This window comes from Chenopodium album, chromosome 10 (genome assembly GCF_948465745.1).
Source record: "Chenopodium album chromosome 10, dcCheAlbu1.1, whole genome shotgun sequence".
Classification (NCBI taxonomy): Eukaryota; Viridiplantae; Streptophyta; class Magnoliopsida; order Caryophyllales; family Amaranthaceae; genus Chenopodium; species Chenopodium album.
This window is the reverse complement of record NC_137843.1, coordinates 28516055-28588143: the sequence shown is the minus strand read 5'-3', so window position 1 is coordinate 28588143 and position 72089 is coordinate 28516055. Positions and strand designations below refer to the sequence as shown.

General features: G+C 33.7%; 1 protein-coding gene and 1 long non-coding RNA gene across 2 annotated transcripts in view; one reads left to right on the top strand and one right to left on the bottom strand.

Annotated features, from left to right (window-relative positions):
• Positions 1-2387, top strand: part of LOC145563867 (uncharacterized) — a 4539-nt gene extending 2152 nt beyond the window's left edge. The window contains exon 6 of the long non-coding RNA XR_014094643.1: positions 1775-2387. This is a non-coding gene — a long non-coding RNA (uncharacterized LOC145563867). The remainder of the gene's footprint in view (positions 1-1774) is intronic.
• Positions 2388-29443: 27056 nt separating this feature from the next.
• Positions 29444-57023, bottom strand: LOC145565121 (uncharacterized protein At5g08430-like). Its single transcript, XM_081625215.1, has 9 exons — positions 56918-57023; positions 54518-54705; positions 52430-53318; positions 50483-50589; positions 36021-36080; positions 33643-33693; positions 32294-32364; positions 31222-31406; positions 29444-30590 (listed from the first exon to the last, which is right to left on the bottom strand). The coding sequence occupies exons 1-9, from the start codon at positions 57021-57023 to the stop codon at positions 29884-29886; spliced, it is 2364 nt and encodes a 787-aa protein (XP_081481341.1). The 3' UTR covers positions 29444-29883.
• Positions 57024-72089: the final 15066 nt, after the last annotated feature.

Here is a 72089-nt window from a genome sequence, read left to right as displayed (position 1 = left end):
AAATCAGAACTTCAATCCAAAAATGCTTGTGTGTGTGTGTGAAATTCAAAGCTTGTGTGTGTGTGTGAAAGTCAGAGCTTGTGTGAATGCTTGCTTGTGATGTGTGTGTGCCCTGCTCCCCTGCTACTGCTTGTCTGCCCTGCTCCCCTGCTACTTGTTGTATTGTTTAGTAACTTGCTGTTTACTATATTCATAGAAGTATTTTGCTGCTAGTGCTAAGTTGCAAATGATTGACTTTTCTTTTATGATAAATGAAAAGGAAAAGTGGATTACCTACTGTGATGTGCTATTTCTTAATGTGATAAATGAAAAGGAAAAGTGGATTACAAGCTGATTATTTAATGCAGATATGCTGGTTGATTATTTGATTGTGATTACCTACTGTGATGTGCTATTTCTTGACTATCTAGTTGCCTACTTAGAACTAATATTTTGCATCTGGTAAAAGGGTATGACAACGAAAATTATGAATCTTTAGTGATTTGAGATATGATAAAGTGATGTGCTGTATCTTTATCTGCTAAGTTGATATGGACTTAATCTCAGGAACTTCGAAGAGAATCCATTGAGTCTCCATTTCTAAATCTGATCCATTAGTTCCCACCCATTGGGAACACCACCATGCTTTGAACCTAAATATGCTAAGAAAATTTTTATTATGTAGATGATGAGGCTTCATTTAGCCATCTATTGACTTGGTTAATTGGGATAACAAAACCTGTAGTGCTCTGTATAATCATGCTACCAACTGCAACATCAACTTTGATTATGCTCAGTTGCATTGTGCTGTGTATTATGTAGTGTCCTCTTGTATGATGACCATTGAAAGAATAATATTTTAAAGTTTCTATTACACTCTTCTTTCTCCTTTTACTAATTTTATAATAGAAATCCGGGTTGAGTGGTTTTTATCCTTCTTTCTCATTCATTGCATATTCTTCAACGTTCACTAATCCTGATTTGAAACATCAGATGCCTATACATTTACTTCACCCTTCAATTATAATATCAATGAATCACTGAATATGATATCATTTTCCCTTGTAAGAATCAGAAATGCTTGTCCATTGCTTTCTGTTCCGTCTGGGAAAATTAGTTTGGCTGAAAGTCCCATCTTGCTTGCAAGATAGTGAAACTAGAGATCTTTGGTTGATCATGCGCTGTCCTGTCCACAGATAAGCCCATTTATCACTTATCGGGGGGGTGTTTTTTAGAAGAGTCTTCATTACAAATAGTTGTTCTTGTAGAAGCAAAATTTTAATTATGTCCACTTTTTTTACTCAGACAGAAGCAAGAATCTAGGACTAAACAATAGCGCCAAAGTTAATTAGAAAAAGACTGGTTATTATTATAATAACCAGTAACAAAACCTAGGTTTGAAACTTTGAAGTGATGCCATGCTTTTCACATATAGAGAAATGCAGAGTATTAGTTTTTGTTCATTTGTTTTTTAAACATTATGTTTGATGCCATGCTGTAATACCTAATATGTGAAAAGCTCTTTGCTGCTGCAAAATTCAGGCTGATAGGAGATGATTAGTTGATATAGCAGAAACAGGTCCTGCTTTTACATTCCTTGTGGAAAATTGTTGATACACAATATAATTCTTTATTTTGTTAGCAACTTGGATAGTTTTGGACTGAGAAAGTGATGTGTGTGTGTGTGTGTGTGTGTGTGTGTGTGTATAAGCCAATATAATTTTAAGCTTGTGTGTGTGTGTATAAGGCTATATTGTGTAATGTACTAATTTATACTTTTTTTTTTTTCTTGAAGATTGGAAAAGGCAATGTAGGAGCAACAAGAGAATAGGTCGGGACACTTGAGCATCAAAACAAGCGACGATATCGTCTATAACGCCATCATCTATCTATTTTGGTTTTTAGTCTTATTTATATTAGTGATGTATTTATTTAGGGACAAGCTACTATAATATGCGACTTTTTTTATTTTAGTTAATTGTGTTGATGTTTTCTTTTATTTATAAATTTGGTAATTATTAGCAACATACTCTTATTATTGTTGATTAGTTATTGTTTTTTTTTTAATCTAATCTTGTTATATTGAATATTTGTTTATTTTAATTTTAATGTTATTTATTTAATTTATGATAAATTTAAATAACTATAATGTATATATGATGGTAATAATTTAATAAAAGGAAAAAAAAAAGAAAAAAAAAAGCTTAAAAAATAAATCTAGACGCTTTTTAATGTCTACATAATTGCACATTTTCAAATTTCAAAGACTTTCCCACCATACCATAGGCTGACACGAATAAACGCAAGACAACAAAAAGCGTCGCTAAATTTGATTATGTGGACAGGAAAAAACGTCGCTAAAAAATTAAACACATTTGGGATAATGCGCGAAATACGTAATTTTCGACGCTTCGTATATTAGTTTGGACACTAAAAAGCGTTGAGAATCTCGACGCTTTTTTGTGTCCCCGATAAATTTTCGACTCATGGATTTGCGACGCTTTTTTGCAGCGTCGAGAAATAATTTTTCGACGCTTTTAAGCGTCGAAAAAAGGCCTAAAAAAGTCCAAAAAACACGCTTTTTGTAGTAGCGCGGCACCTCCCCTTAATTAGCACATATACCCCGGTTTTAAGGCAATGTTATTTTGCATTTTAGCCGTTTATTTATTTTAATTAATCTTGTGTATTTTAATTAAAATTTTGGAGGCTAGGCCTCGGTTTTGAGCGGTGTTGGCAAAATTTAATTTTGGCAAATTTTGGGCTTAATTAATTGGATTAATTAAGTTGGATGCGGAATTTAGTAGGAGCTTCAAATGTTAATTGCGCTTATTTACATAATCGGTTAAAACAACTTTGACTAGTTTTAATTAGGCGTGTTAATTGGATTAACCACCTAGATTAGTTACTAGTTATCGCGTGTTTATGCATTGTTACTTGTTTTATCGTTGCAAAATGCATGGGCCATTCACAAATAGTGAATGGATGAATGGAATATATGTTCTCTGACAGGTTTAATAAAATGGCAACTAGTGGGGCCCGATTAGGATAGAAAATACGGACTGCGATCCGTGATGTATTTTTGTAAATCTAAATACGGTCTGCGTACCGTTGAGTATTTTTGTACCTTAATATTTAGATTAGTCCTAATCATAGATACTAGTAGTTGCATAATTTTGGTCAAGTCGTGAAGATGGAGGTTCTTGGAAGACAAAGCCATGAAGTTGCAAAAGAAGACCTTTTGAAGACTTGAAGAATTCAAGGGGTCATGCTAGTTGCCAAATATGCATCAAATGCTGATGCTTTACATATTTATGATCATTTATATGAATTATATGTTAGATGCATGTTTAGGATTTCGAATGTTGTGATGATTAATTAAGTTCACTTAAATAAACCAACATAGAAACCCTAGATCCCTAAAATATTGAGTAAAATTGTCATTCCAAACCACACTTATTGACCTATTGAGAGTAGTGATGGGCTACGCAAAAGCGAGGCATCACTACTACTCCCTAGACTCATAAGACATTCCGGGTATGCAAGTTGGTTTTGGTTGTACTCAACGATATGAGTGATGGAGTCCTAACATGTCGTGGCAAAGTGAATAAATTGTTAAGAGAGCATTAGATGCAACGATTTATTCAACCAAGAGTGGCTTGGAGCCATTAGCAAAGCGTTGCTTACATTGGGAGATTGAGCGCTAAGACAAGCCAAAGCATGCTTAGTCACTCTTTGTTTCCTTGGATCTTGGAATCGACTTATTTTCACAAAAATAGGGACAATTTTATGTGTAAATAAGACGTTAAATAAGTTTGAAATATGCATGAATTAAATTCAATCTTATTTAAGTATTATGAATGGTTTTTCATTAAAATTCTTTCAATTGTAGAATCATGTCTTCAACTATCGACAACAATCTAATAATCCTAGATCTTCCCGAGAAGTTACCATATAGCTTGAATTTGGTGAACTTCAAGGAATGGGAGGAAGAACTCCGTATGACCCTCCACAATTGCTACCTAGAGCATATCTTGGACACACCCATCCCGAGTTTCTACTCAAAAGGGGTTATGAGCGATGAGGCTCATGAGGAGTGGAGTTATGATTGCAAGAGAGTCTCGCGACTCATGGCAAACTCTATCCCGGAACAGTGGAAGAAGAAATTCTCCAACTATCTTCCGGATGTACTCCTCAAGGCTCTAGAAGATGTGGTCAATCTGAGGGTCACAAAGAGCTACAGGGGCAACTATGATGGACTTGTGGAGGAAGTGACTAGGTCACTGTTTAACATGAGGATCAAGCCACCGCAAGATGGTTATCTCAGCAAAGAGAGGCAAGAAGTATGGGCTAGGGTCTATAGTGCAAGACTTAGACCCGGGATGCCGCTTCAAGCCCATGTGCAAAAGATGACAAGGTTATTTAACCATCTGGAACTGATTGGTAGGCCGGTGGAGGATGAGCAAGCGGCTCATATGCTTTTAAGCTCACTCCACTCGGGGTACATTGCAATTAAGATGCAACTTACCAACAATCGGGATAAACTATCCTACAAGGAAGTTGTCCAAGAGCTCCAGAAAACCTATTCTTGCAAGGCGGCTAAGGTTGCTTTAAGGCCCAAGAAGAAGGAGTTCAAGAACAAGGCTAAGATGCGCTGCTTCTATTGTAGTAAGCAAGATCACTACAAAAGAGAATGTAGCGAGTATCTGGAAGATGAGGCAAGAGGAAAAGCAGCCTCAATCTCAGGTATCATCTTAACACTTGAATACAAGAAATTTATAAGGTATTAGATACCGAAAATTGACTCACTTTATACTCCTGTTTCAGGAACAAAGTGAGCAGTGCTTTTTCAAGTGGACATGAGTACACAAGTGGAAGATGAAGATAATCTATCTAAAGAAATCTTGTAAACTCATGTGTTTTGTCTAAATTCTAAAACTTGTTGAGTTTTATCTACCATACTTTGATCTCATGACGTTGGACGTCATTTTAACCTTGATCACAAGACTTTTGTTTCATGTCTTGTTCATATTTATGGAAATGACAACTTTTGTGTGTTTAGACAAAATCATTTATTATGATACCAAAAGAGCTAAGACCATGGAGTCAAATCAAACTTACTTGTGGCATTGTCGTCTTGGCCACATTAACATCAAACGCGTCAAGAAGCTTCTACAAGAAGGCGTTCTTGACTCTTTCGATTTAGAATCTTTTGAGAATTGCGAAGGATGTTTATTAGGCAAGATGATTAAGCAGCCATTCTCCAAATTGGGAGAAAGGGCTGGTGACTTATTGGGCCTAATACATACCGATGTATGTGGACCAATGAGCTCCGCCACAAGAAATGGACATCGGTATTTCATCACCTTCACAGACGATTATAGTAAATATGGCTATGTCTACCTCATGTCGCATAAATCTGAATCGTTTGACAAGTTCAAAGAATTTCAGAGTGAAGTGGAAAATCAGCTTGGCAAGAAAATCAAAGCCCTTCGATTGGATCGAGGTGGTGAATACTTGAGCCAAGAATTCAATGACCATCTGCAAGATCATGGCATACTTTCAGAATTGACACCTCCAGGAACTCCACAATGGAACGGAGTATCCGAACGGAGAAATCGAACCCTGTTAGACATGGTACAATCAACCATGGGTCTTAGTGATCTTCCTATCTCTTTTTGGGGACACGCACTTGTAACTGCGGCACTAACACTGAACTGTGCTCCATCAAAAGCTGTTGAAAAGACTCCATACGAGTTATGGACAAAGAAACCTCCTAGGTTGTCTTTTCTAAAGATATGGGGATGCAAAGCATATGTCAAGAAATTGATTTCTGACAAACTTCATCCCAAATCTGATAAGGTTTACTTTGTGGGCTACCCAAAAGAAACCAAAGGGTATTACTTCTACAAAAAATCGGAGAACAAAGTGTTTGTTGCTCGCGATGGTGTCTTTTTGGAAAAGGAACACCTTTCCAAAATCACAAGTGGGAGGAAAATCGAACTTGACGAAGTTCGTGAGGATGAGCAACAAAATCAGAATGACAGTTAAAGTGCTCAAACAACATCTGTTGACAAAAGTCAAAGTGATCAAAATATGCAAAGTCGAACCGATAATGCAAATGCTCAGTCCATTACCCTACGTAGGTCTCAAAGGCCGAGATCTCAACCTGATAGATATCTTGGTTTAGTATTAACCGAGAATCGGGACATCTTGATCATGGATGGAGATGAACCGGCAACCTACAAGCAAGTGATGGAAAGCACCGACTCTGCTAAATGGCAAGAGGCCATGAGATCTGAAATGGATTCCATGTTTGAAAATCAAGTCTGGGACTTGGTTGAATTACCCGAAGGTTACACACCTATCGGATGTAAGTGGATTTTCAAGTTGAAAACCGACAAAGATGGAAATGTATTCATTTACAAAGCTAGATTGGTAGCAAAAGGTTATAGACAAGTTCATGGTATTGATTACGATGAAACCTTTACTCCAGTCACAATGCTTAAATCCGTTCGGATCCTCCTAGCGATTGCTGCATATTACAACTATGAAATATGGCAGATGGACGTCAAAACCGCCTTCCTAAATGGTATTTTGGAAGAAACTGTGTATATGACACAGCCTGAAGGTTTTGTCAACCAAAACAACGCTGGAAAGGTATGCAAGCTTAAGAAGTCCATTTATGGATTAAAGCAAGCAAGTAGAAGTTGGAATCTGCGATTCGATGAAGCCATCAATAAGTTTGGTTTTATTAAGAATCCAGATGAATCTTGTGTTTACAAGAAGGTCAGTGGGAGTGACATCGCCTTCCTAGTCTTATATGTCGATGACATATTGCTCATTGGAAACAGTATTCCATTACTAGAGTCTGTAAAGGTTTGGCTCGGAAAATGTTTTTCAATGAAAGATTTGGGAGAGGCTCAGTACATACTAGGCATCAAGATCTATAGGGATAGATCGAAAAGGATGATAGGATTGAGTCAAAGTACTTATATTGATAAGGTACTAACTTGATTCGGCATGGAAGGAGCCAAGAGAAGCCACCTACCCATGTCGCATGGCATAACCCTAAGCAAGAATTAGTGTCCAAAGACACCTGATGAGCGAGAAAGGATGAATTAGATTCCATATGCTTCGCTTATTGGATCGATCATGTATGCCATGATATGTACTAGGCCAGATGTATTGTATGCCTTGAGCGCTACGAGCCGATACCAATCAGACCTAGGAGAGGCGCATTGGACTGCGGCCAAGAACATCCTAAAGTACCTGAAAAGGAACAAGGATAAATTCCTGGTCTATGGTGGCAGAGATGAATTAGTTGTTGTGGGTTATACCGACGCAAGCTTCCAGACAGACAGAGACGACTTCAAGTCACAGTCTGGGTACATATTCTATCTCAATGGAGGAGCGTTTAGTTAGAAGAGTGCTAAGAAAAGCACAACTGCAGATTCTACAACTGAAGTCGAATACTTGGCAGCATCTGAGGCAGCTAAGGAGGCAGTTTGGATTCGCAAGTTCATTGGTGAACTTGGTGTTGTACCCTCCATCGAGGGACCAATAGACCTCTATTGTGACAACAATGGAGCTATTGCTCAGGCCAGAGAGCCAAGAGAACATCAGAAGGTCAAACATGTCAAGCGGCGGTTTCACATGATTCGGGAATGGAAATCAGAAGGTGAAATCAGAATTTGTAAAGTTGGAACGGATGACAATGTAGCCGATCCACTGACTAAACCTTTGCCTCAGGTGAAGCACAACAAGCACGTTGAGGCAATGGGAATCAGGCACATTGGAGAATGGCTTTGATTTCCTTGTTTTAGTGTTTTAATTAATTTTGAACAATTTTAATGTAAAGCACTATGATGAACCATTCAATTTTAGAGTAATTAAATTTTCATGCGATTTAAATCACTTAATTGGCTATTTAATTGTGGTTTAGAATTAAATAATGAGACCATTCGATTCTTGGAATATTCAAAATAGGGTATCAAGACCAGTCTTGGTAAGGAAACACCTATTAAGTGAACATTGAATATTATAATTGAAAATTATCCCTAATTAAGGTCATTCAAACGATGGACAATTAATGACCATTTGAGATTAGTGTGTAGTTTGATTTATAGAACCGTTTCTTGTGCTACAAGGACATGATCGTCGTAAATCATTTGCACAGGTATTGGTTTAGAACCATACTGGATCGACCTATGAGAATACTTTAAGATATTAAAAATCGTCATAAGTATACTTCTCATTATTGCTATCGGAACCTTTTTTCCTCGACCATGAGTATTGTGAGCTTTCTTGTTTGAGTCTAGCCCGCTTTGATGATTGTCAAACGTCTGCCATAACAGGAGATTATAACGGCATCACTCGGGCGGCTAGGTCCTCTCAGTAAGAGAAGCTTCATTACAAGACTGGAAATGTCCTCCTATTAAATATAGGAAAGATGTCTTTGTTGTTTACAAGGCCTCTCGTAGAGCGAGACTGTAAAAATGCATGGCCGTGCTCGGATGGATTTTAGAAATCATCTTTTTATTGACAGTCGGACTCGGAATCGAGAAACACTTCTAAACGTAATAAGGATGACAAATTAATCTTACCTTATAGTTCATGAAGAGGCATTAAGTGACATAGGAAAAGGGTTATACACTAAAAGCACACTTGTCCGAAAGGACAAATGGGAGATTGAAAGGAATAGTGTCCTTCAAACAAGTGTATTATTCCGATAGGGGGTTCGGAATTATTAGAAAGCTAATTTTTCAGTGAGGTCAAGTGATCGGAATGCCTGGGTGGAGGCCGCTTTCAATCAGTAACATTAATGCATAATTAATATTACAGCTTAATCTTGACTGAACCCTTCGGGTCACACCCAAGCAATAAACGAGCCGAAGCGACGAATTAATTAGGAATTAATTAATAAGTCGACCGAGTAATTAATATTTAGATGTCGGAAATTTGAGCTTGGAGTGTCGAAACCGAGCGTCAGAAGTCGAGTCGAAAATAGTAAAAGACGAGACGTGAAAATAATAATAAATCAACAAAGACCAAAATACCCCTAGCATCGGAATGCCCCAAGCAAACCGAGTGTTAGGGGCATATGGCCTAGCATGGTGGCTAGCATGCGCACCAAGCCGAGCGAAGGCTGGCTGGTGTGTGCTAGCGCACCAATGCTAGCATCGCAAAGCTGGGCGCTACCTTGTGCGTGCATTGGCTAGAAGCCATGCCGCAGCAGCTAGCACGCTAGGCGCGCCAGCCCGCAGCAGCATGGCTGGGCCATTGCGTGCTGCCTAGCAAGCTGAGCTTCGGCCAAGCAATACGTGGCTTGCTAGGCCGTGGCAACTGGTAGCCCGCACCAATGTGCGAGACATGCTGGCAGGCAGCAGCTAGCAGACCGCACATTGTGCGCAGCGTGCTGGCAGCTAGCCTCAACCAAGCAGCCCGCACTTGGTGCATGGGCCTGTTGAGCCGCAGCACATGGCAGCCCACCTTGGGTGCCTTGATGCCCAAGTGTGGGTGCCACATGGCGTAAAATAAATGGGAGTTGGGGCATTGAGGTGGCCGGTTATGGGAGTGAGAGTGGGGAGCAAGTTTGGTCCCCCCCTCTTCCAAATGGTCCTCACCTAACCTCTCATATGAGCTTGCCACTTGTTGATTTATTACTAGTTTGATTATTAATTTTATTTTAGCTTTAAAATAAAATGAAATCAAATTCTCCCACATTGATGGGAAAGATTTTCACACTCATGATTTTCCCTATAAATACCCAAGTTGGGGTATTGGAAAAATCATTTGAGTAAGAGTTGAAAAAGGCATCACTAGTAGCGAAAACCTTTGAACTCAAGAGTTGAAAAAGGCATCACCTTTGTGAAAACCTTTGAACTCAATTACTCGGGTTTCGGTCGGGCCTTGCTAACTCCAAGGCATTGGACCTAGTCCGTGTTCGAGTTGTGGGTGGACTTTCGTTGGAGGTCATCGTATTATCGAGGCTAGCTTTCAAAGTAAGAGCCCCTCGAGGTTGGGTGAAGCACGCGTCAAAGGTGTAATTATTATCTTAATCTTGTCATTAAGTTAATTATGTTTATGGTTTTATTTATTGTGAGTGCGGTCTTGGTTTTGGGTTTGTTTCCGCGGTGTGTTGGACTCACCAAACCCTAACAATATCAATCCCCCTTCACCTTTCCTTTTTCTTTCATGCTTCTAGTCATTTCTTTACTAGTGACAAACTAACTCAGTAACTGTGTTACTAGTAGCAACGTTTGATTTTCCTCAAAAAAAAAAAAAAAAAAAAAGGGTTTGATTGGGGTGTCTTCAAAATAATAGTAGCTAAAGTTGGCACAATATAAAGAAATCAATACTATATATTCTTTTAAAGTAGAAAACATAGTTCAATTTGCTTGAAATTTCTCTAAAACAGTTGTGGCTGGTACAATATAAGTGCAGTGTTCATTATTAGAGAAGAAATACCATATTTAAGCTCACCTCTCAAGGTATAAACCCCATGCAACTACACAGACATCATCTCTGGAAGCCCCCATAGAAAGCAACATCTTGGGTAAGAACATACCAGAATTACCTATCTCCACCCACTTTCCAAAGCCTTCATGATAATTGGCAAATTAAAGATAAAGCAAATTAAATAGGTCCCAACTAGACGAGTTTGGCCCATGTCCCAGTCTAAACCAAATTATTCAAATTCGATCTTGGACACAACAATGAACACTACTTTACAGGAATACAAACAATTTTAAACAGTTAAAATTGAAGCAAGAACTAATCAATTAAAGAGTTTCAAACAATTTTAAACAGTTACAAACACCAATTTGCATGTCATTTAATTAAACATAAATTAGGGCAACTATAAATAACCAAAACACTACCCAAATCAAAATTCAATCTCAATTATAGAGATAATTTCTAACATTACCTTTGATAGCGTGTGAATGAAAGGGAGCGCTACGGGCAGAAAAACAATTGACCACAAAAACGAGCGACAGTGAAAAAGGGCGGTGAGCAAAAATTAAGGAGATAGAGAGACAAGGAGGATCCGCACCGGCGGCAAGGGCACAACAGCTCTGTAAATTGAAGACAACAACTGGGCTATGGTGAGCGACGGTGAAAAAGGTGAATCGATGGTGAGGCGGGTTGAACTTTGAATAATTTTGAACAAATCAAAGGTGAAATAGGGCGGCGATCGGTTGTGGAGAGTGATGCGGTGGAGAGTGACGCAGGGGAGACCGTAAGCGGTGATGGTTGTGGAGAGTGAGGCGTGTTGAACAACTTTGAACTTTGAAGTAGATGAAGGTTGCAAGAAGGAGAGAGAGTGAAATGAATTGGGCGGGTAAGGATGAGAGGGTTTAGGGTAAGGGTGGAAAATGTTGATTTTCTGCGTATTCTATGAAAAACCCATACAAATCAATTTTTTTTATTTATGTTCATGTAAAACTCATTTTAATTTGCAGCGCTTTGCCAAAAACGCAGCAAATAAAGAATTTTTTCTAGTAGTGATGGTTGTCATTTCGCTTGCCTAAGTAGAGGGTAAAATAGTAAGGCTACTTTAATTGTTTTCTTCTTCATCTTCCCCATCTCAAATTTCCTCCAATTTTGGATCCTCCATTCTCCATAGTCTAGCTTCCTCCATCAACCTTTCCTCCATTTCCACCACCTAAGATGGATAAAATTGTTGCTGCGAACAAGATGCTTCCCCTGGAGGGTTGATATGGCCCTACTTGACACTCTTTATTACTAGGGTTTTGTTTTGTTTCGTCGCGAAGCGGTGTTGTGGACTTGTGGGCTTTAAAAAGGACGAAGAAGAGGAGATCAACGGGGAAGAAGAAGAACGGAGGTCGACGGTCTTAAGAAAGGACAGAGGTCGACGAGCTTCATGAGAAAGGATAAAGAAGATCGGTAGTCGACAGGCTTGAAAAAGGTCGAAGAAGAGGCTGTCATGGTGGTGAACACTGGCGAAGAAAGATGATGAAGAAGAAAGAACTGCCCTGCACGAATTTTAAAACCAATATATATTGCCATTTGAGTAAAAACATTTTTTACTCAAATTGAGTAACCTGGGCTCCCTCCTATTGAACATTCTTAACATAATTTTTATAATTTTTTTATATCATTTTATATCTAACATATCTTTCGTAATCCCTTATTTTGATCAAAATTTGTCAACTATATTTTTAGATTTTATTTTGTTTATAAAACACCTAATTATAATAATAATTTAATTATGGTAATTGAAAATTACCATGTATGGCATGAGAACTAACTTAGTTTTCACTATTTGGGTACTCAAAGTGTTTTGGGTAAAAATACCCCTGCTACGTGGCCCAATAAGAAAGGGACACGTGTCATCCTAGGACAAGCCCCACGTGGGCCACTCACGTCTTGACACGTGGCCCCCCTAATCAGCAAGGGAAATGGAGGCCTTTAAGGCCCAATTCTCGAGAAAGCCGCAAAATGGCACAGCCCATTAGGTCAAAATGACCTAAGGGGCGCACATCCCAATGACCTTATAAATAGGGAGATTTCTCCTATTTCTGGGGCATGTTCATTTGTTACAAACACCTGAATTCTCACACATTAGAGAAAACACCTGATCTCGGAATCCGAGAAGATCTCACTTTTACCTTTTTCGCACCTTTTCCATATTCCTCGACCTTTACTTAGTTGATCATTGGAGGCGGAGCTCCAACCACCCGGAGTCTCCGTTATTTTGCAGGTACAGACAGAAGACTCCAGACTTAGTGACGTAACTCTCCCGAGTGTAATACCCCATATTTTTAATGTATTTTATATATTATTTATTTAATTAAAATATATTTTGGGTCAAACTATTTAAATTATTGGATTATAAATAAAACAAGTTTTAATATTTGGGTCAATAAGTATTTAATCCAAATGTAGCCCATCTTCATATTAAACCCAATCATCCTATTTTTATATTTGGGCCAACTTTTTAATCTTCAAAGTCTAAAATTCTTATAAGCCCAAAATTTACCCTAACCTACACTACACTATAAATACTCCTTCAATCCCCAAAATTTGCCACACAAAAAGTTAAGTAGTCAAAACCTATTCTCTTTTCTTTTTCTTTTTTCCTTTTTCTTTTCTTTCTTTCTTTCCTCCTATCTTGTTTTTCTTGCGTGGGGATTTCAAGAGTTGCAACCCCCAGCCGGATTCCGGCGACCACCAGCCGACCACCACCCTCGTGACACCTTCCTTTTCTCCTTCCTCTTTTATATTTTTAATGTTTTTGACATGTATATAATATGGGTTTTGGTTTTAATTGTTCAAATCATGTTTAATTAGTCTTATTATCATATTTTAAAGATTTTAATTTATTTTTTTAGATTATTATCATGATTATTATTTTCAGATTTTGATATGATTAAAATAAAGGTTTCTAATTTATTAAAAACTTGATTTTTAGGCTTCTTATACAAATTGATTTGGGACTTTTGTATACCAAATAATTTTATTAATTAATTGGGCATAAAAGTATGTTTTAATAAAGTTTTTAGGGAGTTTTAATCAAATAATGTTGCTGGAATTTTATTTAAAGTAGTAAAATTGTGATTTTAATGAAAGGGTTTAATTACCCATTAAAGAGGAGTTTAATCAAGAGTTTTTAAATAAAATTCAGATTATTTAGGGTGAATTAAAGTGAGTTTAAGTTGCTGGAAATTTTGTATACAAGGGTAATTAATATAGTGTTATTGTCCCTTTATGTAGGAGACTTGGTTCGGGAATTGTTGTAGTGTACTCGGCTATTTTAAGAGCTTATTTAAGGTACGTACGCGTACTCGAAAGTTTATTAAGCGTGTAGAAACATGCTAGGATTTATTTAAGCGATTCCAAGTTTGTGTTATGTTAGGAATTGGTTGGAATGGTTGAATTGAAATGAGATTGGTGATATGAATTGGATTGATTTAATTGAGAATGGCTTTGGTGAATTATTTGTGAAGTATGATTGGTTGAAATAAATTATTTATTGGATTGGTGCTTGGAAATAGTTAAATTGGCATATTGTATATGAACCACACTTTTATTATTGGCATGATAATGAGCATGTTTAATTAAACTAAATGTTTAATTTGGTTTGGAATATTGAAAAAAGAATTTTATTATGGTTCATATAATTTATATTGATGCTATAAGCATGAGAAAAAAGCTATTTAAGTGTCTTTGTACATGAGGAATAAATTGTGTTTTGGTGCCTTAGTGCACTTAAGGTGTTTTCAATAGCGAGGGATAGGATTTGTGGTGCATTATGCGTTTAAGGTGTCTTTGACACCGAGGTAGATTTAAAAAAGGTTCAACATTAAATATTACGTAGTCTCTAATTATTCAAGAATTAAATCGGTATATTTGATTGTTTGAATAATTATTGTTGATTGTATGATTATGGTTTGAGAGTCCTCACCAAGTTTAATAATATGTAAATAACGTAAAGTGAAAGAGATTACGCACCAATACTCTTGGAACGTAAATACCTTGAGTATGAACATATGGGGGGGAGTTATGGGGTTTTATATTTAACCATAACTTCTACTGGAGTACAGGACGCTGTACATTCCTTTTATTATTATTATTATTATGCGCAGGAATTCCGCCACTTACGAGTGGTTATTTGATGCTGACACGGTTAGCTCCCGTGTTAGTAACCCCATTATTGGGGGAGGTTAGTTGGGAAACCCGTTCGATGCATAATCAATACTAAATAAACTATTTAGTTGTCTAGTTGAGAAGTTTTTGTTAAATGTTGTGTGCTTGCAAACAGGTGTATTGAGGTAAGTGTGTGTTGATAGTATGAAAGCATGTTAGTGTGTTTTTATTTACGCTTGTGTACTCAGTTTTGCTGATTGTGTGTTTGAATGTTTGTTTGGCCTTATCTTTACTTTGGCCCTACGACGACCCATTTCTAATGGCGAGTAGTGGGGACAAGTAGAGAGGAGTTTTTCAGGTGATGAAGCATATTCATGATGGGCATGAGTGAAGAGCGAATCATGCTAGTTTCTATTAGTTTATGATGTGTTTAATGTTTTGATTATTTTATGATATTATTACTCATGAGACTAACGCAAAGTTTTGAAGTTGGTTTGGTCTTTAATAAGGGCCTACAATGGTTCCAAGTTATAGGATGATTTTATTTTACTTCGATCGACTTTGGTTTTGACTTCACTTTCGTTTGGTTGACTTTTTAAGTTGACTTGTTTTGAATGGTTTTGAAATTAGTCTTACGCTGTGTGTCTTTGATAGTTTCCTTAGCCGTTTTCATAGTGGCGGTAATGTCTAAGATTTTCCTATTTCGAGTTTTAAAGAGCAAAATAAGTATTTTAAAGGAAAAGAATTTCTAGGGTGTTACACCGAGGGACCAGAAATACCCCGAAACACAGTTTTTCTAATATATATATATATATATATATATATATATATATATATATATATATATATATATATATATATATATATATATATATATATATATTTAATTTTCTAATTTAAATTTTCATCCTTTGGGTAATCAAGCTAACTCTTAGCACCTTAACCCAAGTTTAACTCTTGCGAACAGTTACACAAACTTTTAGTCCCTTGAAAGCTACTCTTACGAACAATGGTGATGTAATTTTTTTATTTTACAAATATTATTATCAAATGGTGATTAAGTTTTAAATAAAAATTTAAAGTACAATGTAAATTAAAGTTACACCTAAATTTATTTTTTTAATCCACCTAATCTAATCCATTCATAGTCTAAGCATCCATTTAAAATCTTTTCTTAACCTAAATTCACAAACCTTCGCCCAATTTTCTCTTTTTGTGACCACAATCCAAAACCAAGAAAATCTGATTTTCGTGGCCCATTATTGTGATTCAAATATTATATAGTTTAATTATCCATGTGTAGGGAATATTTCAAGCATCCCACACTTGAGCCCCACTGTGATCATACACTTAAGCATGGTGTCGTCCAAAGGGAAGGAAGCTAGAGCAAAAGATTCACTGACAAGTTTTAGGAACTTGTAAACCGTTCACAGGGTGAAGGTTACACCCCTTCACGATCCATGAGATCGCTAACTCCATAGTGGTCCTGAACCATGACTGGATATTCGGGGATGAAGGTACAAATCCAACCTAAAAAAGATTGAACCTACCCTAAATAGGCCTCTACTTTATTCTTCTCATATTCATGTGCGCTTTCTGACTAACATACAATCAATACATTAATCCTAAACCTGTTTAATCTATGTTGGTTGATTATTAATGCACAAATAAACCTATTATTGGCGATAGCTTGAATTAAAATCACATTAGCCTAAATAAAATTATTAATTATCTTATTAAGCGTGATTTCAAGTACAAATTCCCTTTAAACCTGCAAGAGAGGGCCCGATCAAGCATAGTATATCAAGCAACATATAATATTGAATAACAACAAATCATAATCTCAATCTCAACAAAGCATAACAATAGCAAGATCCTAGGCATGATACTAACAAGATTAATAACAAATCCTAGCATGTCACTAAACAATAAAAATCAAAGCTTTATCGTAACATGATACTAGCATGATAGAAGAAAATAGGAAGCAACCTAAGCATGATACTAGAAACATACATGATATTAGAAATATTAGTTAATACCCTAAACATGATACTAGGAATCATAAAGACATCCTAACATGATACTAGGAATTAAAATAATCTAAGCATGATTCCTAAAGAAATAGAACAATAAAACTACTTACTTTGTTGCATCGTATCTCTTTCTATCAAAACAATACACACATCAATAACTTCAATAAAAATATTAAATCAAACAATTAATTTAAATAATTGAAATAGGGATTTGGGACCAAACCCTCATAAATTATTAACCTTTCACGTCTAGGGAGAAGGCAACTTCGAGCTTGACTAGGTGTGTCTAAGTGTCGTGATGGACGTATGGTGTTTTGAAAAGGCAAGGTTTAGATAATTAAGAGAGAGAGAGAGAATAAGCTTTGCTTAAAGAGAGAAGAGAAAGATGGTGATTGTTGATTGATTGTTGGTGATTGAAAAAGGGGTGATATGACCTCTATTTATAAGGAAAAAAGAGGGTCGAAGAATTAAGAAAAGAATCCGAATTCGAATCGGAATTAGACGAGGTTCAGGATTTGAAGTGCCCTATACACTTAGGTGTTTATACACCGAGGTAGTTAAAGGACTCAATACTAAATATTGTTTGTCACTAATAAATCAAGAATTGAATTGAAAATTTGAATTGCTTGTATGATTGATGTTTGATTGGTTGTATATATTGTTTTGCATTTGATTCATCACCAAGTTTAAACTTGTAAATCACGTACAGTGCAAGATGGATGAGCAATAAAACTCTGGATTTGTGCAAATCTAGAGTAATGACAATCAGGGGTTGGGGTTCACGGGGTATTAGCCATGTACTTTTTAAAGGTCATCTGATCTACGAGTCTCTTATTTTCAAATACTTTTAAATTATAAGGAGTTAGATGAGATCTCATACTAGCTATGGTCACGGAGTCGTCGTGCCTGTTGCCATTGGATGTTTATTGGTGTTTTTGAAAGGAGGCATGGGGTTTTTCTTTTATTGATGTTCCAAATTGGAGCATGGGAGGACAACCTTGTCTATTTCTTAATCCAATGATTATAATGAAATTAATAAATTGTTATTAAATAGTGAAGTCTCAGTAATGTAATGTTTGAGTCGTTAATTAAATTGTGTGTAATGATTGATTATTAGTAGCATGCTAGGAATACTTTATTATATTTCGTAGCTTGTATGTACTCAGCGTTGCTGATTGCGTGCTTTTGTGTGTGTATTTTCTTGGTCATGGGCTTCGCCTTTCAATGACCCTGTAATGATCCAATCTTTACACTTGTAATATTGGGGAGCAGATTAACTACAGGTTTTTACATGTTCAGAACTTGCATCAAGGTGGTGGGATTTTGAGTGGAGTGTTGGTAACCATTTACAGTTTATGTTATTTCTTACAATTGAATTTATTTAAACAATGTTTGACTTATTTACCACTTTTATTGAGTTTTGAATAAGGGCCTTAATGGTTCCAAGTTGTAAGACTTAATTTGGTTTTGTTTGTTGGTTTTGAAACTTATTTATAGATGAATTAGTTTTCCGCTGCTTAATTCTGAATTAGCCTTAATGTTTGAACACATGGCGATAGCTAGGGGTGTCAATTTGGATGATCGGATCAGGTCTGATATGGTCGGGTCGGGTCGGGTCAATTTTTAAAGTTAAGTCATACTGAACTGTTATGTTCACGCAAGTCCAAATCTGAATCAAATATTTTTCGGATCGGTTTCTGATCGGGTCGGGTCGGGTGTGCTTTTGACACCTCTAGGCCGGTAGCACGTTAGTAATTCTCTTGCATTTTATTAAAGGTATTTAGAGGTTTAAAGAGAGAATTATTGGGGCGTTACAAAATCGATCTTGACCTAATTCTAATTGGGTTTGAAAGTAGCTTTTAGAGCTTTCCAACGATACATTAAATTCCTAATCCCCGAGTTACGAAGCAAAAGTTATGGAAGTTTAAATAATGCTTAAAATTTGGGAAACTTTTGCGATAATAATTTCCGTGTCGCGACAACTTTTGCCGCGCCACATCAATTTCCTACCTTTTTATTTTTTTTTCTCCATCACCTAGCTAATAAATACCGAACCCGTTCAAAAAAAAAAAAAAAAGACCGAAAATAGTCTATTTTACATTCCTAATACTCCTATTCTTTCATCCTTCAAGCAATTCAAATAGACATTACAATATTCGAAGTACTACTCTTAAACCAAGGTGTGAAGGGTCAAAGTACTGAGGGATAGACAAATCTAAATTTTATTTTTAAAATAATTCTTTTCTTCTAATTTATAAATTCTTGAAGTTACTAACCGATTATTCATTATGTAGCAATTTAAAAAGCGTGTATACAATGTAAGCAATTAATTTATTTTAATTGTTTATGTTACTTATTATTTGTAGTATCATGATAGGATTTTTATTATTTATTATATTCATGTTCAGATGATTTCATTTGTGCCTATTAATCTGTTATGCTCCTTCCAATATTTATGTCGTATGTTTTAATTAATTTGATCACTTCTTGTATGTTTAATCAAGAATGTATAATTGAGTGCTAAGCCTAATAACATAATTTGAACAACTGGTTTCGGTTCCCTTTTAGTCATGTGGACTTAACAAGTGATCACTATATTAGAATTATGTGACATTAATATTAAACTAATTTAGTAATATTAGTTTGGAGCAAATTGAATATGGTTTGTATGTCAATTGGATTACAAATTAATACTTGTCGAAATAAGAATCGAATATAGGAGATATTGTACGTGTCATTGACTCAATTTCGTACCTTCATCCCCAATCCTCCAATTGTGGTTTGTTGACAATATGGAGTTAGCAATCCCATGAATTGTGAATGGAGTACAATATTTATGGATTAATATTCACAATTGCCTTCTTGCCTTTGTCCCTTTCATAGTTACCAACTTACCATGAACAGTTTACAACCTCCTTACAAACTCGTTGGCGCCTCCATAATTTTTCCCTTGTCCCTATCGTTTATGTTAATCCAACCTCCTACGATTGCTAAGTATATTGACCTATGTGAAAGTAGGCACCCCTTTACAGGTACCATGTGAAAATAATTTTGATTAACTTAGTCATTACATTATATAATTTGACTTCAAAGTGCGTTTCACAAGATTGTGTTGCAAGTATTTCAAAATGGAGGAAGTGTATAATATAATTTTTTATTGTTAGGTATTTATCTAACTATCTCAACAATGATAAAAAAAATTCATGTATAATTTATTTGAAAATAAAAAAATCAAATAATAAGCAACAAATAGAATCATAAACTTTTTTATAATGTTTAATTTAAGAAAGAACAAACAAAACGTACATTGCACGAACTTTATATAGTAATAACCTAGGTAGTACTTGTGTGATGTCTGGGGTCTTAACTTCATAAATCTACTTCAAAATTTATTGATATTATAGAAACTTAGTAGCCAAACTTAGTACTTTAAATTACACTTTTACAATTCGGATGAATGATACAAATACTAAAACTTATAACAATATATATAGTATTGTTTTACGTTGAGTTTAATAGTTTTTGTCTTAGATGTATTAAAATTACTAGCTTGGAACTATTCCTAGTTTTTAGAAGAAAACGTATATACATCATAATTATATTAAGTTAATATTCAGCCATAAATGAAAAGAAAAAAAAAGGTTTGAATTGGTTGTTCAAAAATATTTTAATTGGTATTATTATCTACGAGATTATCTAAGAGCGTCTATCGTGCATATTTAAATAATGTAATTTTAATTAAAAAAAAAAAAGGATGAATTGTCTAGTGATAGGCTAAAGTCGTATTACCTAGTCAAAAGTATTACCTAAGTCCTCTAACTAATGTAGAAGGAAAGTAGGGTCGAATCCACAGGAAAACATCGTTCTTTTACTCTTAATTAATTAATATAATCTAAACTATTGGGTAATAAAATTATTTTTAAGATAATTAAACTAAGGAGAATAATTAGGGAAAAACCAATAATAAGAAGCCTAGGGTCACAGGTTCACCAATAACTAATACTTCGGGATAAAATATAACAATAAACAATTATTATTGCACATATAACATGATTAACAGGCTCTCGCAATTTATTGATCAACATAGATCAAACAGGCTCTCGCAAGTTACTAGATCTTAGTTCCTATTGAAAATAGTCTTTAATATCAAATTAACATTTGTTCGATTCATCAATTCAATATTGCTATACTTTTACAATCAAATCACATCTTCTCGATTCATAATCCAATTTTAAAGAATTTAAAGTATTCAATAAGAAATTATCATGCAATATCAATAATCATTAATAACAAATTATCCCTTCATATTAATTATGGATCCCCCAAGAACCCTAGAATTAAACTACTCACACATAATTAAATCAAAACAAATCAAAGCACATGAATAAGACATGATTGAAATCAAACACAAATTAATAAAGCAATTAAAATCAAAGCAAAGAAATAAGCAATAAAAGAGAGAAGAGAAAATACCGAAAGAAGGAAATATGAAATTGCACTAAAGGGGAAAACTTGAGTTTAACAATAATCACCAACTAAGAATCTCTCTAAAGTTTAAGTATGAAAAAAGTAATAATGAAAAGTCACTAAAGAAGATTACAAAAAGAGCTAATACTAAGCTCGAAAATTAGTCAAAACGACAATTCCTAAACCGCCTAAAATTATTGTAATACTCCGTAATTATATTAATATATATATATATATATGGATTAATTATTTTATTTATTTTATTTATTAAAATGATTTATTTCATTTTAAAAAGAAATTATGTATCTAAATAAATTGTTAGTGTGTATAAATAAAATGTATCATGAATTGAGTCAACAAAAGTATTTTTAATTTAGTCAATCCTGTTTAAATAAGTGGACCAACTTCTTGGGAATTTAAGGGCCCAATAAGTTGGCCCATAGGAGGAATTTGTAAGGGAGTAGGAATTAGTAATGGCAAAGATGTAAATATGAGTTTTATTTTTAAAAGGAGAGTATAAATATTTTAAAACCTCAAGATTTTTCCACACAAGTTCATAATTGACAGATTTCACAAAAATTCAAAGGTTTTCACTTTATTTTCTCTCTTTTCTCTTTATTTTCTCTCTTTTCTCTCTTTTTAAAACTCAAAATAGGAAAATCTAAGACATTATCGCCACTGTGAAAATGGCTAAGGCAACTATCAAAGACACACAGCGGAAAACTACTTTTAAAAACCATTCAAAACAATTCAACTTTAAAAGTCAACCAAACGAAAGTAAAGTCAAACCAAAGTAAAACGAAATCAACCTACAACTTGGAACCATTGTAGGCCCTTATCAAACCACACCAACTTTAAAATCTTTGCGTTAGTCACATAGGCATAATATAATAAAATATCAAAGCAATAAATTAATCATAAACTTATGGAAACTAGCATGATTCGCTCTTCACTCATGCCCATCATGAATATGCTTCATCACCTGAAAATCTTATCTCCACTTGTTTCCACTACTCTCCATTAAAAATGGGTCATCATAAGGCCAAGATAAAGACAAGGCCAACAAAAACACAAACACACAATCAACAAAGCTGAGTACATAAGCGTAGTTAAACACACTAACATGCTTTCACCTAACAACACACAACTTACCTCATTGCACCTGTTTAAAAGCACACAACATACAACATGACTTCTCAATTAAGTAACTAATTGATTTATTTAGCATTGATTACACATCGAACGGGTTTCCCCCTAACCTGCCCCAATAAAGGGATACTAGCACGGGAGCTAATCGTGCTAGTATAAAATAACCACTCGTAAGTGGCAGAATTCCTGCGCATAATAATAAAAGGAAAATACAACATCATGTACTCCCAATAGAAGTTATGGTCAAATATAATGTAACACCCTAGAAATTCCTTTCTTTTAGAATACATGTTTTGCTCTTTATAACTCGAGATAGGAAAATCTAAGACATTACCGCCACCCTGAAAACGGCTAAGGCAACTATCAAAGACACACAATGGAAGACTAATTTCAAAACCATTCAAAACAAGTCAACTTAAAAAGTCAACCAAATGAAAGTGAAGTCAAAACCAAAGTTAAACGAAGTAAAATAAAATCATCCTACAACTCTGAACCATTGTAAGCCCTTATTAAAAACCAAACCAACTTCAAAACTTTGCGTTAGTCTCATGAGTAATAATATTATAAAATAATCAAAACATTAAACACATCATAAACTAATAGAAACTAGCATGATTCGCTCTTCACTCATGCCCATCATGTAGGGGTGTCCGTTCGGTTTTCGGTTTGGATTTAGTCCAAATCCGATCCAATCCGAATATAATTCGGTTTTCAATTTTTCAATCCGATCCGATCCGAATTTCTCTCTTGATCCAATCCAATCCAATCCGAATTAAAATTCGGTTATTTGGATCCGATCCGAAAATCCGAATTATAATGCATTATTTTTTACCTCCTAATACAATTATAAAAATAAAGCTTTAATACAAATAAAAGTCTTTAAAATAATGAGTAAAATAAATAGTTCAACGTCAAGTCATTAATTAATTAATACAAAGTCTCCCTAATTTATTTTTTGTAGTAGTAAGTATTTGAGCTAAACTTCAAAAAATAAAGAAATCCATATTTATACAAGCTTAATTTTACAATTCGGTTTTCGGTTTGGATTGGATCCAATTAGGGTAAATCCGATCCAATCCGAAAATCCGAATTTCTAAAAAATCTCAATCCGATCCAATCCGATTTAAAGTTCGGATCCGATCCGAATTGATAATTCGGTTTGGATTGGATTGGATTTCGATTTTTATCCGAATTATGGACACCCCTACCATCATGAATATGCTTCATCACCTGAAAAACTCCTCTCTACCTGTCCCCACTACTCGCCATTAGAAATGGGTCGTTGTAGGGCCAAAATAAAGATAAGGCCAAACAAACATACAAACACACAATCAGCAAAGCTGAGTACACAAGCATAAATAAAAACACACTAACATGCTTTCATACTATCAACACACACTTACCTCAATGCACCTGTTTACAAGCACACAACATTCAACAAAAACTTCTCAGCTAGACAGCTAAATAATTTATTTAGTATTGATTACGCATCGAACGGGTTTCCCAACTAACCTCCCCCAATAATGGGGTTACTAACACGGGAGCTAACCGTGTCAGCATCAAATAACCACTCGTAAGTGGCGGAATTCCTGCGCATAATAATAATAATAATAAAAGGAATGTACAGCGTCCTGTACTCCAGTAGAAGTTATGGTTAAATATAAAACCCCATAACTCCCCCCCATATGTTCATACTCAAGGTATTTACGTTCCAAGAGTATTGGTGCGTAATCTCTTTCACTTTACGTTATTTACATATTATTAAACTTGGTGAGGACTCTCAAACCATAATCATACACTCAACAATAATTATTCAAACAATCAAATATACCGATTTAATTCTTGAATAATTAGAGACTACGTAATATTTAATGTTGAACCTTTTTTAAATCTACCTCGGTGTCAAAGACACCTTAAACGCATAATGCACCACAAATCCTATCCCTCGCTATTGAAAACACCTTAAGTGCACTAAGGCACCAAAACACAATTTATTCCTCATGTACAAAGACACTTAAATAGCTTTTTTCTCATGCTTATAGCATCAATATAAATTATATGAACCATAATAAAATTCTTTTTTCAATATTCCAAACCAAATTAAACATTTAGTTTAATTAAACATGCTCATTATCATGCCAATAATAAAAGTGTGGTTCATATACAATATGCCAATTTAACTATTTCCAAGCACCAATCCAATAAATAATTTATTTCAACCAATCATACTTCACAAATAATTCACCAAAGCCATTCTCAATTAAATCAATCCAATTCATATCACCAATCTCATTTCAATTCAACCATTCCAACCAATTCCTAACATAACACAAACTTGGAATCGCTTAAATAAATCCTAGCATGTTTCTACACGCTTAATAAACTTTCGAGTACGCGTACGTACCTTAAATAAGCTCTTAAAATAGCCGAGTACACTACAACAATTCCCGAACCAAGTCTCCTACATAAAGGGACAATAACACTATATTAATTACCCTTGTATACAAAATTTCCAGCAACTTAAACTCACTTTAATTCACCCTAAATAATCTGAATTTTATTTAAAAACTCTTGATTAAACTCCTCTTTAATGGGTAATTAAACCCTTTCATTAAAATCACAATTTTACTACTTTAAATAAAATTCCAGCAACATTATTTGATTAAAACTCCCTAAAAACTTTATTAAAACATACTTTTATGCCCAATTAATTAATAAAATTATTTGGTATACAAAAGTCCCAAATCAATTTATATAAGAACCCTAAAAATCAAGTCTTTAATAAATTAGAAACCCTTACTTTAATCATATCAAAATCTGAAAATAATATTCATGATAATAATCTGAAAATATAAATTAAAACCTTTAAAATATGATTATAAGACTAATTAAACATGATTTGAACAATTAAAACCAAAACCCATATTATATGCATATCAAAACCATTAAAATATAAAAGAGGAAGGAGAGAAGGAAGGTGTCACGAGGGTGGTGGTCGGCTGGTGGTCGCCGGCAGGATGACGTGGGGGTCCTTGGTAGCGCCACATGGCAGCAACATCAAAAACTCCAAAGAGTTGCAACTCTTGAAATCCCCACGCAAGAAAAACAAGAAAGGAGGAAAGAAAGAAAGAAAAGAAAAAGAAAAAAAGAAAAAGAAAAGAGAATAAGTTTTGACTATTTGACTTTTTGTGTGGCAAATTTTGGGGACTGAAGGAGTATTTATAGTGTAGAGTAGGTTAGGGTAAATTTTGGGCTTATAAGAATTTTAGACTTGGAAGATTAAAAAGTTGGCCCAAATATAAAAATAGGATGATTGGGTTTGATATGAAGATGGGCTACATTTGAATTAAATACTTATTGACCCAAATATTGAAACTTGTTTTATTTATAATCCAATAATTTAAATAGTTTGACCCAAAATATATTTTAATTAAATAAATACTATGTAAATACATTAAAAATATGGGGTATTACATATAAAGTCGCATAACTCCCCCCATATGTTCATCTCAAGGTATATACGTTATTTACATATAATTAAACTTGGTGATGACTCTCAGACCATAACACAATCAAACATTATAATTATCCAAAAAATTAAACATTTCAATTTAATTCTTGAATAATTAGTGACCACATAATATTTAATGTTAAACCCTTTTTAAATCTACCTCGGTGTCACAGATTCCTTAAACGCGTAATGCGCCACAATTCCTATCCCTCGGTGTTAGAAACACCTTAAGTGTACTAAGGCACCAATATATAATTTGTTCCTCGTGTACATAGACACTTAAATAGCTCTTTTCTCATGCTTATAGCATCAATAATAATTATATGAATCATAATAAAATTCCTTTTCAATAATCCAAACCAAATTAAACAATCCAAACCAAATTAAACATTTAGTTTAATTAAACATGATCTCTATCATGCCAATAATAAAAGTGTGGTTCATATACAACATGCCAAAATAATTATTTCCATTCAATAATCCATCACAAATAATTTATACTTCATAATTCAATCACCAACATCAACCAAATAATAAATTCCAACCAAAAACTATCATGATACTATTTGAAATCAATTATTCAAAGCCTAGCATGTTCTTACATCACCAAATAAATACCAAGTACGCGAACGTACCTTGAATACGATCTTAAAATCGCCATGACTAATAGAAATCACTCACTTGAAAATCTCCTACAATCCAAAATTATAATATGGCATTAAAATCTACTCCACACAAATTTCCAACAATATATACTCTTATTAAACCACTCATAATTTAATTAAAATAAGCTGAAAATTAATTTAAAACCTCTTACTTTAATCCCAATTAATAGGTAATCAAAATTCCTTCAAGAAACTTAATTTTTAGCTTATTAACAAATTTCCAGCAAAATTAATTCATGAAAACTTGTTGTAATTATACTTTAAAACCCTCAAATTAAAGGTTTAAACCACCTTAAATCATATTCCTTCAATAATCAATTGTTTACAAATCTAGGGTTTCAAATTTGGGGCTTTTTAATTAAAATTAAAATCTAAAAATTAATTTGTACCATACTTAAAATCAATCATCATAAAATCATCACAAAACTCATAATCAATAATTAGATTTAGGATTAAACAAAAGAAATTAAAAATAAAAAATTAAAAAAAAATTAATTTTTTTTTTTCGAATGGTGGCCGGACAGCAGGCATGGCACCACAGCCGGCTGCTGTTGTGCTGCTGGTGGTGACCGGCGGTCCACCGGTGATGTGGTGGTGGCCGGTGGTGGTGTGTGCAAAAAGGGGAAGGGGAAGGGGAAAAGAAAGAAAAAGAAAAAGAAATAAAGGAGAAGGGAGAGAAAGTTTACCTTGGGTATTCTCTAATCTGGGCAAAGTTTAATTTGCCCATGTGTTGAATATTTATACCCCTTTCTCTATAAACCCTTCTTACCTAAAATTTCCCTTTTTATTTTTACTAATCCTTTTCCTAATAAAACTTTATTAAAATAAAACTTTCCTAAAATAAATCCCAACTTAATAAAATAACTAATTAAATAAAAATTTCCTTTTATAAAATATTTCCAAACTTATTAAAAATAAATAATTAAAATGCCATAAAATAATTCATTTTAAATTATTTAAATACTTCACAAAATATTTATTTAAAATAATATGCGTATAAAAATACGGGGTATTACATAAATGACCGTGGGATGGGAGATAAAATAGCATATAAAACACATATATCATCTAGAAGTAACTAATTGTAACTTAAGTAAAAAAAAATTGGAGGTATTATCTAGAAGTAACAACTGTAACTTAAAAAAAGGGAGATTATCTAGTGATAGCTAAGCTTAACTTTAGTTATTGTTAAAAAATAAAGAGCGGGATTTCAAGGCAATTTGAAAGGAAAAACAGGTTTCACTCTAGCATAAATAGATGAGAAAGCCCCCATTAATCTCCTAGATAAACATAAATTGTTTATCTCAATAGCAAAGTTGTGAATGCATCCAATTATTTTTATGCCACATCATTAAAAGGAAATAAATAAATAAATAGACATATGCTCTATCAATTTTACCATGTATTTTAACGTTTATCTTCTTCTTCCTTCAACTTTCTTTTCCTCCCCTCCCATGACCACCATTTTCTCCCAAGTTTTAGCTTTCTCTCTCCTCCCCTCCCCAATAGAAAGCTCATATGCAAATTTAATGGTGAGACCATTACCATTTTTTTTCTCTCCTCCACTGGCCACCATGCCCATAGTGAAGAAAGCTCATGAACTGCATTATTGGAGATATCAAAGTACTATTTTAGTGGAGAAAGTTTAGAAGATGTTTATATGGAGATATTAGAGTTATAGTCGCCAAATTCAAAGAAAACCCTAAGAAAAACATATCAATGAAAGGAATGGTTAACCCATTGGGTAGGTGTTTGTGTTTGTTGTAAGGTTTCTCTCCTCCATTGATGTCACCATTAAAGATGGATGTGAGCTTCTTGGTGCGACCCTTCTTCTGGGAATCTGGAGTATAGTACATCTAGCTTTGGTATTAACGGCAGAAACAATCGTTACTTAATAGACGTTGGTTTTATAAATATACCCCCTCTTTGCAATGCGAGTTTACTAAAACATCCCTTGATAAACATTACTCCCTCCGTTCCCTTTTGTTCTTTACGTTTAGAATTATGCGTGGTTATTTAGGAAAATTAATAAAGTGAGTACATTCAATCATTTTTGTCATTATAATTCATTGGGAGATGATAAAGGGAACTATTACTACCAAAAATAATAAAAAAAGAAAAGGTTTAAGAGGAGAGAGGAGAGAGAAAGTAATAATGAACATTTAAATTAGTATTCCATCTAATATAAATTGGAAAAAATACACTATCACATGCAAAATGGAGGACAACATGAGATATTAAAAAATAAAGCAAGGGTAAAGTAGTCCAAATTTTATATCTTAAAATAGAAAACTCCTAAATATAAAGAATAAAATAAAACACCCAAAATGAAAACGTAAAAAACAAATGGGAACGGAGAGAGTACTTGCTTATCAAAGAGATAAACTTGAATTTCCTCTAGATAAACTGATAAAGTAAATGAGTGTTTATTCTCTCTCTACAAAGAAGGGAGGGGGGGGGGGGGGTAAAGGAGTACTCTAGACGTTCCACAAGTTAAACACTAATACGAAGGTCTTTTCAACTCTCTAGGCTACCATAGAAAAAGTGAGATGTGATCAATCCAAGAAGACCCTTTTCACTTGATCGAAAAAGTTAATCAATTTGAAAAAACCATTTTTAATTGATTGAAAAAGTTTTTCTCTATGCATATTTTTTTAAAAGTAAAATTATTTCATTGATAGAAGAGTCAAACAACATCTATCATATAAACACAATAGGAAATTGGATCAAATAATTTTAAATTATAAATGGGCAAAACAACAATCGTTGTAGATGAGATCAATTTTAGTTTCGAAATCGAACAATATTTAATGTAATTGATTGTAGATATAGAATGAACCCCATGGCTTTATCTCGAAACTGCACAAATCTTCATTAAAAAAAAAATTCAAATTTTGTTGTAGAATTAAAAAATATAGCCTCAAACTCTCACAATGAGAGAAATTAAACCCGATATACGAGTAGATATAACACAAAAATTTGGGTATAAAAACTCTCTTATAGAGAGCGAAGTGAGATTGATTCTGAGTATAAAATAAAACTAGAATGAAAACAAGACTTACCATCAACCAAAAGGTTGGTGGCAGCCCCAAGAACAACAAAATCTTGTAAGAATTTTTGACGAGGAAGAGGGGAGGCGGCTTACTCCGTACATAACTTGATCGTAGTGCATAAAATAGACAAAAATCACAATTAGGAAAAAAAAAAAAAAGGGTCTAACAGAATCCAAAATAATCCTTGAGTGAGCCCCTTAGATAAATTAATCTGAGTTTTCTAGCAGAAGCTACATTAGTTATTTACTTTTGTTAACCTAATGATCTACATACTAATGTTTTGAGTTATCACCATATTAAAGTTAGAGCAAAAACTTGCACCAAAAGATGTGTAGAAAACCACATGATTCTGGAGCATGGTTAAGCAACAAGAAAAGTTTCCCAATCTATGTGCAGCCCATCCACAAAATACTGTATTATTTCGTTGTAGAGACTAAGCGACAGGCATCTGGCAAAGGCACTCTATCTTTTTCACTCTGGCCTATCTTCCAAACTTTAAACCTTGATGCATAGCTAGCAGATAGTTCATTCCATTGCTTGAGAATGGACATTTTATAGGGTCCCCTAACGTCTCCACATGGACCTATGCAATACCATTCATCAGGGTCTTTTTCTGTAGGTGCATGCCTTCTGATTTTCTTCTTTACTCGCTCATCATCATCATCGCTTAAATCAATGATCTGCACCACCCCAGTCTTTAGTTCCACTTCTTTCTTAAAATTTAAGTGATCCGATCCTTGTACCACCCCAGTTTTTTGCTCCACATTTGTCTGAAATTCAAAGTGATCTAATCCTTGCACTTCTCCAGTGTTTTGTTCCACATCTGTTTGAAAAACCAAGTGGTCTGATTCTTGCACAACCATTTTTTGTTCCACATCTGTCTGAAATTGAAAGTGATTTGATCCTTGCACCACCCCAGAATTTTGTTCTGCATCCGTTAGATATTTAATGTCATTTGATCCTTGCACCACTCCAAAATTTTGTTCTTCATCTGTTTGATATTCAAAGTGATCTGATCCTTCACTTTCTATCTCTGTATTAGGATCATGTTCACTTCGAGCTGCTGCAGAGCAGAGCTCTTCTCCTTTGTAAGGTGACACAACAGGATTTTCATTTTTACATGCTAAGAAAAAACAAAAACAAAAACAAAAATCAATCTATTACCCGACATTGTGCTAGGCAACTCGATTGCAAAAAGAAATCTAGTAGACGGTAGTTTTCTTGAAAACAGGACAACTGAATGAACCTTATATATTTCCCTACACACAACAGGCTCGGAAGTAGTTTATCTATCAATCTAGTACCAGATTAATAAAAGACAGGTTTATTAATGATAATTGTGTAATTAAACCAAATACATACATGATAAGAAACTAATATTTATGGGCAAACAGAAACCACAATATTTATTGTTGGTACCACCTGAAAGACATATCAGCTTCAATCTCAAAGCATATGCAATTTGAGAAACAATTGGTAGCTCTCAAGTCTCAACAATAGATTAAAATGTTAAAGCTAAGTGTAAAACAGCTGGATTAAAATTGATTATACACTGGTAGTTTTTCATTGATCTACACAGTTCACTTATGCAATGTACCTAGAAAAGACATAACAGATGAAAATTGTAAAAGATTTTTATGTCACATAATATTTTAACCCAATATTTACAGAATGAACAGATGATTACTCAGGTGTCTGCAAAAGATCTTTCTAGTGGGCAAGAGAGAAAAACAAAGGCAGAGATGAGTGCTAACCTGCAGCATCTACTCCATTTAGATTTATGTTGGATGAAAAAGTTCTTTTCTTGCTTTCAATTGCACTCACGGAACATGTTTCAAGGTCTACATCATCAGCTATTACTTCTGGAATATTCTGTATTAGTTGTAATTGCTCTGATGGACATTCAAGCCGCCTTCTTCTTTCAGTGTATTCTGCAAGACTAATCAGCTGTTAAGGTTGCAATGACAGAAGAAAAACGAGAATTAATCAGTTTCACCTAAGGTTTAGGAAACAGACAGAGCCAACACCAGGTTTTGTATCATCATGTCAGCTAAATTCAATTTCCTATGCTTTTATAACTAACTAATCAGCCACCTTAGACACCCCCTTTTGGAGGTAACATTTAATATCTATGTGACTGTGCACCTGCTTAGTTCAGTTAACTGCACTGCCACTATAAACCCCCTAATAAAAGCAGTTGTAGAAAAAACTTCAGAACACCAACAGGAGAAAATGACACCAACATAAGAAATAGGTGTCAATCACTGATCATCTCAAGTCCTCAATCAAGTGAGATCATTTTCACCAAATTCCAATCCAACCCGAATAGGATAAAATAGATATACAAAAGGGTTCAGATGGCAGTAAAAAAAATTTGAAATACAAACATGTTTCTCATCTGACAAAGCAAAACTATAGTTAATTCATTTGCAAAGTTGACCACTTACTGAATATAAATCAAGGATATAAAGTTTAAATCAAAGAACAGTCTTCCCAAACTATCTCCTCCATTCCAAATTGGTTGACACGTACTTTTATCACATTTTCCAATACACATTCTTTAATTGTAAATATCTCTAATTATCAAAAAATAAAAATTATAAAAAATTTGATATTTTGAAATACACATTGAGATGAAACTTAAAAGGTCTTCTTATTTTTATATCACAAAAGCTAGTTGAAGTAAAATTTGTAAATAGTGTCAAAAGTCAAAACATGTCAAGAGGAAGTATTAACTTTTGCAAGCACCAGAGTTCAATTATCCAATAGTTAAAACAGATGATAAGCTCATTACACAACAGAATGGATCAAAGCCACAAAGGATACTCTTTTCTCCATCCTTTCTCATTTGCCTTGTCAATTAAATTCTTCAATAATGCACGTTCCTTCACAATCCACTGGACAAAGCAAGAGGTTTGTTTAATAGGGGTTGGAAAACAAAGACAATTAAAAGAAGGATGATATTAAGTATAGATGAAAATATTGCTCAAATTTGTACTTCTTGTCATGGCGTGTATATTAAAAGATAATCTAATAAAGGCATACACACTAACAAAAAAAAACACTCTTTCATAGCAAGTCGTTAATAATTACTTCGTATTATTTACTTTTTGCCCTTGGGTTCTTTCCCTTTAAACTTATCATTAGCCTTGTCTACGTTAAGCTCATGAGCTTGTAATTTAGATACTAAAGTGAAAGAAAAAACTCACTATAGTTGAAGGAGTAGTTTTCTAAAGGTAAGCTAAATGATTCTGTTGACAATTTAGTAGTGCACTCTGAAAGAAAGAAAGAAAGAAAACAAAGGATTTATGGAGGCATTTTCCATCGTCAAGGTTTCAGGTTCCTTTCGAGACAATTGTATAATATAGTGCCTATTTCAATTTGCAAGATCTTCAAGACATACTTTTGACCATGAGTATCTTTAATTACATATTAACAAAAAATATAAAAAGTGATATTATTAAACTACACATTGAGATGAATCTAACAGTATCTGACATAACTATATTTTTTGTTTATATTAATGAGAATATTTGGTTAAAGTTTAAAAAGTTTGACCATAAAGGTAGAAATAGGAACTATACTACGGGACAAAAGGGAATAATTGAAATGTATTGGTATTGTAGATAAATTTCTTAATGATAGCTCAAGGGTAGAAGGATTTCTAGTTCTTAGCTCTCCTTTTGTAAATAGGTGACCGAATGACACTCCCTTTCTTATATAGCTTTGTATTATCAGCTATGCTACTCGGAGTGTCCATGTTGAATACAAGTACTTGACCAAAAATCCAAGTGATTTTATTTTATTTTATTTTATTTTATTTTTTGTAAGGGAAAAATAAAAAATAAAAAAATCCATGAGATAAACTCAGCTCTTTTAAGAAAAAATTCCATCTGTTTGGATTATTGAACAGTCAACAAGGATTTAACAAGTGTACTTAAGAAAAAAACATAAATTATTTGTCATTAAATGATTTTAAAGTAAAAATCAGCACTGCCACATCAAATTTGCAGCTAGCTCTCCACAAATCATACATGGAAATTTGAAGTAGAAAGTTAAACATATTGTTAAAATATCTTCAGATTTAGTTTTATTAGTTTGTGATTAATCTAATCATAAGTGGATGCATGAAAAGAGATTAAACAAGTTACAAATGGAAAAGGTAGAAACCATACATGCTTGATGATGTCTTCGCGCAATTCCCTCGCCTTGTGCTCAAGCTCCACCTGTATAGGAAAAAATAGGTGTCACTTCATACAATATTTCAAATCTCTTTAGTATACTCAAGGACAATCGAAGTACATGTATAAGACAAATTTAAAAATTAAATGTGGGATACAGAACATTAACAAACCATTTTGAAAACATAAAAAGAAAGTAACATGGTTCTGTAAAGTCTATTTTGAGATGAAGTCAACCATGAATTCCAACACTTTGGACAAGAAATATTTGCATCCACCTTTATAGGAATAGGTTTCAATATAAAGATCAATGAAAGGACTTTTTTTTTAATTTATCAAAAAGTTCAAAACTTTTATAGGACTCCTTTTGTGGACTTATTTTTACAAGTATCTACATTCTTCCTCTTGTATCAAAAATGAGCCTTCATACCTGTTATTAGTCGTAGATCATCCTAAATTTGTACTTTTAGAATGAAAAAAAAATGTCCAATGGAATTATCAAATAGAGAACAAACAAGGGAGCCGAGAAAAGAAGATGTTAGAACTTTGTAATCACATTACAGGAATTAAGTAGAAAGCTTGCAAAATTTATAGGTATTCAAAATTCTTCCCAAATCATGTCAGTTCATGAAAGTCTTAATTATTCATTCAAATAAAAAAAATCTACTCCATAAATGCAATGACAACATTTAATTTTAACAAACTCATAAACATCCGATATAAAATATCAAACTGCTCACACATTGACACATAGGGAATGCTACTATTACTAAGTGTTATATATATATATATATATATATATATATATATATATATATATATATATATATATATATATATATATATATATATATATATAGAGGAAGGCTCATGTAAGAACCCTCCTCTATATAAGAACCCAATCTTATATAAGCATCAATCTCATCCCTTTATTACTTTTAATCTAACCATCTAAACTAATCCTTTAGTAATGGCATTTCTGTAATTTTGAGGAGTTCATATTTAGAACATAGAAAAAAATTTAGAACACAGGAAAAATTTTAGAATATAAGGAAAAAAAAATTAGAAGATAGCAAAACTTTAGAACATAAGCAAACAAAAATTTAGAACATGAGAAAAATAATTTAGAATATAAGTTGAAAATATAATTTATAACATAGGAAATAAATTTATAACATAAGCTGAAAATTAATTTAGAAAATAGGAAAAAATTTAGAACATAAACTGAAAAAATAAATTAGAACATAGGAAATAATTTGGAACATAAGTAAAAAAAAAATTAGAATATAGGAAAAACTTTAGAACATAAGCTGAAAAAATAATTTAGAACATAGGAGCATATTTAGAACATAAGCTAAAAAAAAAAATAGAACATAGGAAATAATTTGGAACATAAGTAGAAAAATTTAGAATATGGGAAAAACTTTAGAACATAAGCAGAAAAAAATTTAGAACATAGGAAAAAGTTTAGAACATAAGGTGTTCTTACATAAGAAAGGGTTCTTATATAAGGAGGGGTCTTTACCGAATCCTTCCCCTATATATATATATAGTTTCTGATTTTCTATTTTGAAGATAAAAAATATTGTTCTTGTTTCTATTTTTGGATAGTATGTAAAGACCATTATACCCTCACTTTTTTAACTTTATTCATTATACTTCTTAATTTACCCTTGAATTTTGCACATGCCTTACACTTTTTTCCACTTTCTCTCAAACTTTTGTCTATGATTGTACTTTTCACTTTTATTAATGTACTTCATCCACTTTCTCCTCTGATTTCTTAAATACCGTGAAAAAACACAAACAGGAACTATATTATGGGACGGAGGAAGTATATAATTTGTATGTCAAAGACTAAATTTTGTGGTTATTGGTTAGAAAATTTAAGCCTCTTAAGAATTTATATAAAGGTATTGTCAATCCTAGATTTTGTTAGTTTATAATTTGTAATTAAAATTATACAAGTTCAGAATTCGGTTTATGGATTGGATTCGGTTTTGAGGTTTAAAATTTGGTTCGATTTGGATTGGACCGAATTCTTATTTGGTTAGGATTTGGATTGAAAAATCTAAAACCGAAATATTTCTGTTTGGATTAGGTTTGGGCCATATTCCAAACCGTAATCCGAACATTCAACCCTATTCCTAGCGTCCTTCTACCTCCCGTTTTGACTGCAAGGGTGTTTATATATATATATATATATATATATATATATATATATATATATATATATATATATATATATATATATATTCTGTTATTACTTTTAGCTCCTCAATTTACACCTAAGATTACGCTATGTATCTTGTATATATTGTTATACATCAATGAGAAATGTTGAGGGAAATATTCTAATACCGAGAACTTACCACAGTAAGCTTTTTATGTAGTCCATCATTCATTTGTTGGCGTAGTTGATCACACTCTTCCTACATATAAGACAAATCAAAACTGTCAAAGATTAGCCATTTTGCAACCCCCTAATATTAAATTTTTTAACATCGGATATAATTTGTAATGCTAATAGATCTTATCAATTGTTTAGTTAAATAATATTGCACACAAGAAAAATGGAAAGTAGCTCTCAAAGGTAATGGTTAGAATGATGTCATTTTACTTGAGAAAGGAAAAACAAATAACAGTACAAGGAGTGCAAAAGATGTTTTGACAACAATCATTTTGTAAAGATCCAATTACATAATGTAACTTTCATCCAATCAATTCAATGCATACTGAATGCAACTTTCCTCTACACTGTGCACTACTATAATTCGTTTGTTCCACTTCTTCACTTCATTCTTAATATCGTCCACATATATAGAAAGAGTTTCAAAGAGGCTTGAAAAAAAAAAAAAGCAAACAAACAAAAAACAAAACAAACTTTCAATATTTAATCTTTCAAAAACAAAGATGGAGTAGATAGTAGAACTATGCTACATGAAAGTAGAGTAACAGACGCATATATTAGTACACAATCAAGTAAATAGTGGTCAAACATATTCATCAAATTTACCATAACTTTAATAGACATAATCTTGGAAAAAACAAATCTACCCCTTCCTTTATTTTAAGTGTCGTAGTTTGACTTTTACACTATTTACATACATCACTTTGACCAATATTTGTATTTTATACATAACATTAAATAGTCATATGGGTACATTTTGGAATCATCTAAATGTATAGTTTCCTAATTTCAATATTTTATAATTTATACTTATTGAAAATTAAAAATATCATTGGTCAAAATTCCGCCGGTCTAACTAAGGCACTTGAATTCTCAAACAAGTTTGTGATAAAACAATATGTTTATTGAAATTTGAAAATATACAAATAAAATAACTAATAAAGTGTTAGAATAATATTTTTAAATGAGTCTTTTCATTTTTCATTGTCCTTTATGGTTGTCCATTATTCCTAAATGGTTGTTGTCTAGTGAATGAGAAAATAGAATACTTGGAACAGAAATCATTTTCACATTACTCATATCTTAAAGTTAGTTCACATTTAAATATAATGTTGTACATATGACCTTCGTTGTTGTCCACTCTTCTCTCCTCTCCTCTCCTCTCTTCTCTTTTAGGGTTTTATAAATTTTTGACCGTTTAGGTAAAATTTAGTCTAACTTCACCATATCAAGGAGTCGTTAGTTTTTGTTGGTTTAATTGTTTATTTTTCTTAAGGTATTTTAATTGTGCTGCATATTTTAGTGATGTGTCCCGAGAGATGTACCACAGTGAAAAATTTATTCAGCGATTATGGCTTTGATGAAGGAAACCTTCGTTTGATTCTATTTTATGTATTTGTTGATTTAAATTTTATTTGTAGATTTTTTTTTTAAAACAATAACATACGAGGAGGCGGACTAAGAGGTGAATATAGGATTTGTTTGTGGCTTGCGGATTCGGATGTGGTTGGTTCGAATTCGGAGGCGGACTTAAAGGTGAATATAGGGTCCGTTTGATAATCGGATTGGATTCGGACATAGTAGGGTCCGACCCAAGTCGACCTGTTGCCATTCCTAGGCACCAAACTAGTATTAAGTACAATTTAAATATGAGAAAAAATGTGCAAGACATATCCAAGGCATGCATGTGTTCCCAATATAAATTAAGGACAATTATCTCAAGAAACGCGCATGAAAGCAAGATCTTGGCTACTCAACTGAAAATTCTATTTATAAGCACACCTTAAACACAACATGCCAACATTACAATCTAACCATAAAGGATCTGTTGGTTAATATTCCTCCATATTTTAAGAGTTTGCTAAAAACAAATAAAGGAGAGTTTACAGGAAAGAAAGTGAAAGAATGATGTAGAGGAAAAATAGGGAGAAGAATTATAATGGCGTATAGTTATCTCATTTAAGTCTTTCATTATTTAGTAATAGCAAGAATATATACATCTTATGTAATCATGTAGTCTTTTGTGATAAGAATCATAATTTTCTAATAGAATTTATATCACATTATTTTTCATAAATGGAAACATAATTTAAATTTGAGAGTATACCATCGAATATTAGTTTATAGTTTATAAACATTTTGTGAGTTAATCTATCATATTAGAGATATAATTGTTACCTATTTTGTTTATACACAAAGGGAAAATGAATATTTTTTCCGCTGCAAGATTATTTGTGATCTTTCCCAATAGTCTGGTATCAGAGGCGGTTACATATATACACGTTTTATAAAACAGAATGGAAGATTCGATGGTAAGTTTATTGGGAATAGTTAAATTGACGTCGTCCAATTATTCCATGTGGAAGTCTCGAATGGAGGATACCCTTTATTGTAAGGATTTGTATAAACCGATCGAGGAAGAAAATAAACCGGAAAGTAAAACCGAAGATGTATGGAAATTAGAGAATCGAAAGGCAGTTGGGTTGATACGATAACTTATTGATCAAAGCATTTTTCAACATGTTGCTAATAATACCAATGCCTTAGTTTTAAAAAACGCGCCTCAAGAGCGCCTAGGCGCAAGGTGAGGCGCGAGCCAAAACGCATGTGTCTTCTGATGCAATACCTTAAATTATTCTATTTTAAGTTTCGGGGACGAAACTTGTTTTAAGGAGGGTAGATTGTAATGCCCGAATATTTTATGATTTTATATTTTATAAAAAAAAATAGTTTATCTTCATTTATTAAATAACTTTCCTAATCTCATATTTTTATTTTAGAATTCGAAAAGTTTTAAAACCCTATTTTGTTTCAATAGCACTTTACAATTTAAAGAGTACATAAACTATTTTAAACTCTATAGGTATTCTTAACCCTTAAAAGATACTTATTTTATTAAAAAAAAATAAATAAATAAAAACTTATATTTTTGTATACATATACGTTAAAAAGAAAAAAAAAAAGGGGGGGGGGGGGCAATGTGATAATTTTATGCTCTTGTTCTTATATTCTAAGTTTGCCGCACATGTGTTTATGATGATTAATTTTGTTTCTTTTACCCTTTTCACAAATCCAGTGAAGAGCTTTACTCGTAATTTGGTATTGTAAAGGTAATCACATGTCTTTTGTTGGAGATGTTTGCTTATTACTCTTATTATTATGTGTAATCACACGATTTTAATTCTTGGAGTTGTTTGATTAGAGATTGTTAGTATTGATTGTACTTCATATTATTGTATATAAATTTTATAATTTGTTATTTGTAGGATCGATTTATATATATGTGATTAGTGTGTTGTATTATACTCCCTTCGTTTTTAAATACTTTCTCCATTTCTCCATATGCGGTGTTTTAGGAGAAATTGGAGAAAGTAATAAAATATGAAGGTAGTAGAGTAGGTGGAAGAATAAAAAATTGTAAAAAGCAAAAGTAGTGGAGAGAATTGAAGGAGAGAGATTATGAAATTAATAAAATATGATTCATGATGGGTCAACTAGGTGAAAGAAATTAATTAAATATTGTAAAAGATTTCTAAATAAGGAAACGGAGCAAGTATTTAAAAACGGCCAGAAAAGGAAAGTGGAGCAAGTATTTAAAAACGAGGGGGGGAGTATGATATAATTGTCGTATTGATTTATTGTGTTATTATTTCTAGGGTTTTTCATGTTGTTGCTATAGGGAGTATTGTTTTATTGAGGTTTTAGGGTTATTAATGCAGAGTGTTGTTTTTTCGGGTGTGAGTTAATTATATTTGGGTATTAGTTTTATTGTCCTGTAAGAGTTAGAGATATTAATTTTATGAATTAAGTTTATCATGTTATATTATTTGGGAACATGTGCTATTATTGAGTTATTATTATTAGTTTGTGAATTATTATTTGATTAAAGTATGAGATTAAAAGGTTGAGAATTATATTTTGTTCTTGGTTTAAGGTTCGGCGTTTATTACCTTAGTTCTTGGCATATTGGTAAGGGGATGATAATCATCAGTTAAGAATGAGGTACAATCTTTATTTATTATTTTTCTATGGTCCTCTAGTGGGATGGCCCGTATGTGGTAATTGAGAGTATTCAAGTTTTTATATTTGTTAGTTTGTTATTCAAATTACCCATGTCCAAGGCTAGGTATAAAACAAAGAGCATGGCACACTTATGGGATGTATGAGTTAATTGAGTAAAGGATTGTATTATTATTTGAGGTTGAGTTGACAAAAGTTATTTTTCAGAGTAAAATGTATAATGTAGTTTTGAACTACATTTTTAAGTGAGCTACTATATTAATTATTTTATTATTTATCATAACATCTTGATAAGTGGTAATTACACAGCTTTTTGCTAACGTGTGTGTTGTTTTGTTGTGCTACTAGTGTTTGCGGCCATGTCTTTGTCTTTTTCATATGGTGGCCCTGCGACGATCTATTTTCGAATTTGTTCTTAATGATAAGGAGTCAAATTTGTTTAAATAGGTTAATCAAGTGATCATAGCCAAAGGAGCTCAAGTGTTTCGATTAGTTTGTTATAACAAGTTTGTAAAGTTGTATAAATAGCTCAATTAGATTTATTGAGTGTGTATAGCTGGGATTTTGTAAGCTTAACACTTAATACCTCCGATATAAAAGTTTGCTTCCGCAATTTTATTTAAAAGTTGTTTATTTTTTCTTTAATTCTTGTTTATTATAAGTTAGTAAATCGGGGGTGTTACATCTGAGGCGTAGCACATTCCAGAAAGCGCGCGCCTTAGACCGCCTCCACCCGGACGCAGCGCCTCAACCGCCTTATGTTTAAAAGCGTCATATTAGGGGGATATTGATTATTTTTTGTAAAAAAAAAATTGTTTCAAATTGAAGCTTACCCAGTCTTTAGAATGATAATTCAAGCAAAAGCCCCTTAATAATTGAATGAAATCACTTCAATTTGATCCCCAATTTAAAAACCCTAATTTTCGGGTTTCTTTGCTTGAATAAATTGATGGGTATTGCTACGACAAAAATTGCCAAGAGAAGACTTCCCAGCGGCTTCCGACAACATGTATACCGGCGGCCGGCATCGGTGAAACGATCTCTATTCTTCTCCGGTCTCCACCTACATACTTCAGTAACGTAAAAGAGATGTATTTTCTTCATTTTTTTAAAAAAAAATTGATGATAAAGTAACAAAAGCCTGCTGCCTCCCTTCTAACTTTGTTTATCACATGACCATCTTCCCTCTTTTTTGATTTTTTTTTTATTTTACGAAAACAAATTAATTTTAATTGTTTACTATGCTTAAATTTGAGGTTTTTTAAAAAAAATAATAATAAAAAAAAGGCATAAAAATAAAATAAATTAAATTAATTATCACTTTAATTTAATTTTTTATTAATTTTTAATGCAAAAAAAGAAGTGAAATAAAAATAAAAAAATTTGTGCCTCGTATCCAAAAGGCATGCGCTTTCGCTTTCGCTTTGCGCCTAGGCTCTAGGGACCCGCCTCGGTGCGCCTCGCGCTTTTTAAAACTAAGACCAATGCCTACAAGCTTTTTGAGTCAATGTATGAGAGGAAGACAACTTTAAATAAAGCTACATTAGTGAGAAGGTTGGTTCGTCTTCTATACAAAGAAGGTAAAAATATGGCACAACACATGAATGAATTTCAAGGCATACTTAATTGAAGATGAAGTCCAAGCCTTATTACTCCTTAGCTCATTACCCGATAGCTAGGAAACTCTTGTTATCTCGTGAGCAATTCGGTTCTGAATGGTAAACTCACCCTTGACATGGTGAAAGATAGCTTGTTCAATGAAGAAGTAAGAAGGAAAGAATTTGCCTCAACAAATAATCAAACTAAAGCACACATTGTTGAAAGTCGAGGGAGACCAATGTTTAGAGGCTCTCAAAATCAAGATAAATCAAGAGGCAGATCAAAATCCAAGAAGAGGTTCACTTGCTTTTATTGTCATAAGGCAGGACATAAGCAAAGTGAATGTCGGATATGGAAGAGGGACATGCGATCAAAGAATGACAAGAGTAATGATAATGAAGTCAAGAAAAATGTCACGGCTATAGCAGTTGGTGATGAAGTTTATTATGCAGGTGATGACTCATGTTATAACCTTACAAATGAAGATTATAGTTGGGTGATGCGTGATTGATGATACAAGTGCTTCATATCATCTAATTGCAAACAAAGATTACTTCACATCTTACACTAGTGGCGTTCTTGGCTATGTAAGAATGGGAAATAATGGATCCTCCAACATTATTGGTAGTGGACATGTTTGCTTGGAAACCAATGCAGGATGCAAGCTAACACTACACAATGTCAAACATGTTCGAGATATTCGACTGAAGCTGGTAAACTTGACGATGAAGGGTATGCGAATCACTTTTCTAATGGAAAGTGGAAGTTGTGGAGAGGTTTGATAATTATTGCTCATGGAAAGAAGCAACAAACCCTTTATGTCACAAATGGGAAGCTCAAAAATGTTCTACCGAGCTATGGCACAAACAACTCGGACATATGAGTGAGAAGGGATTGCAAATCCTCACTCGAAAAAAACACCTTCCTTTGAAGGATATTCATTTGAAATCTTGTGTTGATTGTTTAGGTGGAAAACAACACAAAGTTTCATTTCAAAGAAATCCACCATCTAGAAGACCACGAGTTTTAGATTTGATTAACACAGATGCATGTTCTATGACAGAAAAATCTCTTGGTGGGGCATTTTATTTTGTCACATTTATTGATGACCTCTCCAGGAAAGTATGGGTCTATCTTTTGAAAAGTAAAAACCAAGTCCTTATGCATTCAAAGGAGTTTCATGCAAAAGTAGAGAGAGAAATGAGCATGAAATTAGAATGTGTACGATCTGATAATGGTAGTGAGTAAAGAGGTCCATTTGAAGAATACTGCAGGAAGTATGGGATAAAGCTTAAGAAAACTGTCCCAAAAATGCCTCTAACAAAATGGTATTGCAGAAACGATGAATCGTACGATCACTGAAAAATTTCGTTCAATGTTATCTTACGCAAGGTTACCCAAATTATTTTGGGGGGGCGTATCAATCTTTCTCCTTCGGTTCCACTTGATGGTGAAGTTCCAGAAATGATATGGTCAGGGAGAAAAGTAAATTATAAAATTTCAAAAGTATTTGGATGTAGAACCTTTGTTCATATCCCGAGAGATGAGAGATCAAAACTTGATAGCAAGACAAAACAATGTATTTTTCTTAGCTATCCCAAAGATGAGTTCATTTATAGGTTATGGAATCCTGCTAAAAGAAAAGTTGTCAGAAGTAGAGATGTTGTCTTCTTGGAAGATCAAACCATTGAAGGCATACAAAAATTGGGAAAGCCTACAACATCCAATGAAGAATTGCCTAAAATTATGAATCTAGTTCCTTGCGCGGGTGCAGTTGATGATCACGGGGAAGAAGTAGACCAAGAAGATCAACCTCACAATATAAATGATGACGAGGATGATAATAATGAGAATGTGGAACAAATGACACAAAAAGAAAGGCAACCGCCATCACCATTAGAGTTAAAAAGGTCTAATAGAGATAAACGACTTCTAGCAAAATTTGCTAGTGGTGACTATCGGTTTCTACTGAGGTGGAAAGCCAGAGTCTTATGACGAGGCTCTAAGAGACATTCACCAAAAAGAGTGGATTGAAGTCATGCAAGATGAGATAAAATCCTTGCGTGAGAATCGTACATTTGATTTGGTACAGCTACCAAAACGTCGATGACCACTCAAGAATAAGTGGGTGTGCGAAGTGAAGACCGGAGAAAATAATCCGCAACCAAGATACAAAGCAAGGCTTGTAGAAGAAAGGTATTGACTTTGAAGAAATATCCTCACCAGTGGTGAAAATGTCGTCAATAAGAGTTATTCTGAGCATGGTAGCATGTATGGTAGCATGCATGGATTTAGAAATTAAACAACTAGATGTCAAAAAAACTTTCTTATATGGTGATTTGGTGGAAGAAATATATATGGAACAACTTAGAAGGATTCAAGGTTAAAGGAAAAGAGCACATGGTATGTCGATTGAATAAGAGCTTGTATGGTTTGAAACAAGCTCCGCGTCAATGGTATCGAAAATTTGAATCTTTTATGAAAGATCATACGACAACATTCATAGAATAAAAATGCAACATCAGTCGCGATTGCAAAACGGTCACGGTGTTACTGTAATCCCCCACGATTTCGTAATTACTATAATTATATTTTATTATTAATTATAAGATTATTTTACGATAATTATATAATTTTATAAATATTTCGAAAATAATAAATTAGTTTTAAGCTATCTAGCCATTACTAGCTATTGGAAATAATCATTTTATTTTTACACATACAAACTAAGAGCTTGGTCCAAGTTACCTCAAAACCCAACCTTACACCTTGTTTATTTTAAGCTTTTGTATATATTTGGGCCTAAACAAGTTATCCTAATTGTATTTGGATTAGGAAACACTCAAACCCATTTCTTATTGTTTATACCCACCTAAAATCTTCCCCTTTATTCCCCCTCCAATCTCACGTAAAACCTCACCCTCTCACAAATTATTTTGTTGCTTTACCTCTTCTTCCTATTCACGCATCAACCAGCAAAACAAAAAAAAAAAAAAACGCCGCTGCCTGTACACCGCCACTGCCGCCGACGACCATCACCACCACCGGCAACCTTAGCTGCTGACCCGAATAGTCGGTTTCCTCTACTCCCTTTTTCTTCTATCTTTCACTCTTTCTTGTTTAAATTCCTTTAAAGATTCAATCTTTATATGAATTTTTCCTTGATTATTAATTATTATGATGTGATGATGTTTATGAGTTTAAAAGATTGCAAATTTATGAGTTTTACTATGTTTAATTTAGTGACTAAAATTTCAGATTTATTAATTAAGAAAATAAGGGTTTAAAACTTGATTTTCATGGTTTTAGGGCTTAAAAACGTGTTAGTCAAGTTACTTAAATATATAGTGATTATATTATGTTAAAATTATAATTTTGATGATTAAAACTAAATTTTTAGATTTGTTAAAGTTTTAATTTTAGGTTTTATTTGAGGTAATTTCATCACTTCATGATTCTAATTTCTACAAATAATTGTTGGGGTTATTTTGTAAGTTTGAAGCATTGAATTTTGAAGATTAGTTTTAAGATTAAATTTTCAGATTTTTGTTTCTTATTTTGAAGCCTCTAATTACATTGAATTGGTGAATTTTTTGGGTTTAAAGCCTACTAACTTAATATACAATGTTGGTAGTTTCAAAGATTATTATAATTTTAAGATTTCATGTATATAATAAAATTTCAAATTTTTATTAAACTTTAAACTTGCTGAAATTTCATGTATAAGGGTGTGTTTTAAGGTTTTTATGAAGGAAACTTAAAGAACTATATATAAGCTTTTAATTTTAATTAATGGGAAGGTTTTAAAGTGTTGTTTAATTGAATTTCGAAGGTTTTAAAGTAAGTTAGTATTGCTGTAAATTATATTGCTTGGGTATTGATTGAATTCTTATTGTTTGGTTTAGGAGAGAACTTTATAGAAGGTGATTTCTAGTTGGTTAAGCGGTTTACCAATTTGTTTATTCAAGGTACATACGATTTATGAAACCTCGCTTTTAGATGCATGTTTAGTGATGTATCAAGAACTTAGTATCATGTATAGAGAAGACTGAGCTTGATTTTTTGGTTATACATTGTTATTTCCGTATGTTGTGTATTATGCTACTTTGCAAGTATTGTTTACGCATTAATTTTGTAAGATGCGCTTAGAGGCAAAGATACGTGAATATGTGGAATGATTTATTTATTACTCATTCATGATTATTGAGATAGAATGAGTAAAAGAAGAATTTAAGTCTTAAAAGAAGAGGTTAAGATTTTGGGGTGCTTTATGCACTCAAGGTGTTTATACACCGAGGTAGTTAAAGGAATCAATAATAAATATTGGTTGTCCCTAGTAAATCAAGAATTGAATTTAGAAACTTGGATTACTTGTAAGAATTGATATTGGATTGATTATATTGTTTTGCATACGAGTCATCATCAAGTCTAAACTTGTAAATCACGTAAAGTGCAAGATGGATGAGCAATAAAACTCTGGGTTTGTGCACATCTAGAGTAATGACAATCAAGGGGTTGGGGTACACGAGTTATTAGCCGTGCAAGAGGCCGTTTGATCTATGAGTCTCTTGCTTCAAATACTTTTCAAAAACTAGGAGTTACATGAGATCTCATACTAGCTATGGTCACGGAGTCGCGCCCGTGGCCATTAGATGTTTTATTGATGTTTTCGAAAGGAGGCATGGGGTTTTTTCTTTTATTGATGTTCCAAATAGAGCATGGAATGGACAACCTTGTCTATTGCTTAATTCGATGAATAAAATGAAATGATTAAACTACCATTAACTAGTGAAGTCTTAGTAAGACTAACAGTTGAGTCATGTGTTGAGTCTATAATTTAATGGTGTGTGATGATTGAATATTAGTAGCATGCTAGGGATTTCTTATTATATATCGCAGATGCTGAGTCTATAATTTAATGGTGTGTGATGATTAAATATTAGTAGCATGCTAGGGATTTCTTATTATATATTGCGTGTTTTGTGTGTCTTTATTTGGTCATGGCCTTCGCCTTTCCCTGTGACGATCCGATTTTTACACTTGTAATACTGGGGAGTAGATTAACCACAGGTTCTTACATATGCAGCGTTCGCATCAAGGTGGTGGGATTTTGAGTGGAGTGTTGGTTACTTTTCACAACTTATTTTGCTACTTACTTTTGAATTTATATAAACTTGGCTTCATTTATATACTATTTTTACTAATTTGGGTTTTGAACAAGGGCCTTAATGGTTCCAAGTTATAAGACTTAATTTTGTTTTGTTTGTTGGTTTTGAAACTTATTTATAACTGAATTAGTTTTTCCGCTGCTAAATTCTGATATAGCCTTAACGTTTGAACACGTAGCGGTAGCACGTAGTAATATTCTCTTGGATTTCGTTCAGGGTACTCACAGGTTTAAAGAGATAATTATTGGGGTGTTACAGTTATGGTATCGGAAACGATGCATTGATCGCGGACTGGGTTGCGGTCACCGCGGTAGAAATTTAAAAAATATGTTTAGATAATTTATTTAAAATTTTAAATATATTTTCTTATTTATCATAAAATAATGAAAATAATAATAAGAGATTTAAAAGTAATAATTATAATACTACGGTAGTCCATAACAATTCTCTTTCAAATCAAAAAATTAAAAGTAAAAAAGAGAGGTTGAGTGGTCAAAAAGTCAAATATACAATAAAGTGGAGCATCATAAAGCTAACTGATAACAGTTGTCCCACTTACCACATATTTACCTGAGTACCTCGTTCTTATCGGCTCTCTACCCTTTTTACTTTCTTCTTCTTTCTCTCTCTATTTCTCTATGATGCGGTTGCTACGGCTTGCTACACACCGGCAACAATGGAGTCTGCCACATAACTCCGACCAACTCACGCCTTCAAGCTTTTTTTTTCCGGGCGTTTCAGTCATGTACCGGTCGTATCGGTCAAAAATGCGGAGTTTTTCAAAACTCCGTTACAAAATGGTAAATCTCGTAACGGCAACCTTCAAATCCATAACATCCCGGCCGCATCGCGATGTAACGGTCGAGTTTTTATTCTATGACGACATTAGATCATTGTGTGTTTATCAAAAGATCTGCAAAGGGAGATTTTATTATTTTACTCCTCTATGTTGATGATATGTTAATTATTGGCCGCGACACCACTAAAATCGCTTATTTTTAAAAGGCTATGAATAAGTTCTTTGCCATGAAAGACTTAAGACCAGCAAAACAGATACTAGGCATAAAAATCTCACGTGACAGGAAAAATAAGAAGTTATAGCTGTCACAGAAAAGATATATTGAGAAGTTACTAGAGAGGTTTAACATGCATAACGCTAAACCAGTAAGTTCTCCACTAGCAAGTTGGTAGTTTGATGTATGCTATGGTCTGAACAATGTCCTACAAGTGAGAAAGAAAAAGAAGAGATGAATAAAGTTCCTTATTCGTCGCAGTTAGTAGTTTGATGTATGCTATGGTCTGTACAAGACCAGACATTGCCTATTTGGAATCCAGGGAAAGAACACTAGATTCTAAGGCATCTATGGGCCTATTCGGAAAGAAACTAGAAAGGTGTAAAATGGATTCTAAGGCTTCTAAGGCATCTAAGGGGCATATAAAAAATGTGCTTATGTTTTGGTCAAGGAAATCCTGTGTAGATGCAGATATGGCAAATGATGTTGATTCGCGAAAGTCAGTATCACGCTATATGATGACTTTTGCGGGGGGAGCTATATCATGGCCGTTAAGGTTACAAAAATGTGTTGCATGATCAACAACGGAACCCAAGTATATTATTGTGACAAAAGCTTGTAAAGAGCTATTATGGATGAAGAATTTCCTACAAGAGTTAGGGATTAAAAAAAATAAGTATACACTTTACTCTGATAGCCACTGGCGAAAAATTCTACCTTCCATGCCTGTTCTAACCATATAGGCGTAAGGTATCATTGGATATGAGAAGTCTTTGAAGCCAAGCTGTTGCAATTGGAAAAGATCCATACCAACCACTATGGTTCAAATATGATGACAAAAACATTGACCATGCAAAAGCTTGATATTTGTCGAGATAAAGCGAGTCTATCAATTATCTCCTAATAAGTCGGAAGGGGGAGATTTGTTGGTTTATATTCCTCCTTATTTTTAGAGTTTGCTAACAACAAATAAAGGAGAGTTTACGGGAAAGAAAGTGAAAGAATGATGTAGAGGAAAAATAAGGAGAAGAATTATAATGGGGTATAGTCGAGGATGCACGGATTCGTGATGGTAGCCGTCTCCCGTACCGGAAACGTTTCGAGGACGGGTAGGCTTGGAAACGTCCCCAAGGCGTCCCCTCGAAAGTGGTACGGCAAGCCAATTTGGAGACCTCTTACTCATATACGTATCGGGGACGGCTTGACTCATTTACTGACAATTCTAAAAAACTCGAACAATTGCGAACAGCGATTCCCTTAGAGGTGCGACTTAATTTAATCCTCTGCGGTGACCAGAGACCACTGGCGAGCACTCCAACAAGGCGACCAACGAGGCTTCGACTTGTTACTGTTCCTCTTTCTTCTATCTGTTCTGCTTCTAGCTCTCTTTTTCCTCTTTCTTTACACCTTATTTTTTCTTTTTTCTTCTTTTTTTTTATTTTGTTGGTTATTTATGTGAATAATGTGATTAATTGTTTGTTAGTACGGAGTATGTTACAAACAGTAGCATATGATTTTTTTTTTTTTACCTTTTTCCGTTTTAAATGGTACTCTGTACTATAATTTGTGCTGTATGGATTTTTTTTTTTTTTTATTTTTTATTTTTTTTACATTTCATGGATTTATATTTTGCTGATTTTTTTTGCCGTACCCATTTTTTGAAATTTTGATTTTGCCGTGTCCCATCCCCGTAGTCGCACCCATTTTTGTCCCCGTATCCGTTTTCGTGCAACTTAAGGTATAATTATCTCATTTAAGTCTCTCATTATTTAGTAATAGCAGGAATTTATATATCTTATGTAATGATGTAGTCTTTTGTGATAAGAGTCATAATTTTCTAATAGAATTTTATATCACATTATTTTTGATAAATAGAAACACAATTTAAATTTGAGAGTATACCATAAAAAAAATTAGTTTATAATTTATAACCACTTTGTGAGTTAATCTATTATATTAGAGATATAATTGCTACCTATTTTGTTTATACACAAAGGGAAAGTGAATATTCTTTGCGTTGCAAGATTATTTGTGATCTTTCCCAACAGGATCATGTGTGGCATAACTAGATTATTAGAATGATAGTTTAATCTACATGAAAATGTGATTGGTGAAATCATGAAAATTCGCATCATCATAAGGGACTTAAATTGTGAACTCATGATTCAAAAAGCCCACTATTAAAATAGGTTTTTGGGTTGATAAAGTGAGAAACATACAAAACCACCACCACCAAACCCCCCCCCCCCCCCCCACACCACACAAAAAAAAAAAAAAAAAAAAAAAGTCTCAATCTTAACATTTTATCTTTATGGACATTTTTCTTCACCTTACTAGAATTGCCCCAATAGATAGTTGATGCGTAAGAAAATTGGGGTGGGGCAAAAGTAATGTATGTGAGTAAGATAAAGGTTCTTTATGTCATGTGTGGTATGGAGAAAAATCAATGGGACATTGGGGCAATTTGTGTGTAATGGACTGATGTAGGGAGTATATCACACACGCACACACACACACACAAAAAAAAAAAAAAAAAAAAAACACCCTTGGAAAATCAATGTCTTGGAACAACATGTGCATCATAACAATTACTGTAGAAGAGAATCTATAGCCATATTGAATACCTGGGTGAAGTCACTTTCAGACAACATATGGATGCTAATATCTAATGGCACATTTGAAACTTGCAAGATAATTTCCATATTCTCTTCTCGTCGTCGCTCTTTGATTTCTGAAAGTTTGATAATAAATACAAATGAGTTAGTCATAAGAGATCTTAGAAGTCAATGACTAGCTGGTTGAGATGTAAAGGCATGTAATCTGCATTTGATACTTGATAGAAACCCCCCCCCCCCCCATCCTCTTTAAGGCGAGGATAGATGTAAGATGATTATATACATGATACTCAACCACACAAAAATCATCATAGAGAGTTCCAAAATGTCAATACTGTTTAAGGTTGCAGAGCATGCGAGAAAATTTTGAGTATACAAAAACAACCACACAATATGGATACAAACGAATATGATATGTGCAATGTTATACTACACAGCCTTACCCTTGAACAGTTGCAAGGGTACAGAAACATTTTTCAGAGTTCAAAAGACTCACAAAAGAATCAAAGCATGTAATAACTGTACAAGAAGATGAGTAGCAAACTCTAATAGAATCAGTTTAATTAATCACAATATGCTCTTTGAACTCTAAATACATTCTTTCAATGGAATTAATATAAGATGATACAACTAGATGAGCTAGTAATATACACCTTCCATAACATGATTTTTGCTTTTTGATGAGAGTATTTCATCAGGAACAATGTTTTCAAATATGGTGCTTTTGAAACAACCATCTCAATCTATTTGTACAAAAAACTACCCGACTTAGCAAAATTCAAATACTAAAGCCAGCACATGGCGAGCTCATGCCACAAACACATATTCGGCAATTCTTTCCTTCACATCAGTTACACTTTTTCCACTGTGAACTCTAATTTTTGTTTTTGTTTTTTTTTTTTTTTTTTTTTTTTTTTGGCAATTGAACTTCTAATTATTGATAAAAACTATAAGTGTTTCCATGTAGTGAAATAACTATTAGGAAACCAAAAATATACCAAATGAAATTATGCATACCTAAATGCGTTTTGGATGATAAAATAACAACTAGGAATACAAAGATATAATCGGAAATATCAATACCGAACAAAATCCAGTCTCATACAGCTTTTCCCATGATGATGCAAAAGGCAGAACGAACAGAAGGTTCTTGCTTCCAGCAAATTGTAAAAATTACCATGAAAGTAAGTTGGTCATACAAGGTCATTTTTGGGCATAACCTGCCAAGAGGTCACTTCATTATATGATTAAAAATAAGTTTAGGTGGCTAGTAATTTAATCTTACAGCAACTCAATACAATCAAGAAATATAGTCTATTTGAGATTTTGAGGTGAAATACACCACAATAATAATGAGCCTGTGAATGGTTTAAGAAAACTAAGTACAATAAATTAGTAGAAATATACCAAAATTGACGACAAGCAAGTGCTTAAGGTCTCCCCAACCCCTACCCCACAAGTTTAAAAAATAAAATAAAATAAAAAAATAAACCGTTAATGTGTGTCTCATTTATGAGAGTGAAATAATGTAGCAACACTGAATGTTGATCATTTTAACAAGAAAAGGGCTTATACAGAGTTCGAGAAGAAATTAGGACCCTTCATTTAACAGAAAATTAAAGTCTAGGGCCCAAGATGAACGAAATGGATCATAATATGTATTTTGTACAGTTACATCTCAGTAGGGAACGACAGCATTGAGAAGTAAGTGGACAATGATGATATAAAGAGCATGACCCTCGCCCATTCATCAAAAAACTTATGAGACTTACCAAAAAACTATCACATTAAAGCTCACTATAAACTTCTAGCACTTTAGAGGATTTCCTTTCACATCAGTGAAGGGTTTTGCACAATCTATATCATAGTCACATTGCAATCAATTCTGACAAGCAAAGTGCCAATCAACCCAGAAAAAGTACATGAACCTAACTTAGAAACTAAAGATAAGCTTACCAGTGACTTGCACAAGCTGATGACGATACTTTTGCATATAGTCATCTGGATCTGACTCGACCCGTACAAAGCTACCAGATATTTTGGTGTAAAAGGTATCAGATTTCTTCACTAGCTCTTCCACCAGGCTCCGCTTCAAGTACACAAGTTTGATATTTTCTGGAACAATCGATGCCATGTCACCCCTTGAAATCACTTTCTCCTTATACTGAGGTCCACCTCGATTTCTTTCATTCTTTTTTTCACATAACCTTAAGGATTTCTCATCTTCTTTTGAGCTGCATGAAAAATCATCCGATGATTCTTCTTGATTAACAGCTAGATGGGCGTCTAAAAGGTCAAATATTCTATGTTTATTCACCCTTTTTTTCCCCAGCAGTGATACCAGGTTTGGGTCACAAACAAGTGTTTTCTTTTTCTTTGGATCAAAGAGCCTTTTTTCATTGGCATACTTGGTAACAATGTCTACTAAATCGTAATGTGACAATTCAGTGCTTGCATCAATACCTAAGTTTGCAAGAAAATGTACAAGTGGTTTAGAAGCCCAGCCTATAAACTCCTTTTTTTTGGACTTTGCCTTCTCCCTTGACTGCACAGAGACTTTGCTTCTCACGAAAGGCTTTCTTTTTTTATTTTTAGCTTTCTTTGAAGGACTATAATCCTCTATAGTCTCCCATTCCCAGTCCTCGAAACTATTCAATTTCAGATCTTGATCACTATTTGCAAACTCGTCTCTATCATCCAAGTATCTGTAGTTTCTGCCTTTTTTCAACAATGACCGTGCCTTTTGGAGATCTTCCAATCTCAAACCCTCACTTTTCTTGATGATTTCCCAATAATCCATAAAGAGAAATTCACAAGTCCCTCTCTCTGTAAAATCTACCTTCTCCTGGAAAATAAGCAAAAGAAACACCTCTAGTAAAACAGTAGCAAGACCAAAAACTTATGACAGAAAGAAGCAAGAATGTTACGTTGCAAAATTAAATCTCTCATCAAAGAAATTAACAGATCCGCCTACCCTCCCTCCCTGTAACCCCAGACACTGCCTAAGCCAGTAGTTACTAGATAATTCTTATAAGACTGAGAGCTATCTCCAAAACAGCAAGTGTACTTCCTTCACACTTTATCCTCAGTCATACAAACCTTGTGGCTAGAATCTTAGCATATAGCTTTATCGGGGGGGGGGGGGGGGGGGGGGGGGGGGGCAAAAAAAAAAAAAAGAAAATTGTGTTAGTGTAGGAAGTACCAAAATACTAAAGTATCTTTCAAATTCAAACATCACCGGGAGTCAGGAATTCCCTAGAGATTACAAACTCTCTGATAGTTGATTAGGAACATTTGTGCTCCTCCCCTTCGCAAAAACCACTTCAGGAAGTTCAAAACCATATTGCAAACTTTATGTGGCAAAGAGGATATGCGCAAAGATAAGACTTTTTGCAACAAATTTTAACCTATCACTTTACATAGCAAAACGAAACCTCATGACTGATTATTAAAACAGAATGGCAACAGAGGATGAAATTAAAAGGCAACTTAATATCATGGTCATTGATATTCACTTCCTTAATATTCAGTTGCAATACTTTGACTTCCAAGCTTGCCATCTCACAACTTTGACCATTAAAACCTTTAATTGCCTATTAGTAAAACAAAATATGTATTGATACTCTGATAATTAATACAATGAGAACAATCAAACAACATTTTACACAACATTTATATCCTATGTATTAGAACACAATTATGATCAAAATTAGTTATGTAGAAAAAAAGAAGTCAAAGTGTTGCAACTAAATAAAAACAGAGATAGTATCATTTTTCCTAGTTGCTCCTCACAACAAAATAACACATAGAATGGTAAAATAATGTCATCAGCATACCCTCATAGACACCTTGATAAAACAGTTGTCTATGATCCTTTTTACTATCCCGGATTTCAAAATACAGCAGATTTGATTATGTAGCTAGATGAGAATCGAAAACCAGACCACAGTTAACTATTCTATTAAGATAATCAGAGAAAAGAGAAGCTCAAATGAAAATGATTCAGAAACAAAATTTATATGTATCTACAAAAAGCAAACATACCCCATCTGAGTCGACATCCTTTTTTTCCTCCCATAGCAAGGAAAACTTTAGACAATTGCAGCAGAATCCTTTGATGCCTCGGACCAAAACGAATTCTGCTTCACCCATACACTGTCCACAAACAGCATGTGGACAGCAAAAGCAGTGGAATTTTGCAGCTTTCTTACAATTGAAGCAGAAATGCCAATCTATAAAGCAGGATATCATCAATAGATAAATTATATCAAATCATGGAAAAACGCAGATGCATAACTAAAACTCTGCAAACCCTCAATGTTAGTAAAATGAATGGCCCCAAAAAAAAGGCAGATAAATAACACTTGAATTTGTCTATTATAGATTTAAGTGTGAAACTCATCATCTTAAATGGGTTTATTCTATTGTGGCTTTTAAACAGGCACTGTAAATAGAGTTTTAAACTTTAATCTTCCAATCTTTATTCTGGTGATAACCTTTTTTACTCCTGATGTATTTCTAATTACGTTTACGAAAATTGTGCATTCTATTGACAAAAACAACCAAGAAAGAAGAAAGACTTGAGCAAGATAATAGTTTGGAATGCTTCCATTGAAATTATGCAGACCAACACGAAAATAGTAAGATTAGTAATACTCTGTCTAGCCTTCTCAGAAACACAACTTTTACTAAGCTTCCTTAACCTATCCTTTATTATGTGAAGAGCTACATTTTTTGTGCCAAAAGATCAACACAAAAGCACCATGATAACCCACAATTCTCTACCAACCTACCAAAAAGGATGGCCACATGTTAAGTTTAAATGTCACTCGCTCCTCCCTCTCCCCTCAAACTTTGTCTTTGTCTGCTCCTGCCATAAATGGAACTTGGCTGCTGTTTTTGCAGCAGAAGACCTTCTTTGAGTCACTTAAAAGTTATACAATGAAGGTTTTGTGAAGTTTAAAGAAAGGGTTTCTACCATTTTACCGGAGAGGTTTCATTAACATCTATTACTAAACATAAATACATCAGAAAGAAAACCATGAGCCCCTAGAATGAAGCTAATGAGAATCAAAGTGTGCTCTGAACAACCATCACTTAAATAGAGAGTTGGCTTGGAGATAAGGAATAATTTTCCTATTCGCCAAGGGCATGCATATATATATGTATATTTTTTTCAACCCATTTCGCCTCCTCAATCTCATATGCTAGTATTAAATACTCCCTTCGCCTATTAGTAATGCCTAAAAAATGCAAGGACAAATGACTTCTTGCCTCCCCCCACAAGCAAATATGATAAGCCTAAAGTAGGATGTAACGTCTTTTTGGCCCCTAAACCCTATAAAGTCACAAGAGTAATGACTTTCTCCAAACTAGAAACCTACACACAAAAGCTTAACCACTTTCTGAACCTTAGTTTTAGAATCCGTCCTCTTTCAATGTTTCTTTATGCTTTTTAGGCCTTATAGGCATACTTGTTATGTACCTCCTCCGTGTCGTCCCTTAAATGTGGCCTAGTTCTAGCTTAGATGCATTACGTTACTACTGTTTTAGTGTTCAATAAGAATAATTTATGTTTCCAAAATGGAACTCTTAAAGAGCCAATGTAATGAATGAAAATCAAAGCCTTCTACCATAGCAAAAAGAAAAATGTTGTTGATATTTCCTCAATGTTGATCCCCCCTTGCATCTGTCTCTCTTTAAATTATTAATTCTCGTCATTGGTCCCACTTGTCTTGCTTAACACAACCAAGAGTCCCAATGCCTAGCTCTTGTAACCAACAGGGCCTCTTTTTATCAAAAGTTTTCCTTGCGCCTACTTGTGCACAGACTTGGAACAATGTGCTTATGTGCCGCTCAATTCAGTGTCAAAACATTCAACACTTAGCTTTCCAAGTAAAGGTGGAAAGTATGGAAAAAATATGACAGGAAATTTTTGCAGGTGGCTATATAAAAAACTAGTGAAGAAAGTTAGTCAAATTAAAATAAAATTCCCAGATGTCTAAGCATTTCCCCTCTGATTTTCTTTCAAACCCTTTGAACACACTAACACCCTTTTAAAGTTGGTCAAAATATATATTGATGATATTTTAAAATTAAAATAAAGTAATATAAACACACAAACACACTATGAAAATATTTATACTATGAAGTATGAACCCAAAGCTTTGATATGATGGATTCATGTTACAAACGTAACCTACATATATGAAATGAAAGGAGTACTGATTCACAATTAACTGTATTTCTTGAAAATATACCAATGTTGTAGCAGATGTAAAATTCCAAGTAAATAAAAATCAAATTTATTTGTTTTTTATGTCAACAACATTGTTCATGCAAATTTTACTCAGCAACTGAAAATGTGTGAATTGTCCTGTGACACAACACATGGAAAGAAAGAAAAGATACTTCTTTTCACTGAGTAAAGAGAAAGTTCTTTACCACATCTGAAACTCTCATCACAGTCCAGAATTGAATCATCCTTTCCAACACACTGAGGGTGATATGATTTTAAGCAATCCCTAGAAGGAAAATATTCAAGAGTCATTAACTTGAGAAATTACAATCAAGACAAAATAATCAGAAAGGCATGGAAAATAAAAATGCATGGTAATCCGTAATGATAGCTGCACTTTCCATTCCGTTCCTCGATAATTAACACATTACTAAAAATGGCAAGGACCCACTAATATTTAATTGTTTTTCTATCTAGTACTATGGCTCACTTACCACTTTAAGGGTTAATATTAAAAAAATTCCCCCACCCTCTTCCATATGCACAATGGCCCACCACTTGCTCTGTTTCACTAACTTCACTTTACAGTAAACAATTCAATAATACTACGTCACTCAAACTTTTCTTAAACTTTGTGTCAATTATATTACATGAGAACGGAAAGAGTATTTACATATATACTAATCTGATCAATGTTTGTGCTTAATACGGAGTATATAAGATCAAACATGGTCATATAGCTGATATAGGTACTCAAAAATTAGTTTTTAATAAATTATACATTTATTTTTTATAAAATATATTAATGGTCAAAGCTCACTGAGGCAAAAAGCTAGCGGGGTAAAAAATACGGAGTAACCTACTTTTAAAAATATTAGGGTGGCTAACGTGTGCCATACCTAGTCATGTCCAGGAACCCTTTCAGTTGGCAACATTAATGAACGAAAATATGTAAACAAATATTTTTAGAGGTATAAATGTCCACACAATATTCATAAGAAATAAATAAAAAATAAAATAAAAAATAAAAAAAAGTAACAATAATGAGGGCAAGTAAGTAAATAAACATTTTAGAGGGTATAATTGTCTAAATACTATTAGGATTTATCTCAAATTTTTTGAAAGGTAGCGATTACACACTCCCTCCTCTACCGTTAATTGTCATGCAAAAACTCAGACAGAGTGAGTAATAGTGTAATACGGAGTAAATATTATACGAGTAGTCAACAAACTTTGAAACCCACACAACTCGGGTCATACCTAGCCTATACCAGCTGACTTAACCGTTTAACACTAGCAAAAAATATTAGAAATAAATAAATAAAAACATAATAAACCGCCATAAATGAAGCACTAATTCTACACACCATATCTCACGCCAACCTAGAATGATATGGGGTTCCTCCATTCTTAAACAACATTAAAATAGAGATCGTTCTAAACATACCCATTATTATATTATTGAAAAACCTTGATTAAATCAACAAAAGAAACAATTTAAAACTTGGGTTTACAAAAATCAATGGAAAATACTGGGTAATTACATAATTGTGTTAAAGAAACTTACTTGTGTTCACAAAGAATGAGATTTCCACCTTCTTTGCAAAAAAAACACCAATCCTCAGATACTTCTTTTTTCCTCCTGCGATTCTTCCTCACCATTTTCACCGGCGGAATCTGGTGTTAAAGACCGGGGATGATGACGTTGGTGTAAGTGCGTAAATGCGTAATGGTGTTGGCAGTAAAAACTAAAAAAGGTTCAACAGCTGTTGTCACACCTCACACTCACACAGGAGGAGAGAAAGCTCTTTTTGTTTTTGTTTTTTGTTTTTTGTTTTTTTATTTGTTTCAGAAAAGGTATTTAAGGTGAATTAAGGTACATAGTTACATACTCCTTATTTGTCTTCTACTAGTAGTAGCTAAACTGGACCCGGCAATATTGACCCAGATCCTATGACTTGAGCTGAATGACCCGATTTATGACCCAAAAATATTGACCCAACCCAACCCATACTTGACTCGAAAATGAAATTGACCCAACCCATACTTGACCCAATCCTGACCCTACTCGAAATTGACTCGAAGTATTTGACCTGAAGTATTTGACCCGGACAAATCTGACACTCGAAATTGACTCGAACGGACTCGATATCCGAAATGTCCCAAAATAAAGAGAAGAACCTTATGAGAAGAATGAGAAGGAATCTCATACGTTCAAATAAAAAGATCTAATGGCTCTTATTACATCCTTCATTAATAGGCTAATAGTAAAAATGTAAATATCCTTTTTTTCCTATTTCCCTTTCTATTTTCCCCATTCCTCTCCTCTCCCTCTTCCCTGTTCATATTTCTTCCCCATTTTTTTTTTCTTTTTGAATCTAGAAGATGTTCTAAAATGATTATTAAGAGGAATCAAGTAAAAGTGAACATTTGTAAACTGATTTGTGCATATTTATTGTACTAAAGGTGCAAAATTTTCCAATTATATGTGCATATTGCTAGCTGAAAATTCTCCATATGACGCTGTCGGTTGATTAACCCTTATTATTAGATTTTCAAGTTGTTCATGACCACTATTACTTTCTCGTATCTAAAATTATAAGTACAATTAGAACTATGAATAAGCTTTGATAATGGAGTGGGAGTATTCAACTCAACAAAGAGGGAAAACAATGAAAAAAGGAAAGTGAATTATGAATGTGCATAAATTTTGAGTCAAGCATGCATAATTTTTTTAGTCAAATGTGCATAATTTTTAGGGGAGGAAAAGAGAGATAAAAGAATGTGTATGAATCTATAGTTTTTGTTAATTTATTCTAGGTTAACCTGGAATAGGCAGGCTTTCATTATTAGATTGATGCAGTTGATGTTTAAATTTGCATTGAAGTTCATAAAAATATTTACTTTTTTGTAATACTTTTTTTTTATTATAATATTGTTCACTAAATTAACTCTAAGCATTTTCTTTTTAACTTTGTAATACATTTCATTTACTTTAAGATTTCTATGCATTTCATTTACTTTAAGATTTCTATGCATTTCATTTACTTTTTTTTATATTATTTTGTATATAATAGAATTGGGTAATTGAATTTAATATTTGTCCTTAGTTATATACATTCATCTCAAATTTATGTTGCAATCATTTTGTAAATAATTTATTTCAAACCTCATTTATTTATAATTTATGTTACACGTTATGCAAATAATTTTCGTTTACTTTTAACAATTTTTTGTTTACTTTTAAAGATATTTCGTTTACTTTTCATGTAATAGATATTTAAAAACACATACATTTTTATTTAATAAAAATATACACCACATGACATTAAGTGGACTAAAATACACACGTAACATAAAAATTATTCTCATAATTTCGAATAAAAAATATCTATTACTTTAATAGATAATCTTTTTACTATAAAATATATTTCTTTTACTCTTAAAACTTTTTGTTTACTTTTTAACTTATATGCAAATAATTTTTTTTTTTTTTTTTTTTTTTTTTTTTTTTTTTTGTTAGACGTTAACTTTGAACCAACAACATTTTGCAATATTAGAATACTCAATAAAGATATATATTACTTTAACACAAACTATTGGGTGCGGACGTTCTCACCCAACAATTCGTGCGGCAACGCTTTCTCCTTCAAACACATAACCCAACGAAGATGACAATGTGCGATTTGCGATGGATGGTGGACGAAGATGATGATTTGGGTTGTTGGGTGTTGATTGATTTCGATTGCTTCACACCATCGCACCACCAAATCGGCTTCTCATTCCAAATCGAAATTACTGCAATCCAATTTGTGCGATTTGCGGGGTGGCTGCGGTGGTGTGAGTTTGGAGGTGGTTGGCTACGGTGGTGTGAGTGTTCGAGACTTCGAGTTGGTGTGAGTTTGGAGGTGGTTCGGTGGTTGGTGGGTGCGGTGGGTGCGGTGGACGGTGGGTTGGTGGTTGGCTATGGTGGTGTGAGTTTGGAGGTGGTTCGGTGCGTTAGTGGTTGGTTGCTGCGAAGTACGAGCTGCGATGGTGTGAGTTTTGGGTAGTGAAGAGTGAGGGAATGCGTGACAGTAAGTTGGCTGATACATTTTTTAGTTGACTTATTTTTGGGCTTTTGATATTTTGGATTGTTGGTTTATTTGATATATGGTATGTTATTAATTATATTAGCCAACAAAGGATGTATATTAGCCATTTAAATGAACATATAAGCCAATTGATATTTGATATCAGTCAACATTAGGAATATATCAGACATTAATAAAAACGTATCAGCCAACAAAAAATACATATAAGCCAACAAGAGGAGTATGTCAGCCAACAAATTAAAAGATACATAAAAGCCAATTAGAGGAGTATATCAGTCAACAAAAGGTACTTATCAAGTAACAGAAGGAACATATCAGCCAACAAATGAAGCGTATTAGCTAACAAATGAAGTGTATCAGCTAACAAAAGCAACAGGTAAGCCAACAAAATAAACATATCAGCTAACAAAATGAAACATATAAGACAACAATTAAAATATTTATCACCTAACAAAATGAAACATATATGCCAACAATTAAAATATACATATCAGCTAACAAAAATAAATATATCAGCCAACTAAAAAAAGATATAAGCCAAATTATGTCAGCCAACAAAAGAAAAAAAAAACATATCAGCCAACAAAAGGAATATATTAGCCAACACAAAAACCATATCAGCTTACAAATAAAACATATCAGCCAACACATGAAACATATCAGCCAACGAATAAAATATATCAGCTAACCCTCCCGCACCAAACATTTCGTGTGTCCGTACGCACGTAATATGTAATACCCCGTATTTTCATATGTATTTTATTTAAAATAAGTATTTTGTGAAGTATTTAAATAATTTGAAATGTTTTATTTACGGTATTTTAATTATTTATTTTAAATAAGTTTGGAAATATTTTACAAAAGGAAAGTTATTTAATTAATTATTTTATTAAAGTTGAGGTTTAATTAAGGGAAGTTTTATATTAGTAAAGTTTTATTAGGAAAGGGATTAGGAAAGAGTAAAAAGGAAAAGTTTAGGTAAGAAGGGTTTCTAGAGAAAGGGGGATAAATATTCAACACTTGGGCAAATTAAACTTTGCCTAGAGTGGAGAAAACCCAAGGTAAACTTTCTCTCCCTTCTTTATTTTTCTTTCTTTTTTCCCCTTCCCCTTTTCGGCTTGCACCACCGCCGGCCACCACCACCACCGGTGGGCCACCGGCCACCAGCAGCACTAGCCAGCAGCGGCGGCGACCGGCAGTGGCGTCGGCCTGCTGTCCGGCTGCTTCTTCTCCCCTTCGAAAAAAAAATTAAATCTTTGTTTTTAAATCTTGTCTAAACCTAAGATCTAATTATAAATTAAGGGTTTTGTGTTAATATTATGATGTTTGATTATAAGTAGTATGTAATTTAATTTTCAGATTTTAATTTTAATTAAAAAGCCCCAATTTTGAAACCCTAGATTCACAAATTGTTAATTATTGAAGGATTATGATTCAGGGTGGTTTAAACCTTTAATTTAAGTGTTTTAAAGCTTAATTACAGCAAGTTTTTATATAAATATATTGCTAGAATTTTTAGTAGTACATTAAAAATCAAGTTTCTTTAAGGAATTTTAATTACCCATTAATTGGGATTAAAGTATGATGTTTTAAATATAATTTCAAATTATTTTAATTAAATTATGAGGGGTTTAATAAGAGTATATATTGCTGAAAATTTGTGTAGAGTGGATTTTAATGCTCTATAATTATTTTAAACTGTAGGAGACTTTAAAGTGAGTGATTTCTATTGGTCGTGGTGATATTAAGATCGTATTCAAGGTACATTCGCGTACTTGACATATTTTTGATGATGTAGTAGCATGCTAGATGTGATTAATTGAATACAAGTAGTATCATGCTAGAGGAATGGAAATTGTGATTTGGTTATTATTGGTGATTGAATTATGAAGCATGATTTATTTGTGATGGATTAATGGTTGGAAAATAATAGTTTGAAATGTTGAATATGAACCACACTTTTATTTATGACATGATAGAAAGCATGTTTAATTAAGCTGAATGTTTAATTTGGATTGGAATATATAAAGAGAATTTTATTAAGGTTCATATAATTTTTATTGATGCTATAAGCATGAGAAAGGAGCTATGTAAGTGTCTATGTACACGAGGAAGAAATTGTATGTTGGTGCCTTAGTGCACTTAAGGTGTTTTAAACACCGAGGGATAGGATTTTTGGCGCATTAAGCATCTAAGGTGTCTTTGACACCGAGGTAGATTTAAAAAGGGTTTAACATTAAATGTTATGTGGTCACTAATTATTCAAGAATTAAATTAAAGTGTTTAATTGTTTGAATAATCATGATGTTTGATGTTGTTATAATTTGGGAGTCATCACCAAGTTTAATAAATTGTAAAAAACGTAAAGTGAAAGAGATTACGCACCAAAAATCTTGGAACATATATACCTTGAGTATGAGCATATGGGGGGAGTTATGGGGTTTTATATTTAACCATAACTTGTATTGGGAGTACATGACGCTATATTTTCCTTTTTATTATTATGCGCAGGAATTCCGCCACTTACGAGTGGTTCTTTTATACTGGCACGGTTAGCTCCCGTGTTAGTACCCCTTTTATTGGGGCAGGTTAGGGGGGAAACCCGTTCGATGCATAATCAAAACTAAATAAGTTAATTAGTTACTTAGTTGAGAAGTTTTGTTGAATGTTGTGTGCTTGATAAACGGGTGCAACAAGGTAAGTTGTGTATTGATAGGTAAATGCATGTTAGTGTGTTTAATTACGCTTATGTACTCAGCTTTGCTGATAGTGTGTTTGTGTGTTTGTTGGCCTTGCCTTTACCTTGATCCTATGATGACCTATTTTTAATGGAGAGTAGTGGAAACAAGTAGAGAGAAGCTTTTCAAGTGATGAAGCATATTCATGATGGGCATGAGTGAAGAGCGAATCATGCTAGTTTCCATAAGTTTATGATGTGTTATTGCGTTATTTAAATTATGATATTTCTATTGCGAGACTAACATGAAGGTTTTAAATTGGATTGGTTTGTTAAGGGCCTACAATGGTTCCAAGTTGCAGGTTTAACTTTATTTTACTTTGGTTTGAGTTTGCTTTTGATTGGTTGACTTTTTAAGTTGAGTCGTTTTAAAATATTTTAAAGGATAGTCTTCCGCTGTGTGTCTTTGATAGTTGCCTTAGCCGTTTTCACAGTGGCGGTAATATCTTAGGTTTTCCTATTTAAAGTTTTAAACAGGGCAAAATAGATATTTTAAAGGAAAGGAATTTCTAGGGTATTACACAATACCTTCTCATTACTTTAATAGATAATCATTTTACTATAACAGACATTTCATTTACTTTTAAAAAAAATTTGTTTACTTTTTAACTTATATGCAAATATATTAACAAACATTTTTATACTATATATATATATATATATATATATATATTATTGAGATCATGTGAGAACTAAGGTGAATAATGAGAACTGAGAACTCTTGTCAGCCACTGATCGTGAATCATCCAACGGCTGAAATCTCACCTGCTTTATTAAGGGTAAAATTGTAATTTGGGAGTTGAATTACTACCTCAAATTTTCCAAGTTTCTTTTTTCTCTTTCTCTCTCTTCTCTAAACTTTCTCTCTCTTCTTTCTGATTCTCTTTCCTACAAATTTCTCCATTTTTCACATTTGAAATTCTTGAATTTGTACTTGGATCATCGTTGTTTGTTATTTCAGATCAAGTTATTTTATTTCGTTTGTCTTCATTCTATTTAAATTATTCACGATTTTTAATTTCAATTATTTCAAGTTTGAAATTAGGGTTTTCATTTGTTGTTTATTGTTCGATTAATTTGTTCATCGGTTTTTGTTATTGGTTTTTTGTAATCTGGTTAATGATTTCACATTGTTTTGTTAGTGATTTTTTGTTCTATTTTTATTTGTATAGCTTTGTACGATATGAGTTTTTTTTTTCTTCTAATTTGTTCTATTGAGATCTTCAATTTTTTCTATTAAATTGTAGTGTTGTTTACTCTTAATTAGCGGTCTATCTAAGTGGTTATGCTTTTTAATTCTGGTTTTAGTTGTTTGATTTTGCCTTCAAGGGTATACTTCTCATATATTTTGATTTAATTTTTAGTATTTGTATTTACATTTGCAGTAATTAATAACTAGGCATGGTTTCTAACTGTCCCTTGTTTTTTGGTACCGAGTCATGTATGTTTAGTTTGATACTCCCCTTGGTTAATATTTTTGTTATAATAATCTATTTGATTTTGTATGATTCGATTTTTAACTAGTTTAAATAAATTAGAGTTTTGTTTATATTTCTCTAAACTATTGTATTGTTTAATTTCTCTAAATTAATTTATTGTTGTTGATTTAAAGGTCTATGCCAATTAATGGTTTGTTTATTTCTCTTCCAAAGTCGGTCTTGAGTTTTCGATCAATCTTCAGTTTTCTGGGTCATATGAACAACTATGAAAGTTCCAACCCCCTTGTACTTTATAGATTTTTTATTTACTTTTAAGGTTTTATTATCAACTTTTGTGAATTTTTTTTTATTCATTTTTGAGTGAATTTTAAGTGTGCGATTATACTCTGGGTTATACAACTGATGCCTAAGTTCTTAAAGTAGCTTGGCTAATTGAGCAACTAAGCTGTACAGTGCCTTGCTTTGTGTGACTCATCTCTTTGTTAGGATTGGTAATATGTAGCACTTCTTTGTTGTTTTGGTTGTATGTCGTTGTAGTCTCTTGTGATTATTTGATGCCTAATGGGGTAGCCCTTTGATGTGCTGTTTATCACACTCACAAACTCCTTACCATGCCCACAAACTTGAACCTCACAATATGGTCTATTGTAATGTTTATATGCTTTTAGTGTGATACTACGTATATTTGTTTTGTGAAGGTTGCTGTCCTGCAGCTGTTGCCCTGCCTACCAAGGCTGCTGCTACACTGTCTGCCAAGGTTGTTGCTCCCCTTCCAGCCAAGGTTGTTGCTCCCCTGCCAGCCAAGGTTGCTCCTGCTCCCCTGCCACCAAGGTTGCTGCTGCATATACTTTTCCCTTAGATTGCTGCTTGCATGCGTGGAGATAAGAATTTATGAATGTGCAGATTGAAAGTGGTGCCATCCTTATAAGGCAAGCGTGTAGGGATAAGACTATTGAAAGAATATTTCTTTCTTTGTTTTAAGTTCATAAGATTTTTTTTTTTATTATTTTTATTTACTTTTGAAACATTTTGATTAGCTTTTAACATATTTTAATTTACTTTTGAGTTTTTCATTAGTTAATACGATTAACTTTTGAGTGTTTTTCATTTACTTTAATTATATTTTAACTTAATTTTGGTTGTGGCCTGGTGTTACTGCAAGAAGGAATATGACATGTACTTTTAATTGGTTAAAAGTGTATGTGTGCTTGTGTAGAGTTCTTGATTCCTTGTAAACATGAATATGCTATTGCTTGATATGATTCAAAATTGAATAAGTTTTTCTAGAATTCATTGCAATATTTCATGAAACGTTTGGCGACCTTAAAGGAGAATTCAACCAAGAGTAATGTCGTTGTGGAGGAAGGCAACTATTTATTAGGCTCACCCACTTTTCAACCACTCGATAATGGCCGATTCAAATGTGTTGAAACTGGCGGCTATGAGTTGCTTGCCCATGCTCAGGACTCTTATTCTCAGAGCAATGTTGTCGTATTGGCCTCATTGACTTCACTTTGACTCATAGCAAACCCCTTCTCAACATGTTTAAGCAAGACCCTCTAAATAATAAATTAAAAGTGATATTATTTAGAGCAACTACGAGCATTGGAGGAGCACGACCACCTTTCGTAGCGCAAGACCGGTTAGAGTCATCAAACTGGTGATTAAGGGCTCGACATATGAGATACCGAGGCATTAGACCGAGTTATCAAGTCACAAAAGAGGAAATCCGAATTGAGCTAAGGTTCGAAGCCCAATCAAGAGTCCAAGAGCCTCGCCCGTCCGGATAGGGCCTCGCCCGAAGGCGCGCCCGACCGGGCGGGGCGGATGAAGAAGAGAAGTACTCTTCGTCCAAGCTCGCGCCAGAGAAGCTTCGAAGACTAAAAGGCGCACCCGGCCGGTCGGTGCTTCGCCCGACCGGGTGCGTGTTTTGGAGAGGTGTTTTCGATGTTTTTCACTTAGTTTCTAATTAGGATTTTTAGGAGTTTGTATAAATACGTTTTAATAGCTTTAGATACAATTATCTCTCTCTTTCATTAGTTTTAATCTTCTCTTAAGCTTAAACTTCTCTCTTGTTTTCCGTTAACTTTGGTAACGATTTCTTCCTTATTAATTTCAGTAATTTAATTTCTTTAATTCATCATGTCTTGTTTATTTGCTTTGATTAGTATAGATTTAATTATGTTTCAGTAGTTTTCTTTCTAGGGTTTGTGGGGATCCATAAATAATATGAAGGGGTAATTTATTATTGTTGATTGCCAATGCTTGATTAATTTCCTATTGATTGATTTAATGCTATGTAATTAGATTAGGCTCGGTTTAATTGTATGAGTTTAGCATTATTGATTCGAGATTCGAGAGATGAGAATTGATGTTTAGGCTTAGTTTCAATAGGCAGACTAATTTATAAATGGTTAAGTCGAGATTCGAGAGATGAGATTTAATACCGGTAAATTAACCCTGTGATTGTAATACGTAGCGAAAGCCCTTTATGATCTGATTAATTGATGCATTGATGATTGATTATTATGTTTTACCTTGGAATATTATTTATTGGTGAACCTATACCCTAGGCTTTTATTCATTGATTTCTCCCTACTTTTATCTCCCTTAGTTTATTTCATCATATCTATAATTTAGTTACTCTATAATTTAGACTATATTAATTAATTAGGAATAAGAAGACTTGTTTCCCTGTGGATCGACCCTTCTTCCCTATCTGCATAGTTAGAGGAACTTAGGAATTATTTTTGACTAGGTGATACGACTTTATCTTGTCAGTAGACACCTGATTGTGTCTCCCCAAAATAAAACCCAGTGATGAATAATTTTCATATCTTTGATTATCGAGTAAGGTGAAATGTTGAAGAGCCTCGTGAATTTCTCCTTTTCTAAAAAATGTTTTAATTTGTTTTTGTGTCCTATTGATGATAAACGTCCATTCCAATTTACTTTAGTCCATAATCTGGGTCCAATAATTGTGTAGTTGGATAGGGGTTGAAAAGAGCTTTCTAAAGATATATTATAAGTCCAAATCCGAGTTATAACAAGGAAGTTATGCCCAAAATACTAAACTGGGTCCAAACCGAGCTTTATATGCGGACTCAATGATCATGTGGAGGGTTCATTAATATTAATTATATTTCTAAAACCATTAGGACTTATCTTAAGTTTCTAGAATTATCTAAAAGGTTGTTTTAAGTTCTAAAGACATTATGATTGATTATTAGCTTCTAGAAGTTCTAATTATCTTCTTTTTGAAAAGATAATGATTAAAAATTTTGTTTCAGATAAAACAAGTGTATTTAATAGATTTATTCTGATTTAATAAGAATAAGTACAGATATTTGACTAACCCAATTTTATAAGAAGTCGAATTCCGTACGGATCTGATCTTTTGAAAAGCATCGTGCAGCGATGGAATCATCGCACAATGATGCAAATATCATCGCATAATGATGAATCCATCGCCATGCGATGAGAACTGTTTTACCCCGAGTCGGATTTTCTAATCTTTTCAGTCGTTTTTTCTCTTATGTTTGCCTTGATTTTTTATGCATTGTAATGAGAAATAAGATTTTATTGTTATGTTTACTTTTGTTCCTTTTACATGTCATTGGCACCTTGGTTGACAAAATGGCAATACATGATTAATCACTGTTGGAGTTTTTAGATATTCCTCATAGTTAAACTCCAAGTCTAGGTACATTTGCTTCAAAAGATCAATCACAAAATTTGCCTTAATTGAATGACATTAATCACCTATATTTCTTCGTGCCATATTACACTAATACTTCCTTATTTATCCCAGCCGTTTGCATCTTAATTGAAAGGCTAAATTGAATTCTCTTGATTGATTAGTGGTGGTGACTTGATTATAGGGAATTAAAATTCTCCTTTGACTAATCATGTGTCCATGTACATTCTGCACATCATGTTGACTTCCTTTTTGGTTGGAGTGGACTACTACTATATATAAACTAAGCCTTGCATCTCATTAGGACATACGGAAAAAGGAAAACTTCTATTCTTTACTCCAAAAATGTTAGACAAAATAGTTTCTTGTTTTAGGCACTGATCATCGTGTTCTCAATCTAGCTCTCCGTAGTACACTGAACAGTTAGAGTTGTGTAACCCTAGAGGTCGATTGCTATGAGTCCGTGTGTACAAGTACGGGGCAAATTCGACTTTAAGGCAGTGATGCTATGTCACGCCACGACATTAAATCAGATAAGTTTGTTGTATTATTAATTGCTATTAGTCATAATTCCTACAATCTAAAGTCGAATTTTTCTTAAATTTTTTTAGATTATGGCTAATAGGGAGACTAGTTTAGTACACATTGATTTTATTATTTGCTGGTCGATTTGTTTAAGCGTGGATTTTGGAAATCATGTTGCACTTATGGATTTTATATTAACATTTGGGTGGGGTATATGTAGTGCTTCCATACAGGACGTATATTATATAGCCCTTGAATTAGCTTATGAGTCATGACATAAACGAAGTATGTGCATACTCTATTTTACTCTAATAACTTTGTGGTGCCATTGACGATTTTAATCAATTATGCAATTCTACTATTGATTGGTTATCTAGATAAGCTTGTTATAATTTGTTTGTTATAAGTATATTTTAATTTCCTGCAATATAGAAGATTTTTGTAATTGTCTTGGATTATTCGATTGATTTGATGAAACGCAAAATACATATTCATCTTCAAGATGAAATTGAGATCATTATTTGTCGCATTTTCCTATGTTTTTATAATCATCAAAGAGCTTTGATAAGATCAATACTTTAGTTATAATTGTTAGATTGTGTAAGGGGAAGGGTGGCAAGAAAGGTGGTGGTGGTGCTGGTCGGGGCAACCAGCAGGGACAACAGTAGCCACCACAACAGCAATGGGGTGCACAGTAGCAGCAACAGCCAAGCACCGCAGCAATAGGGGTGGATTTATCCCCCCCGGGCTTACTAGAACCAGGCAGCGTGGGCCACCCCACCTTGCCCCTATCCGGCCCAAAGTCCAGGCTCACACCCATTGGCAGCCCGGCCGAATCAAGCTCAGTCAGGCCTTCTTGGACCTTGAGCATCCCAAGCATATCATGTCTTGGGGCCTTCATCTACTACTTCGGGTTCTGTGCCTAGTAACATTGAGCAAGCAATGTACACTATGTCCTTGGCCGATCCGAATTACTACATGGATACCGGTGCTACATCCCATATGACACATTCTCAAGGTAACTTGTCATCGTTTTTTCATTTGAGCAAAAATAAGAATAATACGATTATTGTTGGTGATGGTAGCAAAATTCTAATTACAGGTTATGGTCACAAATCTTTAAACCAAAACATATTCCAACTTAAAAATGTCCTTCATGACCCAAAGCTTGTCAAAAATCTAATTTCTGTTAGAAAATTCACTATTGATAATAATGTGTCTATTGAGTTTGATCCGTTTGGGTTTTCTGTGAAGGATTTGCAGACAGGGAGCAAATTAGTGAGGTGTAATAGCAGTGGCGATCTTTATCCTTTCTTCACTGATCGTCAAGTCTTTTCAACTTCTATTCCGTCAGCTTTTGCAGTTGTTTCTCCTAGTGTGTGGCATACCCGTTTAGGACATTGGGGAAATGCAATCTTAAGATCTTTGCATGTTTTTCATTCTTGCCCGTTGGGTAAATTAATAAAATTGCCTTTTCACGATTCGCAATCTCATACTACTATGTGTTTTGATATTATTTATAGTGATTTATGGACATCTCCTGTTATTAGTTCACTTGGGCACAAATACTATGTTCTTTTCCTCGATGATTACACAAATTTCTTGTGGACTTTTCCAATTTCCTCTAAGACTCAAGTTTATAACTTGTTTCTTCGACTTTGAACATATATTCATACCCAATTTGAAAGGGAAGTGAAAGCTTTCCAATGTGACAATGGTCGAGAATTTGACAACGACCCTTTCATCAAATTTGGTCATCAACATGGGATGATCTTCTGTCTTTCATGTCCATACACCTCACCTCAAAATGGCAAATCCGAATGAAAAATTAAGACCATTAATAATATCGTTCGAACTCTTCTTTGTCATGCTTCTATGCCACCATCTTTTTGGAATCATGCACTTGAAATGACAACCTATCTTCATAACATCTTACCTACAAAGCTTCTTGGTTTTAAGTCTCCGACTCAAATTTTGTATCAAAAACATCCTGATTATTCTCACCTTCGTGTCTTCGGTTGTTTGTGTTATCCTCTTCTTCCATCATCTAAAATTCACAAACTCCAAGCCCGTTCTATTCCATGTATCTTCCTTCGGTATCCATCTAATAATCGGGGATATAAATGTTATGATATGCCGAGTCGGAAATTTATAATTGCTAGGCATGTGTGGTTTGATGAGTCGGTTTTTTCGTTTTCCAAAGTGCATGCTCCTCTTCCTCATACATATGATTTTTTAGGTGACCAATCGAGTCTCTTAGACAATCCTATGATTGGTCAATTTCTTGAGTCGAGCCTTGACACTCCCTACACTCAAGGCATGCCATCCCCCTCCGCAACCCACCTGCGGGGAGACCTCATCAGCTGCGGGCAGCCCGCGGAGTACACTGTCAGGCAGTGCTGTGTAGTCGCAATAGGCAGCCAGCAGCTCGGCACCTGCGCCCGCTGCTACCCAAGCCCATCTACTGCCTGATCGCGGGTTTATCCCTACGCCCGCAGCCACAGCGAGGCAGCCCTCTCCTTCTTCTGCAGGACAGCCGGGTCATTCCTCACTCTCTTCTTCTACTCCCTCCTGTCCTATGCCTAGCCGCTCTCCCTCTATGCGTGACACTTCCCCTATTGCTCAGAAACGTGGCTTTATTCCACCTCTTGCTACCCCCGCCGGGTTACAAGCAGGCAATGGTGTGGACGATGCGTCGCATGGTAAGGACGAGCAGCCCCAATCTTCTCTTGCACCTCCTCCTTTGCTGAAATCTTATTCCATGGCTACCAGGAGTAGTCATGGAATATTTAAGCCTAATCCAAAGTACCGGGATCAATCCCTTCATACCACTACCTCCATATCACCTATTCCCAAAAACCCGGTCCATGCTCTTCGTGACCATAA

Coding starts and splice junctions, on each gene's coding strand:
- LOC145565121 (XM_081625215.1), bottom strand. CDS start 57,023: ATGACTCTTGAATATTTTCCTTCTAGGGATTGCTTAAAATCATATCAC. Junction 36,081..50,482: donor CTGAAAGTGACTTCACCCAG/GTATTCAATATG, acceptor TCTTATATGTAG/GAAGAGTGTGATCAACTACG. Junction 33,694..36,020: donor TACATAAAAAGCTTACTGTG/GTAAGTTCTCGG, acceptor TTTCCTATACAG/GTGGAGCTTGAGCACAAGGC.